General features: G+C 28.6%; 4 protein-coding genes across 7 annotated transcripts; 3 read left to right on the plus strand and 1 right to left on the minus strand.

Annotated features, from left to right (window-relative positions):
- Nucleotides 1-7,769: 7,769 nt before the first annotated feature.
- LOC124919688 (probable polygalacturonase) lies at nt 7,770-9,473 on the plus strand. The gene is made up of 3 exons (XM_047460003.1): nt 7,770-8,392; nt 8,472-8,803; nt 8,878-9,473. The coding sequence occupies exons 1-3, from the start codon at nt 7,806-7,808 to the stop codon at nt 9,375-9,377; spliced, it is 1,419 nt and encodes a 472-aa protein (XP_047315959.1). The 5' UTR covers nt 7,770-7,805; the 3' UTR covers nt 9,378-9,473.
- A 931-nt stretch (nt 9,474-10,404) lies between these two features.
- On the plus strand, nt 10,405-11,023 carry LOC124920811. Its single transcript, XM_047461373.1, has one exon. The coding sequence runs from the start codon at nt 10,488-10,490 to the stop codon at nt 10,824-10,826; it is 339 nt and encodes a 112-aa protein (XP_047317329.1). The 5' UTR covers nt 10,405-10,487; the 3' UTR covers nt 10,827-11,023.
- A 753-nt stretch (nt 11,024-11,776) lies between these two features.
- Nucleotides 11,777-12,904, minus strand: LOC124921768 (zinc finger A20 and AN1 domain-containing stress-associated protein 8-like). Of its 2 annotated transcripts, none has more exons than XM_047462471.1 (2): nt 12,833-12,904; nt 11,777-12,577 (listed from the first exon to the last, which is right to left on the minus strand). In XM_047462471.1, the coding sequence occupies exon 2, from the start codon at nt 12,574-12,576 to the stop codon at nt 12,055-12,057; it is 522 nt and encodes a 173-aa protein (XP_047318427.1). In that variant the 5' UTR covers nt 12,577; nt 12,833-12,904; the 3' UTR covers nt 11,777-12,054. The 2 variants fall into 2 exon arrangements, with proteins under 2 accessions (XP_047318427.1, XP_047318426.1); XM_047462470.1 differs by having other exon boundaries at nt 12,808-12,873.
- Nucleotides 12,905-14,446: 1,542 nt separating this feature from the next.
- LOC124920702 (chaperone protein dnaJ 6-like) lies at nt 14,447-32,793 on the plus strand. 3 transcript variants are annotated; one of them, XM_047461256.1, is made up of 8 exons: nt 14,447-14,543; nt 14,627-14,761; nt 15,059-15,157; nt 15,252-15,353; nt 15,463-15,525; nt 15,606-15,712; nt 15,797-15,970; nt 16,047-16,382. In XM_047461256.1, the coding sequence occupies exons 2-8, from the start codon at nt 14,642-14,644 to the stop codon at nt 16,234-16,236; spliced, it is 855 nt and encodes a 284-aa protein (XP_047317212.1). In that variant the 5' UTR covers nt 14,447-14,543; nt 14,627-14,641; the 3' UTR covers nt 16,237-16,382. The 3 variants fall into 3 exon arrangements, with proteins under 3 accessions (XP_047317212.1, XP_047317213.1, XP_047317211.1); XM_047461257.1 differs by lacking the exons at nt 14,447-14,543; nt 16,047-16,382 and adding an exon at nt 32,598-32,793 and having other exon boundaries at nt 14,556-14,761; XM_047461255.1 differs by lacking the exon at nt 14,447-14,543 and having other exon boundaries at nt 14,556-14,761.
- Nucleotides 32,794-72,089: the final 39,296 nt, after the last annotated feature.

Below are 72,089 nucleotides of genomic sequence, written 5' to 3' on the forward strand. Positions count from 1 at the left end.
GATCTGAGAGTTTCATGTACACAATGATCATGTCATTGAGTACAGTGGTTAAGTCATCTCTTGTGAATTCGTTAGAGGTGAAGTCAAATACCTCGTTGTCATCTTCCATGAAGCATTTGACAATTTCTTCCTCACACTTGAGGAGCTCTCATCAGAATCACTTTCGGTCCATTTGCTCTTGCTTTCCTCAGCTAGCGGAGCTTTCTGTTCCCTCTTGTTCTTCCTCTCGAATGGCTTCCTATCATCCCTTCTAGGTTTTCTACCTTCAGTCTTAAAGTGACCTGGTTTATCACAATTAAAATATTTTAAATTAGAATTAGACTCATTTTTATAATTATTTATGTTAGAATTAGAGATAGAATGATTCTTCCTCATGAATTTGCCAAATTTCTTGACAAACAGTGACATCACAGCGTCGTTAATATGTTCAGTAGACTTCGCAGCTGTTGAAGAAGGTGGCTCTTCAGCAGTCACCAGTGCTTGTGTTGTGATAGAGGTGGACGACCCCTCCTCATTCCTTGAGTTTATCTCAAACTCGTAGGCCTTTAGATCGGCAAAAAGATCATACAACTAAATCTTGTTGAGGTCCTTAGATTCCCACATAGCCATCGTTTTGACATTCCATTCTCTAGGAAAAGCTCTCATAGCTTTGATAACAACTTCTATGTTATTATATACCTTTTCCAGGGTTGAGAGTTCGGTGACTATCCTGCTGAATCTTTCATCGAATTCAGTCATAGTCTTACTCGGGCGTCGAACTTTTGTGTAGAAACCATCAACTTGTTTTCTTTTGTTTGGTCGTTGTCATCACAAAGTTGAGTCAACTTCTTGATCTTTCTGAACATGTTCTTGTCCAAAGTTTTGTAGAGAATGTCTTTGGCCACGTTGTCGAGGTTGACATTCCTTTTGTCTTTAGCAGTCCACTCGTATATGAGTTTCTCTTTCATCTTAGGAGCACCCTCTATTGTATTTGTGTTTGTGTTGACCTTTAGTATCTTCATGGGACCATTTGTGATGACCTACCACATATCATCATCTTGTGCCGCCAAATGTGATTGCATCCTGATCTTCCAGTCATCATAGTCTTCCTTTGAGAATATTGGAATCTTGTTTATGTAAGACATGATTCAGATATCTATAGTAGCTTGAGAATAGAAAACATTGCTCTGATACCACTTGTTAGGATTGAAGACAACAGTAGATGGGGGAGTTGAATAATGTTGTTCTATTTTTCACTTAAATGCAATTTTAATCCTATTAGAGATTGAAAATCTGTTTTTATTTTTTGACAAATCATAGCAAGCTCTTGAACGGTTTCATGTGCGGAAAATGCTTACAGGATTTGAATCAACATATATAAGACTGAACGAAACAATAAACAGACAACACATTATTTTATGAATGTTCGGAAATAAAGTTCTTATGTCACCCCTTCTTTTGTTTCTAGAAAGATTTCACTAGAAGACTTTGATTTATATAGTCTCTACACAAACCCACTCAGATAACAAGTCTTAACAATCGTTTGTCTGAACTCCTAGCTCTCACACTATCTTGTTGAATATACGACTCTCTGTTCAACTTATACAATGATAAATGATTACAAAATATTATCTTATGTGTAACGTAGTCACTTGCAAAATCACTCGCCGAAAAGAAAGCTTTTGAATCGAGAGTACTGAGCGCGGAGAGAACCAGCGAGACTTTTCAGACCAAAAAGATTCATCGTTGTTCTCTGATATCTTTTTATCCTTGAATCATGACAACAGTCAAATTCATTTTGTTGACACGTGGCAGTGGTACGTTTGTCGTACGTCTGGCGTACGGGGTAGTGCATAGGCGAATGAAATATTCATTTATCGTTTTGCCTGTTAGAGCAGAGAGTTGGTTGTACATTTTGACATATTCAGCTGATGTGGAACTCAGCTGATGATCAACTTTGCTGATGATTAGCTCTACTGATGATCAACTTTACTTATGATAGCTCTACTGATAGCGAACTCAATTGGTGGTGCAATACATCTGTTGGCGCAACACTATTGATGCCAACTCAGTTGTTGGCACAACACAACTGTTGGCGCAACACTTCTGATGGCAACTCACCTCTTGGCGCAACACATATGCTAGCGCAGCACTGTTGATGGCCACTCAGCTGTTGGCGCAACTCTTTCGTTGGGCTACTCAACTATTAGCGCAACTCTACTATTGGGCTACTCAACTGTTAGCGCAACTCTACTGTTGGGCTACTCAGTTGTTGGCAACTCTACTGTCAGCGCTTCTTCAGCTCTGTTGATGACAACTTTGCTTTCAGCGCTTCTTCAGCTTTGTTGATGGAAACTTTGTTGTCAACGCTTCTTTAGCTCTACTGATGGCAACTCTGCTGTCAGCACTTCTTCAGCTCTACTAATGGAAACGCTAATGCCAACGCTTCTTCAGTTATGCTGATGACAAATCTGTTGTCAGCGCTTCTTCAGTTCTATTGATGACAACTTAGCTATCAGCGCTTCTTTACCTGCGCATTAAAATATTGTTGAACTTAGTTTTATTCATTTATCAAATCATCATCAAAATTATGTGAGTTCGTGTTAATTATCCGAAGTTTATTTTAATCAATTAAAATGTTTTTCATAATTCAACTTAATTTAATGATTTTCCTTTTAATCTTAATTTAATAATTTCCTCATTTTCCTTCTTTAACTTAATCTAACACCCTCCTTGGTTTTGAATTATTTAAGTAGACTAATTGCTATGAACCAAGTTCAATAGCCGATCTCAATATTCAGTGTACATTTATGCGTGTTTGTACAGTCTGATAATAAGTGTGTATATTAAATTCTCCACCCAACACATTGGAGTTTTCTCCTTCTTTCTGTTTTTACATATGACTTCTGACTTGTCTTCTTTTGACCATTTTAGATTGGGATATGAAGGTCGTTAGAGAATGCCTTCATCTAGTTTGAGATAATATAATGGATAAAAAGGATCTCGTTGATGGTGAGGCAGCCCAAGTTTTACCTGTCAAAGTAGACAGATTTCTCTAATGATAGTTTAGCTAAAAATAGATTGGCTTGTGACTGTGAAAGGTATGTCATTTTCTCATTAAGGGGTTCATTAACAAGCTCATGTGTCATAATGGATTCGTTTTCCTTGTGGGATTTTGGTAGATTCCTTCGATTTGTATTGGTGATGTAACCTAAGCATCCATTTCACTATTTTATTGTGAAACTTATTAGTTTTGTATTCTTTAAACTTATCTATTTTTTGCCCTCTTTGAAATTTGTGCTCAGATTTTTCAGGCTTCAGATGCCAATCAGACCTTAAAGAGATTGAGAAAAAAAATCGTTAACATTGTAGATGTTGATGCCTTCCTCTTTATCATTGATGTGATATTATTTCATTGTTTAGTGACCACCTATAACATATGTTGGGTCCATGGTTGTGCAATTTTTTCAAACATATGAATTTTAGATGTTATTCTTTTTGGTTGGATAAACCAAATTTATGATCCATTTGTTGTGCTAATTCCACTACTTTCTATGGAGTAAAGGAGGATTTGATGTTGGAGGAAGTGACTAGAAGCATTATGTGAGGAGGAAACCTCAAGTTGTTAAGCGACTATCAAGAAATGAATCCCTAATTGTCTTAGGGATCTTGTTTGGCAGTTAATCTCAAGAAGTAGAGACCTCTTGCTGATGAATCATGGTGTATATTATCACCGAGAGCATTACCTCTTCACTCGGTAAAAGAATTGAATTATCACCGAGAGTGATTAGTGCTCTCGGTAATAATATTATCTCCCATGGCTTCAAATGCTCTCGGTGATACTAATTTTTTCTGCACCGATAGTCGAATTACCGATACCTTCCGAAAGCATCTGTCATCCTCGGTGAAAATTATCACCGACGACAATTATGCTTTCACCGAGAGTTTTTGCCCTCATTAAAAGTATTTTCTTACTAATAAAAATTATAAAATAATTAACATATTTTAATTTATGTGAAATTATAATAACATTGGACATCTCAAAATGAAAATCTTATAAAATGAACTTGGGTAGATTTTATTTATTTATAATTTTAATATTTTTACACCAAACAAACAAAATTAGTGTTCTATAAGACATTATATTTTTTCTAGAGATGAAATGCGATGGATTTTTTTTTTGAAATTATTTTTATTTTAATAAAAATATCCATAGTATTGATATAGGGTTTTGTTTTTTTTGAATTTACTAGGATTGAGCCCTTGACCGACTATCTACGTATTCTCGTAAAATAAAAAATCAGGTCCGAATGAAGTTTTGAACTCGTGTGCTGTTTAATATTTTTGGATTTTGAGTTTTTTTTTTATCAAAATTTAGGTTTTAAGTTAATTAGGACCGGATAACATATTAATTGAGTTACGCACAAGATAACATATTAATTGTGGATGGTGTTGTGAAGATTGCTGATTTTGGGATTACGGAGACCGGCGGTGATCGCAGGGGCAGAGCACTCATATTAATACCCGGGCGTCCCCCTCTCCTTAACAGTAATATCACATAACTTTATATATACTAATTTCTATATATTCAGCTAGAGGAGGTCCACCATCTATAACTATATAGTAATATTATCTTATATTTATATAAATAAACAACCTGTCTAATTTATTAATTCTAAAATAAATGAGAAGAAAGGTCACTAGACAATACTAATATAAGACGGACCCAGTTTTAACCAGTTTGGATGGGCTTAAAATTATATATATATATATATATATATATATATATTATATATATATAATATTATATTATAAAGTTCAAATAATTTAAATTTCTAATTAAATCTATTTTAATACAAAATGTCAAATAATTAACTACTATCTCGCGAACTTTTAATTGCTTTATTACTAAAATAAATAAATAATACATTTAATTTAAAAAAAATTCATGAGTTTAAAAAAAAAAACTTACTTGAATATATTAATATAATGTGATAGAATTATTCTTAAAAAAAAATAAATTATTCACAAAAACTCGTTTAAACAACATTTCGATTAAATTAACAATTTTAAATAAATTCTTAAACTATATATATCGTCCAAAGTTTAGTTTTCTACCCACCTAATGATAATGTCCAAATTAATATTTTTAATAAAAAAGATTAAATATATAAAAATTATTATTGCATGCATTGATTGAACGATGACAACTATGATATATTTCAATCAAAATATTGTTATGTTCTGAAAATTGTGAAATTCAATATTCGATATTTCTTAATCAAATTATTAGATACACGAATAAAAATTTTGATAATAAAAAAAAGAGATGATGATAATAATAAAATAAAATAAACTCTAACACTTTGAAATTTATAAATAAGTAGGCTAAATATTTGATAACGGTAATAAATAATTATTAATCTTTTTCAAACATATAAAGTTTTAACAAAAATAAAATTATTTACCTCTTCATCTACCCCTAAAACATCATTTATATGAAAATAAAAATTATTCAAATTACTTATCCATAAATATCATCTTAACCAATTTAAAAATCTCAATTACTTTATATTTTATTTGAATAAACTTTTAACTTTCCTCTTAGATATACTTTAACTTCATTAATAAAATATATTTTGATTATAAAACTTTCATGAGTAAAGTAAAAATTAATAAATTATATTGTGTCAAATAGAGAGAGGTGTACATGGGATAGCAATACAAAGTTTGGTAGTCTTATTCTGCGATTTCTTTTCTCTATCACCGTTTGTAATTATCTAAGACCATGGCCATGTCATCAAGCTTCTTTAACTAGCAAAATTTTTTTTCAGTGTTGGGCTTAAGCCCACTTCAGCTCACAAGTGAATCCGTCCCTGTATACAATATATATGATTAAAGAATATCTTAATTTACTAATTCCTAAATAAAGAATTACACTCAACAATATATAATTTATCACTTTCTAATTGAACAACCTCTAACTTATTATTCTTAATTCAATTCAATTACCTATCATTAAACTATATATAATTTATTCAGATTAATATTTTAACTTTTTTTAAGCTAAAAATTAATTATCATTCATTATATGAGCCAATCGAACCAAATATAGTAATTTCCGATGAGAATATAAAATTTCCTTCTAAATCTCAAAGAATTGAGGGGGTGCTTGGTTCAAATAAAGGAATGGGAATAGAATTGGGATTGATAGATGTGTGGAATGGGAATGGGTATGATTGATAGAAGTGTAGTGTTTGGTTAAGAGTTTTAATCATTCCCATTCCCATTGATAACGATTGGATTTATAAGAGAAAAGTTATAAATATAATTTTGTTATTAAAATTATGATTAATTTTAATTTTATTTTATTAAATTAAAAAAATAAAATATTATTATTTTTGTAACGTTTAAAATATATAAAATATTTAAGTGACATAATTTAATAAAATATAAACATCTAATATTTTTTCATATTAATTATATTTTTTCAAAATAAAAATAAAAATACTTATAACAAAAAAATGTTGAATGTTTCAATTTTTTACTAATTATAAATAAATAATTATCTATTAAATATAAATAATATAAGAAAAAGTCTTTCAAATATTATATATTTCAAATTAAATATAATATTTTATTTAATAATATATTATAACATGGTATAATTTTTTTAATAATAATTTTTATTAAAATATTTCATATTTAATTTTTTAATATTTTTTATATAAATTGTTATTTTATTTTTAGTTTTATATTTTTATATTTTAATTAATTTATTTTAATTTTATTATTAATATTTAAAATTTAAAATTAATTATATTATTATTAGTTATTGTAATTATCACTAAAATTTTATTTTAAATAATTTCTTAATATTATTTAAATAATTAAAATTATTTATTCATAAATAAATAAAAATTTATTATTATGTTAATTATAAAATAACGTATAATATAATTATAAAATATATATATGATATTAAAATTATAATTATAATTATGAGAGAGAAAATAAGAGAGTGGAGATAATGGAAGAGAAAGTGTATCGCTCCGGAATGGGATTCATTCCTCCCAATATAGAGAGGATTGGATGATTCCTGAGTATCCGGGAATCAAATCAATATCCTGGAATCAAAACCACCAACCAAACATCTCATTTCATTCCTTTCCCATTCCTGAGTACAAAAACCACGTACCAAGCATGCCCTGAGTTTGATGAAACTATCTTTGAACGAGATCCTGAATTGCGTATTTCTATATGACAACATTGTGTAAATCATACGATGAAATTAGACTAACTTATATTAAATTGAGGTCATATCAACATATATATGTTGTCGAAGTATCCGAGATCTGAATTTGGAAAACAACAACGTTGATTTCAATACTATTGATTTAAAAAGTTCTCATGGTTTGAGAGAGTTTACTTCAAGTATAGACTCATATTCGAAGAATCTTATATTTCAAAAACTCATAGATCCCAACTTCAATAGTAAATGTCATGCGTTTTTATGTATCTTTGATTTAAGATATTTATTTTTTTATTTCTAGTATTTTTATTTTTCTCCTGTCATGTTTTGTTTCGTTGTGCTTAAACGATTCATATTTTTTAATATATCATAGACTATTTAAAATAATTGGTATATTTATTTTCTTAGTGTTACATATGTGAATTACCTTTTGTCAATAAAATTGAATTTATATGAATAAAATAATAAATAACAGATAGGTCAGATCTATCATCTATGTTTCAAGGGGGGCAAAAATGAAAGAATAAATAAATAAAGTCAATAATGATAAAGCAAACAAAGGGGATTGGGGAAGATGATCCAGTTAATAAGCGCCATTTCCATTCTCATCTTCGCGATCCTTGCACAATCAACAACAGCATCCAGATTACCGGCTATCCTAAGTTTGAAAACCTCCACCTTATCCGTTACGGATTTCGGCGCAGTCGGCGATGGTGTTCAATACGATACAGTTCAAATTCAGGCTGCGATCGACGCATGTTTCGCTTCCTCTGATATAGGAGGACGATGCCGTGTCGTCTTCCCTCCAGGGAACTACCTAACGGCGACGATCTTTCTCAAATCTGGCATTGTTCTCGATGTACAAGAAGGCGCCAGAATTCTAGGTGGGACGAGGATCCAGGATTATCCAGCGGATCAGAGCCGATGGTATGTGGTGCTGGCGGAGGACGCAACGGATGTAGAGATTACCGGAGGTGGAGAGATCAATGGTCAGGGTTTGAAGTTCGTGAATCGATTCGATGAGAGGAAGAATGTGATGGTGAGCTGGAATCAAACTGGAGCATGCTTGGGTGATGAATGTCGGCCGAGACTCGTAGGTTTTCTTAGATGCCGGAATGTTAGGGTTTCATCAGTCAGCTTGATTGAACCGGCTTATTGGTGGTTAGTACATAATTTTACTTCACTTCATTTTTAGTGCTGATCTAGCTAGGTTAATGATACTGATTTATTCTTACTGCAGCTTGCATATTGTAAAGTGTGAGAACACATCAATTGAAGATGTTTCAATTTACGGAGATTTCAATTCTCCTAATAACGATGGAATCGACATAGAAGATTCAAACAACACGATGATAACTCGGTGCAAAATTGATACAGGTGATGATGCAATATGTCCAAAAACCTCCAATGCGCCTCTCTACAACCTTACTGCAACTGATTGCTGGATCAGAACAAAATCATCCGCCATCAAACTTGGGAGTGCTAGCTGGTTTGAGTACAAGGGTTTGTTGTTTGATAACATAACCATTGTTGAATCTCATAGGGGACTTGCCTTTCAAATTCGAGATGGAGGTAACCAACCCTAGATTAAATATATTTATAACCAGAGAATTTTCATTTGGGAATTGTGATGTTTTTTCCTGCAGGAAATGTGAGTGATGTTACCTTCTCGAATATAAACATAAGCACAAGATACTATGATCCTTCATGGTGGGGAAGAGCAGAGCCTATTTACATAACAACCTGTCCTAGGCACTCAAATTCGAAAGCGGGATCAATTTCTAATATTCAGTTCATCAACATATCGTCAATATCTGAAAACGGGGTTTTCTTGTCAGGATCCAAAGGGGGGCTTTTGAGCAATTTGAAGTTCTTGAATGTAAACCTTACATACAAAAGATGGACTAATTATTCGGATGGTTTGATAGATTACAGGCCTGGATGTCAAGGGCTTGTTATTCACAGTATAGCAGGGTTCTTGATGGAAAATATTCGAGGGCTGTCAATTGAAAACGTGAATATGAGATGGTTGAAGAAGGAAGATGAAGGAAATGAGAAGTGGAACAATCCTTTAGAGTTTCGGCCCTCAACTGTGACTGATATTTCCTTCATGAATTTCCACTCTGAAGTATATGAACAGAGATGATAATGATTCTTCTAAAATCTCTGTATGTTTTGTTTCCACGTGATGATTAGTTGATGGATGAAAAATTGCATAAGTAAATAGTTGTTTTTTATGAAGAATACTAAAGTATGTTTGTTAAAAATGGATGCAAATTTGCATAAGTAAATAATTGTTTGTTATTTTTTTTTATGAAGAAGACCAGTATGTTTGTTAAAAATGGTATACGAAATGATTATATTGTAGGATAACTAGGTTAATAGTAGTTTTTTAGAATAAAAATGCCAGATTTCACTTTTACATAGAATTTGTAGGTAGGGATGGTAATTGTGCTGAGCAGAATGTGTTTACCATGTCTACTCCGCAATTTTTTATAAAATTATATAAATGATAATATTATATATATTAAAAATTTATATTATTTTAAAGAAAGTTCTTATAAAATATGAAAAATAAATATAATGGTGATGTTATATATTTAATAATATTTTGTTAAAATTCGAAGCAGAATCGAGATAAGATTGATTAGGGCAGGTTACACAAATATCTTATCGTCCATCTCTAATTAATTACAGGTCAAACCGGAGAAAAATTGTTCTAAATAGATCATTTCATATCGAAAACTATGGAACAAGTCTTTCATTAGCTAACTTACCATTTTTTTAGAGACCACGGAATTGTATCGTCAATGATGGTCCAACTATACAAAAATTTAATTTTATCGACCATTTTAAAAAGTTTTCGGCCTACTGCTAATTCTGAGGACATATTCATCGCGTCAATATACTATTTTGAACTAAGACTAGGGAAATAGACCATCCCACATGATAAACTATTTCAAGTTTTGAGAACGAAAAATAAGATTAATGCAACATTCTTGTTACAATTATTTCTCAAGTGTAAACGATAGAAAATAATAATTATTTTGTAATTTTTGTATGATTAATTTTATAAAAAAAAGTGTGACTAAATAATTAATATATAGAGAATAATTAGGGGGCTTATTTTTTCCTTTTGAGTCCTAAATTAATTCACCCAATCGATCATAAGCTTGTTGTTGATCAGATCCAATTAGTATCAAGGGCGGACCTCCATTACCCTCTCTCTCTTTCAGAACGAGACTCACAACCAAAGATGTCGTCTTCCAAGCCTTTACGTGCCGCCGTCGGGATGATAAGGAGCCGCATGACCTCCTCCATCCGCACTCGCAGCGGAGGAGACGGACCTAGCCGCTGGTCCACTCCAGGCCACCAGGAGCGTCCAAATGGCTACCTCTTCAATAGGACACCGCCGCCACCAGGTCAGTCGAGAACTTGGGAGGACTGGGAGTTACCCTGCTACATCACCAGCTTCCTCACCATCGTTATCCTCGGCGTTGGTCTTAGCGCCAAGCCTGATCTCACTATTGAAACCTGGGCGCATCAGAAAGCCCTAGAACGTCTCGCTGCTGCAGTATCCGATGATTCCGACTGATCTGGATCGTACTGTCCAGTTTCAATTGATCCTTGTTGCTTTGGCTTTGTCAGTGAAGATAAAATAAGATTTTCAACTCATGCTATGATTATAAAACCTTGTTTATTTCATAATTTCATATGCCGTGGATTCATGGTTACGTTATTCTATTACAATTTCTGTTTCTATAATGGAATGATGGAATGATCTCTTTTGAATATCTATAGTAGTAGTGGGTATGCTAATTCATTTGAATGTGACCAATTTTGTCCTGGATAGATTTAGGGTTTACTGTTTCTTGATGCACTTGTCAGTTATGGCCCTTGAGCATGAGAATTTAGAATATAATTTTGTTATATATGTTTCAAGGATGATAATTGCATAGTTTGCAGAGATTCTCTCAATGAACTTAGGTCAAATTTAGCATATGGGCATTGTTAGATACTCTGGATTTGGGGTTTCGTCGCAGGGAGGTATAGTATGTCTTGAGGAATTCATCATGGATTGGATGTGTTGAGACTTGAGAAGTGTAAGTTAGATAATAGTAATAGTGGATTCGCAAGCAGAAGACAGATGAAATCTGTTTTATTCTAAGGCCATCTCTTGCTCACTGTAATTTTGTTATGCCCCTTATTTCATATTTAGCCATAGGATGACTGATTAAGTGTGAAAGGTGGATTAGGTTGGCAGTAAGGTTATCCTGCAATTCTTCTTCTGCAAATGTCTACTTTACTGCTAAGTTCCATTGCTTCAGTTTTACAGCTTTCGTAGTTTCTTGTTTGATGTAGATTATTGAACATTAGGTTATTTGAAAGTTATTTGGGTAAAATGACATTAGTGGGTTATTTTGAATTAATCTCAAATAACCCTTAACCAACAAAGGGTAGAGTTCATTAGTATAATTATGAATCAGGTCTATTTTAACACAGAGTAGTGAAGAAGTTAGATTGAAACAGGCAATAATATGATGATAACTGGGGAAGCTGCACATATTATTAGATAGATAGGTATGTAGATATATAACAAGACTGACCAGACCAGATACAAACACATGAAATCAAACAAACTTTAGCACACAATGGAGGAATGTAACCATAGGATTTATGGTCCAATAGAGACTGACTGACTGACTGAATACTGCAAAGATAATCAACCTTGTTCTATTGTCATTTATGACAAATAATACCTAGTAAAGGAAGACTTAGCAACAATATTACAGGTGTCTTCATTTTATCTATTACTATTATTATTAAATCTTATGAAGCTTTTCTGCCTTAACAACCGGGTTAGCCTTAGCAATGGCATTTCGACCTACTGTTCTGTAATCATAAGGACAGTCGTGCATGTCGGAGTATCGATGAACCGAACAGAACAGGTCACCACACTTGCAGTTGAAACCGGTTAAACCCACACGCTTGTGACAAGTGCTGCATCGATTAGGTCCCTCCACTACTACTTTCACTTTCACATCTGCTTTCTTATCAACAACATCAGCCTTCTTTTTTTCCTCTGGTTTGACTTTCTTCATATCCAAAACATCCTTGCTCAATAAGACTTGCTTGTTTCTGCTGCTGCTTCTGCTCGATGAACCATCACCATTCACGATGGAAGAAGCTGCAAGCTTGGCCTGCTGTTCCTTCAAGATCATCTTATCTTGGTGACACTTTGAACACATGTTCATGGTAGTTGCGCTACCGAAAAACCCACAATTCTTTATGCAAAGATTTTGGCCTTTTGGTGTTTGACAGCCTGTTTCTTTCGAAGATTCCATCCTGCAGGAGAAAAGTCCCACCAAGAACATGAGAAAAAGAAGAAAGAACCCCCATTAACTAACTGATCATCAACAAAGAAAATGAATAAACTTTTACAACACGATGTAGTCGTCTTTGAGAACAGATACAGTCATGAACATGATGATAAAGAAGAAGAAGAAAACAACCAAGAAAAGTCAAAGACAGACAACGTATGTAAGAAAAAAACTAAAGAACTGAAGAGAGGTTACAAGCTTATCTAAACGTTGATCGTACGAGAATCGGAGGAATAGAAATTGTGTCTAAAAGCGTTCTCAATAAGAAAGAGAGAGAGAGAGAGATCCAGAGGTAGGAGAGAAATGAAGAAGGTTGAGTTGTCATGGCCCTTTTCTATTTATGGTTAGAGTTTGCTTTTTACCTCTTCCAACAAAATGATAATACACCTACCTAGAGCTTGGATTATTTGAATTCGAATTTCATATTTATGTTTTATTTTTTTAATTTTAAATTTTATCAAAAATTAAGATAAGTACATTATTTTTGTTAAAGAAAAAGCAAACAAGCTCTAACCAGTCCAACCCAAACTTCACGGATTCCTCTATGGACTTTTACTTTGTCTTCTAAACTTCTTTAATATTATCAAATCATAGGTGTGTTTGTTTGACTTCAATATTTTATATTAAAATAAGACTTAATTGTCAATTTGAGTAATTTATTGTGGGCAAATTGATTTTGGAAATAGTATTTCTTACTTCACATTATACATTATGGGGCTCATTATTATTAAATTTATAAAAAACATGATTTTACTATTTTAAATGATTTCAAATATTATTAACTTATTATTTTCGTAAATTTTATAAATAGATAAAATATCAATGTCAATAGTTAACTATCGAATTTACGATTTTTTGAAATTAGGTAGTTAAAATTTTAAATGTAGTTAAAATTTTAAATTTTCTAAAATTCGGTAATTAAATTAATGATGTTGATTTTTTACTTATTTATTTATAAATGTTACATGAATAATAAGTTAACGGTATTTGGTATTTGAATAGTTAAAAAACATTTTTGTATAATTTTTATATGAATTTTAAATTATTAAGTTTGAAAAAGAGATTCAAAATTTAATTGGCCTTTGACAATTCAGTTATTAAAATTAATATAAAAAAATGTATTTTTTATATGTTTTCCAAAGATTTGTCAAAAGTATCGGTTTTATCATTTCCATTCACTTCAACTTCTATTCCTGAAGTTCTATCTACTTCAACTTCTATTCCTGAAGTTCTATCTAAGTAAGATATATAAGGTCCTATTTAGTTAGATGTACAAAAAATTATAACATTTTTCTTAGATAACAGTAATATTTTTATAAGGTGTTTACTTATAATTCAATTACATTTTTTCCTAGACTAAAATATACACATCTGACATCTCTAAAAATTTGAAGATAATTCATACCTTATCTTATCAAATAAAGTTATAAACTTATAATCTCATCTCATTTTTTTTAAATGTAATAATACCTTTAAAACTCTAAATTTGAGACTTAAAAACTCTAATTATACAAATATAAGTGTAAAAAAGTCATTGTTTACTATGTTTATTAAGATATGAAACCCAAATTTAGAGTTCGGGACTAGGTTGATTCAAATTATAACATTAATTATTAGTGTGTTTAATATGTTTAATAGCCATTGTTTATCTTTATTATTTTTAGATTATTCGATTTATTTTATAATTTATTAAGTAATTGAGACATTTTTGGCAATTATAAGCCAAATCAATCAACCTATTAAAAAAATATTTATTATTCAGATTTAGATAAATAAATATATTTTGTCTTAATTAGGTCAAAATGAAAAAAAACAAAAAACAAAACAGAATATAAGGCGGGAATTTAGAAAATTAGGTCGGAATAACGCGGGGAATTGTATTGTATTGGCGGTGATATAAGAAGTGGATTTTGAGTGAAGAATCAAATCAGGTTTTCTCTCTATCCAAATTCATCACTATCTTATCTTCAATCATCCTGTTTATTATACATTGCAATTTCATTTATTTCTTTAGAATCTGATTATACATATGGGGAAGCGAAAGAGAACTAGGGTTCCAAGAGATGCCGATGAAGAAGAAGAAGAAATAGAACATGAAGAACCTCAGGACGATGTTGGCACTTCTTCAACGCACCAGAGTTTGTACCAGGTATTCGATCTCATTTCTGTTTTTACTCGAAATTATCGATAGCATCGCGCATTTCTCTTGCCCTAATTCAGTTAATCTAGTATTTTCCTTCAATTATTTCGCCGTTTCCTCATTTTTTTAGTTGATATTGTGTTGTACCCTGATACCGAAATCTACAAATATAGTTGATTTGTTTTGTATAAATGATATATATTGCTATTGGAAATGAAAAAGTTTAGGTTTCTGGCAGGGCATGAACACCATAATGATCCAAGATGGAAATTAGAAATCTTGAAGTTTTAACAAAATTTGTGACAGGTTCTTGGTGTGGAAAAAACAGCAACCCAACAGGAAATTAAGAAAGCATATTATAAATTGGCTTTAAGACTGCATCCTGACAAGAATCCTGGTGATGAGGTGAGATTTCAAGACTCTACCTTCGATAAATTTATATTATTCCCTTCAGTAATTTGATCCAAATCAATGTTTTTGTCTTTGATACTCACTATAGGAAGCAAAAGAGAAGTTTCAGCACCTACAGAAAGTTATCTCAATACTTGGTGATGAGGAGAAAAGAGCACTTTATGATGAGACTGGTTGCATCGATGATGATGTGAGTATGAAAAGAACACTTGTTTTTGCAACTAGTTGTTCCTGTTTAGAGCCACACAAATTCATAAATTTGTTGGTTGTTTCTTGTTTGGATTCAAATACTTATGCAGGATCTAGCAGGAGGTAGTGTTGTTAACAATCTGAAAGAATTCCTCAAGACTTTGTACAAAAAGGTCATTCTTGCACAAATTATTAGTGTAACAAGATATATTTTTTACTGTGTTCAATTATTAATCCAAGTTATAAAATGTAGGTCACTGAGGAAGACATTGAACAGTTTGAAGCAACCTACAGAGGATCTGACTCAGAAAAGATTGATTTGTTTGACCAGTTCAAAAAGTACAAGGGTAACATGAACAAGTATGTACATTTAGTAGTATTACATACCGCTGAAAGTAAGTAGTCTTGTCAGAAAATTCTTAAAACATGTTTTCACCTCTGCAGGCTCTTCTGTTCAATGCTATGCTCCGATCCTAAGCTGGATTCCCACCGTTACAAAGATATTGTCGACGAGGCAATTGCAAACGGTGATTTGAAGTCAACAAAAGCATATGAAAAATGGTGTAAGAAAGTATCGAAAATTAAACCTCCCACAAGTCCTCTGAGGCCCAGGCGCAAGTAAGTCATATATATATAGTTTGAAATTTTGTTAATGAATCTGATTTGATAATATGGTTTTTATCTTATTTTGCAGTGTAAAGGAGGAGACTGAAGATTTATATGCAATGATAACTCAGAAAAGGAATGAGAGGAAAGGTAAGTTTGATTCGTTGTTTGCGAAATATGGTGGTGGTGGGAGCAAAGTGGATTCAGAACCTACTGATGAGGAGTTTGAAGCCATACAGAAGAAGCTCCAAAGCAAAATGAAAACCAAGAAGAAATAAATTTGGATTTGGAAATGTAACTGAAATTGGTTTATCAAGTAGTATTAGTTTGATGATACTTTTGTTTGAGCATTGGGGCTTGTTGAATCAACTGAAATTTTGTTTGGATCATGGTTTTCCTCATTGAAATATTATTATTATGCTCATAAGTTTTGCATTATATATAGCACAGTTGAGTCATAATTTAAATTAATTGTAATCAATTAAATAATTATATTTAGTACAAAAATTAATTATTACTATTAGTTATTATTAAAAAAATAATTAAATTAACTATATAAAATAGAAAATGTGTAGAATATTAAAATTATATTATTTTTAAAACTGTAATTCATAATTGAGAAAAATAAAAATAAAATATAATTTCAATCAATTACAAATTTTAAACTTTGAATTCATGTCAAAATTTTATAATCTAAGATCCTTATTTGATATGAATGAATCAATTATTTACTTAGCAGTAAAGCCTGTAATTTGTTCAGTTTTCTCTCTTCAAACAGCAAAAATAAATCTTGAGCCTACAGACAAGTTTGTAAAATTACCATTGACATTCTTGGTCCTCTCCTTATAGATTGGAACTGTGTAACCAAACAATCGAGCCACCAATGCTGCCATGCACAATACTGCTGAGAGTTTGAAGAAACCTCATTTTGCATATGCAAATGTGCACTAACCTACTACCTACCTAATTCTAAAGAATCTTGTTAATCTCCTCCATATTACACAAGGAAATTTAAGTTTAAACATTATCAATCGAAGTGACTGATTCAGGGTTACATTCATACATATTTGATTCAGATTAGTCATCCAAGTAGAAAAATCAAACTAGTCCAATTGACTCTTTTAACTAGAAGAAAACTTCTCTGTTTTCAATGTTGACAGCAGAAATCTGGATATAAACAATCTAATATTATATTTGGAAAACACATGAGGTTAAACATTGAATAGGATACAAATATTGATTTGGGAATTATTATCACTGATAACATTATCAATTCGATTGTCAATGACATCAAAGTGTTAGAGAAATCAAGATAAATGGCACAACAGCAAAATCTCTACAGTTGTGTTTATTTCTGAAAACTAGTAATAGCATGAGGGAACACCAAAATCATATAGGAACATCAGAAATCTAATTCGTTGCCTTACAAGAAGACATCAAACAGAAAATAAGAGATGTTGTAAAATTAAAAGGATAAAAGATATTAGTTATGAATTAATCAAAGAACTCAACAACATTGAGTCTTATTGATAGTTTGATGGTATAACTTTAGTCATCATAGCCTAGCCTGCCTGAAAAACTTGTAAAATGCAATAATAAACTTGTAAAATGATGTAACAAAAATCGAAATCCTTCTATCGTATCTAACTCAAAGATGAGGATATCTTAGACGGAGAGAAAGAGAGAAGAAATCGAACATAGATTTCTGTAAAAAGGGAAAGAAGGTCTCTCTATCTAAATGTATTTTGAGGGTGTTATACACTGCATAATTAACATGAATGTTTAAGTCACGAGTCAAGTTGAGAAACCAGTTTATTAAATTTTGTTAGCTAAATCTAATCGGAAATTAATGGCTAAAAAACAAATATATAATTGAAAATTATAAAATTATAAATCATAATATTAAATTTCTGTAGTATCAATAAACATAAGAATTGAATAAGTAAATTTCAATTCAGAAACATGAACAATTGAGATATCAAAACATGCCCATCCCATATAAATGTTGAACCTTACATTGTCATAAACAAGGAACTCAACCATCTTTTTATAATAATAGACAATCACAAAAAAAAACATCTTCTTTATGCAGTGAAACTCTTCAAACATATCCACAACGCAACCCGTTATTTGGAAAATATCACAAAGATTGGGCTCAACATCATTTGGCAAATGTCATATCACTTTCTAGAAATTAGGTTAATAAAGATATACATAGTGAAAAGAATATATAAGAACTTAACTTACTTTATTAAGGGATGAACCTATTTATATACACTTACCAAATGAATTAGTTACAAAAAAGAATAATAGAAAATTAATTAATTCTAAGCAAACTATTTACACATTACTAACAACATAAGCCGTCAATATAACAAGATGTAGGAAATAATCACATACATATTAGTCTACACAAGGTATATATTCCAAGTTTTAACATCCTCCTTTCAAGGTGTAACTTGATACACATTCAACAAGCCCAGCTTGGAAAAGAGAAATTGAAAACTCATGTAGTCGAGAACTTTCGTAAAAATATATGCCAGTTGACTAGTTGTATAAACATATTTTGAAACGACGAATTCCTCCTTAAATTTGTTTCTAACCAAATGACAATCAATCTCCAAGGGTTTCACAAACTATAATTCACCCATGGTCAATCTCCAAGTGTTTATAACCAAGTAAAAATATAAATCAGCAAGAATATAAGTCACCTAATTTAATTCACAAACAGTAAGACCCAATAACAACACAATAACCCAATCAACACCACAATAACACTATAGTGTAAGTGAATTTTATACCCCATAAAACAATCTATTTAATGTATTTCACCAATCTAAGAGCAATTTCTCAATAAGGTATCAGAAGATTATGTACAAACTCACTAAGATTTTGAACAACATAAATAAAATCTGGACAAGTAAAACAAATATATAATAAACGTCCCATCAATCTTTTGTACTTTTCTGGATTAGCAAAAAAACAACTCCAATAGTAGTACAAAGTTTAAGACTCATCATATCATATGTGTCTTTAACAGGTTTAACTCTCAATAAACCAACATCTTTAATTATATCTAGAGCATATTTCCTTTGATTAACATAAATTCCTTTATTGGTTCTTTTAATTTATAATCCCAAAAATATTTTGTTTCTTTCAAATCTTTAATTGTAAACAACTTATGTAAATAATCTTTCAATGACTAGATGGATTTCATAAATATCCAACAATTAATAAATCGTCCATATATATCAAATACCATAAATGAATCAATTGTTTTTTTTAATAAATAGACAGTTATCAATTTGAGATTGGATAAAACCAAAATCCAAAAGTTTTCTACTTTCTTGGTTCCAATATCTAGATGCTTATTTAAGGCCATATAAACTTTTCAACAGTTTACACTAGTTAAGGAGAATCTTTATTATTGTTGAGTTTTGAACTCATATTTTATTAGATTTTATATATTGTAATTATCTTTAAGCCTTTATTGGGCTTAAGAGTAGTAGTTTAGTCTTTTGGTCTTTGATGTACTCCTATAAATAGAGACATTGTAACATAGGGTTACTTGAGCCATTATTCCATAGAAAATCAATAGAATGGACGACTCCCCGAGGATGTAAGCATTGTTGGCTGAACCTCGTTATATCTTGTGTTCTTTATTATTCTTTACCCCTTTATCTCTATATCTTATTTTATCGTGTGTTTAGAATGAATCTTTTCTCAACAAGTGGTATCAGAACATTTATTAGAATGTTTAATCTAATCTATTCGTGAAGATATGACGAAAACCCTAACCACCATTGAAAAAGTTGTTGGATATTTGTGCTTTTGTTGAAGATTGTTGGTTGTTTGAGAAAACGACATTGGTTGCATTAGAATTAGTCGCCGTGAAGATTTGAGTCGAAATCTTCAATTTCTAAGGAGATGTCAACGGTCGTTAAAATATTTTTTAGTTTTGGGTGACGATGTCTTGAGAAGAAAAGAGAAGAAGGCAATGAGTCTTTTGTTCTTCTCGAAGGTGTCAATGGTTGCAGGTGACGAAAAGTCGTCGTGTAGGCTGCGACCCCATAATGAAGAAGATGATGTATATTCTTTTGACTTATTTTAATTTGGGACATATGGTCTATTAAAATATAAAAAAGAAAAAATATATATCTCAATATATATTCCATATATATAAATATTATATTATGATATAATATAATATAATATATGAAGAGAATGAGCCAATAATCTTAGAAGCTGTCAACAATTAAGACTTTTTCAACTAAGACTTTTTATTTAAGTCTCGTTTGTTTTCACAAAATAGGTTTAAGACCTATTTGATTCCAATTTTCACAAGTAAAACCTTGTTTGATTTTAATTAAATTCTCAAAGTTTTGTATACTTTGATCTTGGATTTGTATTGAGACTTATTTGACTAAATTTCTCAAAGATGGAGATTTGTGATTTATATGCTAAGAGATTTAATATTCGTCAATATAGAGATTGAAAATTGGAGTTGAAAAAGAAGGTGAAGTTCTTATTCAATGTTGAAGGTTATGGAAGACAATTGATGCAACATGTAAGAAATTTTTTGATTTTAAAGCAGGTGGCTTTAGTGTTTGTTTGCAATAGTGTGTTTTTGATATGTGTGTTTAATGGACATATTTGGATTTGCATAAAACCTTGTGAGTAGGTTTTGATTGACAATCTAGGTAAATGCTGGTGCGAAGTTGTCAAGTGGATGTTGATGCCTCAAGAATTTTATCAAGAATGGTCATTTCTAACTGATTACACTAATATTTTATCGAGAGGTTGGTAACTCATTCCTCTACATTTTCAATAGTCGGATCAAGGTTTGGAGATCTCGAAGTTTGTTTTTTGGGGATTAAAGTGTTTGCCTGAGTTTAGTTTTATTTGACTTGTTTATGACCAAAAAGTTTGTATATTTTTTGTTATGACCTTATCTTATTGGAAGGGCTAATCAAGATAAAGACGGTGGTGAGATTATGTGCTTTTACACTTGACAAAAATATGATCGATTATGGAATGTTGTTATCAAAATGATGTTTACCGATGACAACATTGTCGACATGTTGATAGGACAATCTTTCAGACCAAATTGTAGATTGTATTGAGTTGGCGGGTGATTAAGGATTGAAACAATTTTAGTTAACACATATTATGAATGAAAGACCATGAAGAGGAAGACTAATGAAAAACACTTATAAGTTGAGGTAGAGAGATCTTGAGAGCAACTCTCAAACGAACCAAGAATAAATCATTGCATTATCTTCTAATGTGAGAAGATAAATAAAACCTTGAGTGAGATTCATAGACATGAAAAATGGGCTAGATGAGAGACTCGATTAATTCGAAAGTGATGATTTTGTTACTTCTTTTGTTCTATCTTAATTTTTTATACATTATGGATCATGGATTAGATAAATGAGATGATTGAGACCTTGAATGAGATTCCTCATGAAAAATGAGCTAGATGAGAGGTCCGATCAATTCAAATGGAAGGATATTCGCAATTTATTTTAGAGAAACTATAAATGAACATTTGAAGCATTGGTGAAGACAATTGAAGAAAGATAATGAATCTTGAAATAATATTCTTGAATTGCTAGTTGTTTTTGGATTCAAGAAACTAGTAGATTGAAAATTAATTTGTTCAAGGAGAAGTATGAGGTTCAAGTTGGTTAATATGGGTGACAAATGCTTTGTCAGATTTCTAGCTTAAGAAAAGAGATGCCGTGATAACCTAATTTATTTGTTATGAAGTAGACGATAAAAGTTCGTTTTGGGTCTCCTCGTTTTCGATCAATATCTTATTTTGAGTAAGTAAACGATGAAAATTCATTTTGGGTATCCTCAGTTTTTGATAGATATCTGATTTTGAAAAAGTAGACGATGAAGGTCCGTATTAGGTCTGATCGGTATTTTGATTTTAGTCGATTGTTGGACTTGAAAAATAAGACACTCGATTTGTGGCAAACAAAAATAAAGATTATTTTGACATGATAAAGAATTGTTAATTCTAGTTTCCGCATATGTCAACAGGTATGAACAAAGATTGAGAAGAGTTGTTGAATGTATTTCTTCGTTGAAATAACGTGGTTACCCAAATTTATTTAGTGTTATAAACTCTATGACTTTATCTTCGAGGGCTTTTGAGCGGAAGTAGAGGTATAATACTTTATCTCGTGAATGACTCTAACAGTGAAGATTGATGTGTGACTCATAACCTTTTAACGGTGCGATATACATGATGGTGGAGATTGTTATTCTTCAAAGAACTCTTGAGTGAAAGTGGAGGTACGAGAAGTTATCTCATTAATGGCTCGAGTGAAGGTGAAGATTGAAGAGTTGAACCCACTTATTTCTTGATGGCTTGACTTTGTCAAGGTGTAGATTAATGTGTACGACTCGTGTATTTCCTAAGGGACGTGAAATTCGTCAAGGTGGAGATTGTTGAATTTATAATTTATTCATCACATCTCAATAAATGTGGTATTCGCCCAAGGTAGAAATTGTTGGGGTTTGGGCTAATATTTTATTATAGTTTATATATTGTAATTGGTTTTAAGCTTTTATTGGGCTTAAGAGTAGTAGTTTAGTCTTTTGGTCTTTGATGTACTCCTATAAATAGAGACATTGTAACCTAGGGTTACTTGAGCCATTATTCCATAGAAAATCAATAAAATGGACGACTCCCCCAAGGATGTAGGCATTGTTGGCCGAACCTCGTTATATCTTGTGTTCTTTATTATTATTTACCATTTTATCTTTATATCTTTTTTTATCGTGTGTTTAAATTAAATTTTTTCTCAACAATTAGATCCAAGAGGAGGGACCGTATAAACATTTTTTTTTCCAAATATCCATGTAGAAAGTATTATTAATGTCAACTTGGTGTAAATACCAATTTTTGGCAGCAATTAATATTAAGAGTATACGAACTGTAGCAAGTTTAACAACGAGAAAAACTTTCATTATAATCAACACCCTCTTTTTGCAAAAACCTTTTAGCCAATGACCTTATCTTAAGCTTGTTAATTGTTCCATCAACATTTAACTTAAGCTTATAGACCCACTTAAATCTAAAAGCTTTTTTATCTTCTAGTAATTCAATCAATACCCAAGTTTGATTTCTTTTTAGAGCATCTAACTCTGCTTCCATTGCATCAACCCATTTCTTTCTTTTACTGGCTTGATCATATGAGTTTGGTTCATATAAAATAGAAATATTTGTCAAGAAACACATATACAAGTAATTTAAGAATGAAGAAGTGTGATATGGATAGGTTTGTGGTATATGGTATGAGGTAAAAATAGTAGGTTCTGAATGATTTACTGATTTTTCTAATGTATAACTAGGTTTAACTATTGAATTGTAGTATTCATATAAACTTGATAATCATGCATCCAAGTAGATTTATGTTTGACTCTAGAACATTTCATAAGTATCTCATTCAAGTCAATAGAAATATTTGACTTAAATGAAGAATGATCAAGAAATACTAGACTCTCTTGTGATACTTAGTTGAAACATTATTGATTTGAAACACAATATTTGTAGATGGTGAATGTTGTGTTGGGATTTTCTAAGCGTACATCTCATATATATATATATATATATGATAAAAGGTGCGGAATTTGACTTTTAAAATTATTTTATCATTAACTTATAATCCATACCCATATTGATTGTAACAAATTCACTGTTTATAACTAATTTAAACATCCATAGGGGTTTATAGAAAAATGATATGTCGTTGACCTTTTAAGCTTATGATGACGGACGTGACTCGTACTCTTTACGGTTTTCCCAACTTCTCAAGAAGTGTCTGAAATGCCTTAAGATCCCATTAGTATGGTTCTCATAACTTCTCAAGAAGTGTCTGAACTGTCGATCCCACGTGTACTTCACAATCAAGACAGAAATGACCCTTCATCTTCTTATTTACCAAATGTTTTTTCAATGTCTCTAATGTTGATCGCGAAGATAAGATTAAAATAACTAGAAACCTTTTCTAGAAATGAATGATCAACCAATAGAACATCCAATAGAACATGCTAGTGTTCAATATTGTTGATCGAAATGGATGAAAAAAATAAAATAAGTGAAAACTTTCTTTTCCTTGAACAAACTTTAAAAAGAAAAAACAATTTTCTAGAGAGAGAATCAAATTTGTTTTACGAAAAAACTCATTATCTTTTACAAGAGACTCTTATATGATGATTTCATTATATTTAATTCTTTTATTAATTATAATAATTGAAATGTTATATATATAAAAGGAAACGTCAATCACCCTTTTTTTTTAAATATCTTTCCGTTTATTATAAATTAATAATAATAATTAATAATTAAATATCATATTTAAAATAGAAACGTTTAATCAATCACTATTAATTCCTCTAATTAATTGGTTGATTAATAATATATTTTTTAATAAATATTATATTATCTCCAAAATAAAACTTATTCTAAATATTCATTAATATTTATCATCCATGAATAAATTCATAATTTATTCTCATTTTATATTTTAATTTAACTTTTATATTTTAATTTAACTTTTATATTGCATGTGACCATTAGACCCATAGAGTTTTTAACCGATTATAATTAACCATTAATTATAATCCAGTCAAGATGATGTTTCTAGCAAAACGCGCGCGACTCCTAATGCTCTAGAAAGTTAACTGGTATTAACTTTGACGAAGCTTCGAACCTGTCTGCAACTATTTATTTTGTGAATGTTCATCTCGTCACATCTTATACCGGCTCATTTATATGAGTATGGTTATTGATTGTCAACTCCCACTAGACAGAAACATCGTATCCAGCCCAAGCCTAATTTTCTTGTCATACCAAAACTTACTACTATCTTAAGTCTATCCTCGAGAGACCATCAACCTGAGATAGAATTCCATGGCCATATACTAGAAAGTAGTGTTTCGACAAGAGGGCTTTGAGTATATACATTCTTGTTCCTAGTACAAGAGTTGTGACTTTTTTATTGGCTACTCACAATATCACTATATATCTTTCACATACCTAACCACTAGCTCTTGATCGCCCTTTTATAGATCGCTCGTAACTAGTATTAAAGTACATGATCCACACATATGATTTTACTTGAGCACCTCAAATCTAAGGATAATTCACTATAGTATCTATGAGATGCACCACTACCATAGAATAAATATATTACCATGAGGGGTTTAATGCGGTGCGAGTCGAAGAGGCGTTTATGCGAAAGTTGCAGCATCCGAAAATATCTCGCAAGTGTCAGATTTCGACGATTGCCTAGTGTTTTTCGGGCGGAAACGTGGTGCTGTGAAGAAGTCATGGCTTTGCCATGAGGTATGATGGTTTAAGGCCATCTGACGACGTTTAGGGGCTCAAAATCGCATTTGTATTAGTTTCGGGTGTTTTTTGCAATTTATTAAAAGTTGTTTATTTCTTTTGCAAGCTAGGGTTTGAGTATTTAAAGAATCTTAAAACACTTTGTTATGGGAAGATTATTAATCAGAAAACGAGGTTTCCTCAATATCTATCAACTTTCGGTATTCGTAAGAATCAACGAATCTTGATAAAGGTTCATCCTAGCCACGCACGCTGCATCAGTTGGTATCAGTTTCCAGTCGACCCTGAGGTATGCCGCCCCGAAGACAGCCGCGCAACCCTACCCCTGGTGCTGATGATGGTGACCTTGCTGAGTTGCGACGTGAAAACGCTGAGTTTCGCCGTGATAACGACGATTTGAGGCGGCATGTTGAATGGTTGACGCAACGGATGGATGCATCTATGCACATGCACCACCCTGAAGATGATGTTACGATGACAGATGAAAACCCTCTCGGTGGTCTTCGAAATCGATCCCCTGAACGCCCCAATCATCGCTGGGAGCAGGCTTTCAGGGTGGACATCCCTAAGTTCGATGGTAGTCTACCACCGGAAGAGTTTATTGATTGGCTTTCTCAGGTTGAAGAGATTCTGGATTTCAAGGAAGTTCCTGCAGATCGTCGTGTACCCCTTGTTACGATCCGTTTACATGGTCGTGCACAAGCATGGTGGCTTGCATTGTTTCAATTGTGGTGAAGTTGGCCATCGCCAAGCAGAGTGTCGCAACCCAAAGTCCACCAATCGTGGTCTTTTTACTGAGGTGGATGATCCTGACTCTGCTCTTCCTTCAGATTCAGCCCCAGTGTATGATGTTTATGATGATGAGGCAGCGGAGGAGTATGTTTCTGGTGATGTTGGCCCCCTTTTGGTGATTCGTCGATCATGTTTAACCCATCGTGCTCCTGACAACGAGTGGTTACGCAATAATCTGTTCCATTCCACTTGTACCATCGGTGGCAAAGTTTGCACCTTCATCATTGATGCTGGGAGTTGTGAGAATGTGATTTCTGAGGTTGTAGTTTCGAAGCTGGGTCTGTCCACTGAACCTCACCCCAAGCCTTATCGCCTGTCCTGGCTGAGTCAAGATTGTGTTGATGCCAAATCAGCCCAAGAAGGGTGCTGCCCCCACTCATCATGCGTCCCCCCTGCCACCTTGTTGTCTCGGGGTCCTTTTCAGACCGCCATGGTTGAATCTGGCATGGTGTTTGCTCTATTTTGTTCGCTGATTACCTGTGGTGCTAGTTCTGAGGTTCCTATTCCAGTGCAGCCGCTGTTACAGGAGTTTGCAGATGTTTTTCCTGAGAATCTGCCTTGTGTCTTGCCTCCTTTGCGTGATATCCAGCATCACATTGACTTGGTTCCAAGTGCTGCCCTACCCAACCGTTCTCATTACCGCATGAGTCCCAAAGAACATGACGAGTTGCGTAGACAGGTGGAGGACTTGCTGGCTAAGGGACACATTCGAGAGAGCCTTAGTCCCTGTGCTGTCCCGGCCCTTCTTACCCCAAAAAAGGATGGGTCTTGGCGTATGTGCATTGATAGTCGTGCTATCAACAAGATTACAGTGCGTTATCGGTTTCCTATTCCCCAGTTGGATGACTTGTTGGATCAGTTGGGTGGTGCTTCTGTGTTTAGCAAACTGGATTTTGTCCTTGGGCTGCCACGTACCCAGCGTGGTTCTGATTCGATTTTTGTGGTGGTTGAATGATTCTCGAAGATGGTTCATTTCATTCCCTGCAAGAAAACCTCTGATGCTGTGGCTGTTGCACAACTTTATTTCAGGGATGTGTATCGCCTTCATGGACTTCCTGCCTCCATAGTTTCTGATCGGGACACTCGCTTTGTGAGTCACTTTTGGAGGAGTCTTTGGCGTTTGGTTAATACTCAGCTGAATTTTAGCAGTGCCTATCACCCGCAAACTGATGGCCAAACTGAAGTTGTTAATAGGTCTTTGGGGAACCTTCTGCGCAGTTTAGTTGGGGATCATCCTAAGGCTTGGGATCTGAAGCTGCCTCAGGCCGAGTTTGCTCACAATCATGTTGTTAATCGCTCCACTGGTTTTAGTCCTTTCCATGTGATTTACGGGCTGTCTCCGCGTGCTCCTCTTGATTTGTTAGCGCTGCCCAGCAAGGTGCGTCCTCATTCCACTGCTGCGGATTTTGTTAGTCAGTTGGCTCAGGTTCATCAGACCACTCATGACCGCTTGGTTGCTGCTACTGCCAAGTACAAGGAGAAGGCTGATTCGAGAAGGCGTGCTGTTGATTTTGAAGTTGGTGACTTTGTGTGGGCTATTCTGACTAAGGATCATTTTCCAGCTCATGAATATAGCAAGCTTGCTGCTAAGAAGATTGGTCCTGTTGAGATTGTGGAGAAGATCAACCCCAATGCTTATCGTTTACGCCTTCCCAGCCATGTGCGTACCTCTGATGTGTTCAATGTGAAGCATCTTGTTCCTTTTGTGGGTGAGTCTTCTTCTGATGAGGATGATGCGGTTCCAGATTCGAGGAAGAATCTTTTCTACCCTGGGGGGAATGATGCGGTGCGAGTCGAAGAGGCGTTTATGCGAAAGTTGCAGCATCCGAAAATATCTCGCAAGTGTCAGATTTCGACGATTGCCTAGTGTTTTTCGGGCGGAAACGTGGTGCTGTGAAGAAGTCATGGCTTTGCCATGAGGTATGATGGTTTAAGGCCATCTGACGACGTTTAGGGGCTCAAAATCGCATTTTTATTAGTTTCGGGTGTTTTTTACAATTTATTAAAAGTTGTTTATTTCTTTTGCAAGCTAGGGTTTGAGTATTTAAAGAATCTTAAAACACTTTGTTATGGGAAGATTATTAATCAGAAAACGAGGTTTCCTCAATATCTATCAACTTTCGGTATTCGTAAGAATCAACGAATCTTGATAAAGGTTCATCCTAGCCACGCACGCTGCATCATCGCCCTTTTATAGATCGCTCGTAACTAGTATTAAAGTACATGATCCACACATATGATTTTACTTGAGCACCTCAAATCTAAGGATAATTCACTATAGTAGCTATGAGATGCACCACTACCATAGAATAAATATATTACCATGAGGGGTTTAATGCGGGACACTCCAGTGCATTGTTAACTCCTTAACAACCACTTATATGTTCATTCAGATTATCAATTATAGTCTCGAGTCATAGGAACACTCGCTTGATCAAATCAAGTAATGCAACACACACTAGTCTTACCGGTTTAATAATATCCTATCTCAAAAAACCTATGACTAGGGATCCTTTTTTATATGAACGTTATGTAATATAATAAACGGCCTATCTCATGATCACTATCATAAACGCTTTTATACTAGTATCATATCATGGACTTCAACATATTCATATTAAGAAAACACCCTTTTTTTCACAATTAAATAATAGTATGAAACAATGAAGATGCCTTTATTAATTGAAAATAATATTCAATTATTATAATTAGATGTCAATGTGATGGTCATTGAGCACTCTTATCTAGCATGTTGACTTTCAACAAAAAGGATTAGAATTATGTGATAAAATACTTTTATCAAGATTTTCATCAACAACATTAATATTAAATTCAATAGAAGCAAGATCATAGAGATTGGAATCTTCGTCAATGTATAAGAATGAAGGAAGAGAATTGTCCTTTATTTCACACACTAACATGAGGAAAGGAAACACATGTTCATGGAAAATAATATCTCTACTAATAATTATTTTTTCAGAATCAAGATCATATGTTTTATATTCATTTTTGCCCATCATTATATCCCAAAAAAAATATATTTTAAGGCTCTCGAATCAAAGGATTCGCAACATAGCATAAACAACAAAAAATTCGAATACTTGAATAATCTAGTTCATGTCCATATAACATGTAAAATTGTGTTTTCCACCTAAGAATCATAGTGGGCAATCTGTTTATAAGAAATGTGACCATAAGAATTGAGAATTGCCATAATTTAGATGGTAGTTTAGATTTAAAAATCAAGCTCGGACAACATAAAGCAAATACTTGTGTTTACGCTCCACTACACCATTCTGACATGGAGTATATACACAAGTACGTATAATGCCATAAGATTGAAACAAAATTTGATATTCAACACTTATGAATTCACTCTTATTGTCTGTTCGAATTATGTTCGAATTATTTTAACAGATTTATCAAACTGATTTTTAACAAGAATCAAGAAATCTTTTCAATTTTTAAGTACTTGACACTTATCCAAGTGTATTGACTATAATCATCTACTATATTAAGCATAAACGGGGTGTTTGTGAAACAAGATTCACAATAAGGATCCCAAATATCCACATGTATAAACTGGAAAAGGAAATCATATTTGTTTTGACTTAATGGAAATTTGATCTTATCTAAATATTTTTAACTGACTGCTCAATTAAGAATTTTGAAATGAATGAATAATACTTCACATCAACGGATGACCAAGACATTTATGTCAAACACTATCTAAGCATTAGAATTCATAAATAAAGTCTATCATGGATGCATGAATTATCCTTTTGGTTATTGAAACTAAAATAGTCTAAAACATAGATTTTCCTTCAAGATCCTACAAAAGACATTTATTTGTGAAAAGGTTAATAACAAGTGAAAATCCTTAGCCAATTTGGAAACCGTTATTATGTTATATTTGAAATATGATATGTATAGGAAATCTGTTAAGTTCAATTGTGGATGAACTCTCTCATTGAACCCCATTTGTTTCACAAATTTAAAAGATTCATCAGATAAGTGAAAATGAAAAAAATGGCTGATTGTTCTAAGATTATGCATCATGTTTAGATTAGAACATACATATCTACTAGCTCCTGTATCTATAATACATTAAACATATCTCATATAATCGTTCAATGAAAAAGCATATAAGAATGAATTCATACCTGCATATCCACCACAAAGAACAAAGTTAACCTGATTTGCTTTGAGTGCATTCACAATCTCTTGTTTAATCAACACAGTAAGTTCAGTTGGTGCATCATCAACATTCTTTCCAGCATCAATAGAGTAATCAACCATGTTAATTTTGTTTATTCCTTTCACAGTCATATCCCTATAGCCTTTTTACCCGTCTGGAAATCTCAAAAGTTTGAAACATCCATCGACATTTTGCCTTTATCCTTTTTTTTCTTTCAGACTTTCCTGAATTAGTGAATTTGTTGAATGTCTCTTTGTTCATCATTGTCAAGTTTCTCAAACTATTATCAAATCCAATCATATTAACCATCATAGAATCGTTCTGTTGTTCAACAAGAAGTAACATGAAATAGGATTTGTTGACATCTCGCAACTGATCCATTTTCAGAATTTGTCTCCACAAATTCATATACACCTCATTCAATCCCATCAGGAATTGAATCAATTTATCTGTGGACAAAATTTATCTAAAGTTCCCTAGGTACTTGAAAGACAGTACAACTCATCCCTGAGATTTTTGGTTTGGAGAAATAAACATCAAGCGACATAATATCTTGAACAATACTATTGATCTTCTTCTATAAATTGAACAGGAGAATACCATTGCTCTGTCCATATCACATATGAAACTCAATCCAAACTCCCTAGCCGATGTGGTGTAGATGAAGAACTTATAAATTTATTTCGAAATTCAGTTAAGAATCCATGATCGAACCATACAATCGACACGATTCCAATGCTCGATTTCAACAGTTCCTTCCTTTGGCTTCGCACAAGTAAATTTATCTTGTGCATAGCTTCATCTTAGCACCAACCACAATTTTCACCGCTAGACTCCAGCTGAGAAAATTTCATTTTGCTAACTGGATGGACACAAGGCTTGTACCAGGATGATCGGAATTGTGAAGAAGTAGAAATTCATTTTTAAACTTTGATCTTACATCACTCATTTTCTCAACAATGACTTTTTCTTCTAGCTCTGATACCATCTAGAAATTAGGTTAATAGTGAGAGATATGTAGGAGAAAAATAATATAAAAACTTAACTTACTTTGTGAAGGGATGATACCATCTAGAAATTAGGTTAATAGTGAGAGATATGTAGGGAGAAAAATAATATAAAAACTTAACTTACTGTGTGAAGGGATGAACCAAATGAATTAGTTACCAAAGGTTTAAACAAACTATTTACACATTACTAACAACATTAAGCTGGGAATAACAACTTATAGGAAATAATCACATACATATTAGTCTACCATAAGGTATATACTCTAAGTGTTAACCGTGTTCAAAGAAATAATGCTACTACTGAGAGGTGTTCAAACCCCATTTTGAATATGCAAATGTGAACAATATTAATCAAAATGACTAATCAAGAGTTTCATTCATATAGACTATATAGTGTTTGATTATATTTAATCAAACTGGACAAACAGAAGAAATCTTCTAAAGTTCTCATAAGTATTCATCAATTCAATGATCACGACAGAAATTTGAATATAAAGAACAATCACACAATTATAGACTATTGAGAAGTCATTTGAAAGACGCATTAGACTAAACATTGAATCCGTATATAACTCTTGATGGGAATTATTCTCACTCATGATGCATCATAATTCGATTGTTAATGATCATCACCATTAACGTGATAGAGAAATAAAAGATAGAATGCAAACAACAAATACAATGGAAATCTCTGAAATCAAGTAATACCATGAGGGAACACCAAAATTATATAGGAACATTAGAATCTAAATACAATGGCGCTACAGAAAAAAAACACCGAAAATCAGAATCTTGATTCCTAAATCAATGTCTTTGAACAGTTATAAAATGTAGGTCACTGAGGAAGACATTGAACAGTTTGAAGCAACCTACCGAGGATCTGAGTCAAAAAAGAATGATTTGTTTGACCAGTTCAAAAAGTACAAGGGTAACATGAACAAGTATGTACATTTAGTATTACATACCGCTGAAAGCAAGTAGTCTTGCCAGAAAATTCTTAAAACATGTTTTCACCTCTGTAGGCTCTTCTGTTCAATGCTATGTTCTGATCCTAAGCTGGATTCCCACCATTACAAAGATATTGTCGACGAGGCAATTGAAAAGGGTGATTTGAAGTCAACAAAAGCATATGAAAAATGGTGTAAGAAAGTATCGAAAATGAAACCTTCCACAAGTCCTCTGAGGCCAAGGCGCAAGTAAGTCATATATATATAGTTTGAGATTTCGTTGATGAATCTGATTTGAAAATATGGCTTATCTTATTTTTGGCAGTGGAAAGGAGGAGACTGAAGATTTATATGCAATGATAACACAGAAAAGGAATGAGAGGAAAGGTAAGTTTGATTCGTTGTTTGCGAAATATAGTGGTGGTGGGAGCAAAGTGGAATCAGAACCTACTGATGAGGAGTTTGAAGCCATATAGAAGAAACTCGAAAGCAAAATGAAAACCAAGAAGTAAATTTGGATTTGGAAATGCAACTGAAATTGGTTTATGAAGTAGTATTAGTTTGATGATACTTTTGACTATTTGAGCATTGGGGCTTGTTGTATCAAGTCTTTAAGAAGAAATCAACTGAAATTTTGTTTGGATCATGGTTTTCCTCTCATTGAAATATTATTATTATGCTCATAAGTTTTGCATGTTATATATAGCATTTTAAATTATTATGCAGATCATTAGATTTCTCAAAGTCTTGAATAGCAAACACTTGAGTCATAATGACCATTTTAGAAAAACAACCCCAAGAACTATTGAGATCTCAATCAACATGTCTCCTACATAAATAGATGTTAATAATAAACTATCACAAAGAAGCAGTCTCCTAATCTAGTGAAACTCTTCAAGCATGTCCACCTGCATGCTATATAAATTCCAAAAATGAATGCTACTGCTGAAAAACTGTCTGAAGAAGTCAAAAACTCTCCATAGTTAGCCTTTTATCCAAAGAATGCTGCTACTAGTGAGGATTAGGAAAGACAAATTTTCAGGTATTGGGTAACCCAGAACTCCATCGTAAAAACCGGGTAGCTAGGTGGCTCAAAATATCCAGCCCCAAATGGACTGATACCCGGAGCAATATATTTATAAAAAACTTATTTTATAAATTTTAACAACTTTGAATACATCTCAAAATTTTATAATCTAAGATCCTTATTTGAAATGAATGAATCAATTATTTACTTAGCTGTAAAGCCTGTAATTTGTTCAGTTTTCTATCTTAAAAAAATCTTGAGCCTACACACAAGTATGTAAAATCACCATGGACCTTCTTGGTCCTCGACTAGAACTGTGTAATTATCAGATCTAACCTCATTTTATCCGAAACCAAACAATCAAGCCACCGCTGCTGCCATGCATAATAAATAATACTGCTGAGAGTTTGAAGAAACCTCATTTTGCATATGCACATAAATGTGAACTAACTTACCTACCTAATTCTAAAGAATCCCCTGAATATTACACCAGGAAATTCAAGTTTAAACAATATTAAACGAAATGACTGATTCAATCAAGATTTCATTCATACTAGTGTTTGATTTTATACCATCCAAGTACAAGCAAAATCAAACTAGCCCAAACTCTTTAACTAGAAATAAAAAAAAATAATATTTTAAAAATTAATTAAAATTTCAACTTTTTTATCAAACAAAGTTTTCTAAAAAAACAAAATTAAACAAACTATGTAATTGTGAACTAATTTGTATTATTTAGATAAAAATAATAACAAGATAGACACTAAAATTTTAGTCTACTAATTTACTTAAAATTATTCCAAACCAATAAATAAATTAATTTTTAACTGGATGCTCAGTTAGAAATTTTAAAATGAATGAAAAATACTTCACATCAACAAAAGGATGACCAAGACGTTTATGCCAAATTTCCAAACTATTACAAGAATAAACTCTATCATAGATGCATGAGTTATCCTTTTGGTTATTGAAACTAAAATAGTCTAAACATAGAAATTTCCTTCATTTTTCCCACCGTCAATGTGTCTTTCTTTTAAAAATCCTACAACAGACATTTATTTATGAATAACAAATGAGAATCCTTAGTCAATTTGAAAACCGATAATAGATAATATTTGAAATCTAGTATGTATAGAACATCTATTAAGTTCAATTGTGGATGGACTCTCACTAAACCCAATTGTTTCACAATTTTAAAAGATCTATCATTCTTAGATTACAACATACATGTCCACTAACTCTTGTATCAATAATCCATGAACCATATCTCATATAATCATTTATTGAAAAAACATATAATAATGAATTCACACTTGCATATACATAACAATGAGCAAAGTTAACCTAATTTCCTTTGTGTGCATTCACAATCTCTTGTTAAATCAGCATAATAAGTTCAGTTGGTGCATCATTAACCATCTTTCCAACATCAATAAGAAATCAAGCATGCTAACTTTTTTTTTCTTTTCTTTCACAATTATATCCCTAAAACCTTTGTACCAATCTAGAAATCCCAAGAGTTTGAATCATCCAAACATTTTGCCTTTAGTGAATTTGTTGAATGTCTCCTTAATCATTATTGTCAAGTTTCTCAAACTATTATCAAATTATATTAATCACCGTTGAATCGTTCTATCAACATGGAATAGACTTGGTTAATGTTTAGCAACAGATCCAATTTTAAAATTTATCTTATAACCTATATATACATCTCATTCAATCCCAACAAAAATTGAATTAATTTATTAGTGAACAATTTATCAAAAGTTCCCTTTGATGTGTAACATTTACAAATATACATATGGTAACAAGTGACAATCAATCTCGAAGTGTTTCACAAACTGTAATTCACCCATTGTCAATCTTTAAGTGTTTTTAACCAAGTAAAAATATATATCAGCAAGAATATAAGTCACCCATTGTAATTCAAAATCTAAAGCATCCATACTTCGATATTCTGCCTCAGCTGATGACCTTGACAAAATAGGTTGTTTCTTAATTTGCACGAGATTAATGAATCTTCTAAAAAAACTGCAAAATCAGTAAACGACTTCCTTGTATAAACACAAGGAGTCCAATCAACATAACAGTAACACTAAGTGAATTATGTATTCCATAAAACAAACCCCTTGATGTATTTCACCAATTTAAGAGCAATTTCCCAATGAGGTATCAAAAGATTATGCACAAAATGACTAAGATTTTGAACATAAATAATATCTGGTCAAGTAAAATCAAGATAAAATAAACATTCAATCAATCTTATGTACTTATCTGGATTAACAAGAACAACTCCATAAGTAGTACAAAGTTTAAGACATTTAATCATAGGTGCTTTAGCAGGCTTAACTCCCAATAAACCAACATTTTTAACTATATCTAGAGCATATTTCATTTGATTAGCATAAATTCTTTTATTTATTTTTGCAATTTCTAATCCCAAAAACATCTAGCAATCAATACATCATCCACATATATCAATTATACCATAAAGGAATCAATTTTTTTTCTTAATAAATAGACAGTTATAATGGGAACCATATAAAATTCTTTTTCCAAATACCATGTAGAAAAACATTATTAATGTCAACTTGGTGTAAATACCAATATTTGGCAGCAAATTTAACAACAAAGGGAAATACTTTCATTATAATCAACACCCTCTTTTTGAAAAAATAAATAACTTTAGTCACTAACTTTAACTTATGATTGTTAATTGTTCCATCAACATTTAACTTCAGTTTATAGACCCATTTAGATCGAACAGTTTTTTACCTTTTGGTAATTCAATCAATACCCAGGTTTGGATTTTTTTAGAGCATCTTACTCGCTCCATCATACGTGTATGGTAAATATAACACCAACCAGTAAAAGTGAAATCATTACACCTCAATTTGTTAAAATAAATTTTGTAAGACAATTCATCAAATAAATAATGCTACTGCTGAGAGTTGTTCAAACCCCATTTTGAATATACAAATGTGAACTAAGAGTTCCAAAGGTAATTCAAGTTTGAGACAAACAGAAAAATCTTCTCAAGTTCTCATAAGTATTCATCAATTCAATGCTCACAGTAGAAATCAGAATATAAACAATCACACAATTATAGACTCTATTGAGAATCCATTTGAAAGACACATTAGACTAAACATTGAATTCGTATATAACTCTTGATGATGCATCATCTATTCCATTGTTACTGATTATCACCATTAAGGTTCTAGAAAAATAAAAAATACAATGGAAATCTCTGAAATCTAGCAATACCATGAGGGAACACCAAAATCATATAAGAACATCAAAAATCTGAATACAATAGCGCTACAGAAAAAAACGCCGAAAGCCAGAATCTTGATTCCTAAATCAATGTCGGCAACGTATAGCACTGATTACACTATCGAAAAAGATGCATCAGTGACTCTAATTACATTGCCTTTCAAGATATCACATCAACCAGATCAGATCAATTGTGGATTACTACAATATAAGAAATTTATCAAAACAAAAATCAATATAAGAACTTTTGAATGCATTGGTGTCAGGGTAAAATGCCGAAAACCAGAATCTCAGTTCCTAGATCGTTATGGGAAACGTACAGCGCTGTAAACACTCTGAAAGATTAGTGCTTCAGATACTCTAATTTGTTGCCTTACAATTACAAGAATAGACGTCAAACGGATTGAAAACAATAATATGATGTAGAAGGCAGATTGAGAAAACCAAAATAAGAGATGTTGCGAAATTGAAAGGCTCAGAGATATTAATTCAAACTATTACAAGAATAAATTCTATCATGGATGCATGAGTTATCCTTTTGATTATTGAAACTAAAATAGTCTAAAACATAGAAATTTCCCTCATTTTTCCAACTGTCAATGTGTCTTTCTTTTAAAAATCCTACAACAGACATTTATTTATGAATAACAAATGAGAATCCTTAATCAATTTGAAAACCGATATTAGATAATATTTGAAATCTAGTACGTATAGAACATCTAAGTTCAATTGTGGATGGACTCTCACTAAACCCAATTGTTTCACAATTTTAAAAGATCTATCATTCTTATATTACAACATAAATGTCCACTAGCTCTTGTATCTATAATCCATGAACCATATCTCATATAATCGTTTATTGAAAAAACATATAATAATGAATTCACACTTGCATATCCACGACAATGAGCAAAGTTAACCTAATTTCCTTTGTGTGCATTCACAGTCTCTTGTTAAATCAGCATAATAAGTTCAATTAGTGCATCATCAACAATCTTTCCAACATAAATAAGAAATCAAGCATGCTAAATTTTTTTTCTTTTCTTTCACAATTATATCCCTAAAACCTTTGTACCAATCTAGAAATCCCAAGAGTTTGAATCATCCAAATATTTTGCCTTTATCTGAATTAGTGAAATTGTTGAATGTCTCCTTAATCATTATTGTCAAGTTTCTCAAACTATTATCAAATCATATTAACCACTGTTGAATCGTTCTGTCAACAACAAGTAACATGGAATAGACTTGGTTAATGTTTAGCAACAGATCCAATTTTAGAATTTATCTTATAACTTATATATACATCTCATTCAATCCCAACAAAAATTGAATTAATTTATTAGTGGCAATGGCAACAAATCCAATGGAAATCTTTGAAATCTACATATTTTGGAACGACAAATCCCTCCATAAATTTGTTTCTAACTAAGTGATAATCAATCTCGAAGTGTTTCACAAACTGTAATTCACCCATTGTCAATCTTTAAGTGTTTCTAACTAAGTAAAAATATAAATCAGCAAGAATATAAGTCACCCATTTTAATTCAAAAACTGAAGCATCCATACTTCGATATTCTGCCTCAACTTATGACCTTGACAAAATAGGTTGTTTCTTAATTTGCACGAGATTAATGAATCTTCTAAAAAAACAGCAAAATCAGTAAACGACTTCCTTGTATCAACACAAGAAGCCCAATCAACATAACAGTAACACTACAGTTTAAGTGAATTATGTATTCCATAAAACAAACCCCTTAATGTATTTCACCAATTTAAGAGCAATTTTCCAATGAGGTATCAAAAAATTATGCACAAAATCTAAGATTTTGAACATAAATAATATCTGGTCAAGTAAAATCAAGATAAAATAAACGTCCAATCAATCTTATGTACTTATCTGGATTAGCAAAACAACACCATCAGTAGTACAAAGTTTAGGACCTTTAATCATAGGTGCTTTAGCAGGCTTAAAGCCCAATAAACCAACATCATTGACTATATCTAAAACATATTTCCTTTGATTAGCATAAATTCTTTTATTTATTTTTGTAATTTCTAATCCCAAAAATATCCTGCAATCAATACATCATCCACATATATCAATTAAACCATAAAGGAATCAATTTTTTTTCTTAATAAATAGACAGTTATAATGGGAATCATATAAAATTCTTTTTCCAAATACCCATGTAGAAAAACATTATTAATGTCAACTTGGTGTAAATACCAATTTTGGCAGCAAATTTAACAACAAAGGGAAATACTTTCATTATAATCAACACCCTCTTTTTGAAAAAAAAAATAACTTTAGTAACTAACCTTAACTTATGATGGTTAATTGTTCCATCAGCATTAAACTTCAGTTTATAGACCCATTTAGATCCAACAGTTTTTTACCTTTTGGTAATTCAATCAATATCCAGGTTTGGATTTTTTAGAGCATCTTACTCTGCTTAATAGTGTTCCATAGAAATTCCTAAAGTTAGACAGAAATGAGCAAAGGAGAGAGCACATCATCGTGTATGGTAAATATAACACCAACAAGTAAAAGTGAAATCATTACACCTCAATTTGTTAAAATAATTCATCAAAGGTATAACACCTCAACCAGTAAGACAATTCATCAAAGAAATAATGCTACTATTGAGAGTTGTTGAAACCCCAATTTGAATATGCAAATGTGAACTGAGAGTTCCAAATCTAATTCAAGTTTGAACAGTATTAACCGAAATGACTAATTCAGATACTTATTTGATTCAGATTAGTTAAATGCTTAGAAAGTGTTTGATTAAACAGGACAAGCAGAAAAATCTTCTCAAGTTCTCATAAGTATTCATCAATTCAATGCTCACAGTAGAAATCAGAATATAAACAATCACACAATTATAGACTCTATTGAGAAGCCATTTGAAAGACACATTAAACTAAACATTGAATTCGTATATAACTCTTGATGATGCATCATCTATTCCATTGTTACTGATTATCACCATTAAGGTTCTAGAAAAATAAAAAATACAATGGAAATCTCTGAAATCTAGCAATACCATGAGAGAACACCAAAATCATATAGGAACATCAGAAATCTGAATACAATAGCGCTATAAAGAAACGCCGAAAGCCAGAATCTTAATTCCTAGATAAATGTCGGCAAAGTATAGCACTGATTACACTATAGATAAAGATGCATCAGTGACTCTAATTACATTGCCTTTCAAGATATCACATCAACCAGATCAATCGTGGATTACTACAATATAAGAAATTTGAAAGCCAGAATCACAATTCCTAGATCGTTACGGGCAATGTACAGCGCTGTAAACACTATGAAAGATTAGTGCTTCAGACACTCTAATTTGTTGCCTTACAATTACAAGAAGAAGAAGACATCAAACGGAAAATAAGAGATGTTGCAAATCAAATTGAAAGGTTCAGTCAGAGATATTAGTTATGAATTAATCAAAGAACTCAACAACATTGAGTCTTCTTCATAGTTTGATGGTATAACTTTAGACATCATAGCCTGAAAACTTACAAAATGCAGAAGAAACGAATCTAACAAAATACGAATTCCTTCTATCGTATGTGAAGAGATCTAACGCAAAGATGAAGAAGATATCTTAGACGGATAGAAAGAGAGAAGAAATCGAACCTGATTGATCTGCCGTTGGCTTACGTGAATTTAAGCATCAACTGTCCGCCACGGAGAAGATACGGGAAGAGAAACCCTAGGCATTGTATATTGTTTCACATATTATAAATAACAAAAACGTCCAATGAAAAGCCCATTTATTTTATATATTGTTTTGGGCCTCTCCTTTAATTTAAATATTTAGAGTAAATTTAATATGTGTTTTTAGAATTTTATGAGGTTTTTCTTTTATATATATAAATTCTCACTTTTCCTATTTTTCTAATCAAAATCGTACTCAATAATCAATTAAAATATATTTATTTTTTTATTAAATTTAAATTTTAAGTAAAAAATACATTTTAATGATTAAACTAATTAAAACCCCAAATTTGTATAGACCAAAGTTTTTCTAAACAAAAGTAAAAAAAATCAATATTAAAAAATTCTATAAATTATTAAAATGTGAGCTAATTTATATTATTTAAACAAAAATAAAAATATAATAATTGTAGACACTCAAATTTTACTCTTTTAATTTATTTAAAGATATTCAAGTTAATAGATAATTTTACTAAAATTCATATAATAATTCATTGCAAATAATTATTAGATCCTAATAGTAGATCCTACAACTAAGTGAACATAGGAGAGCATATTAGACCCCTACATTAACGCAAGTAGGTGGCCCAGCCTATGCAAGATGTGTCATGAATGCATACACACGTTTATACGCACGTTTTGAACAACTTATCCTCCTTCGCGTAGACGAGAAGCCCCTCTCATTTTCTTTGATTTTGGGGTGTGGAAATCCTTGTCAAATCGACCCTGAAAAAACCGCAATTAGGGGGAATTTAGGATCACAACTATGACAAACAAATTTATAAAAGAAAGTCACACATTTAAATTTTTTCTCGACACTCATTGGTTTCCTAAAAGAAGCTCAGAGAAATAAAGGAGAGTCACGTACTTATAAGTGACCTACATAGGTATAAGTGACCTACGTAGGCAATACACGGAAGGCACATTCTTTCCCTTTCATCTTTAGTTGCTCCATTCTCACTCCCCAATGTTGCCTAGCAACTAATAACATTAATCCCCTTTCGGAAAATCTCGATTTATGATTTTTTAGACCAAATCGTCTAAAACAAAGCGTCAAGCAACCCTAAGAGACGAGGATCAAGAGGCCTTAGGGAGGATCATTAGCTCTAGAAACAGTACAAGTACTAATGTGTGCAGGAGATTGGTGTAGGTGCCTTCATGGAGTGGGAAAAAAAAGATAAAGGTGAGTTTTTACATTTAAATATTATTAATATACTTTTTAAATTTAAATGTATTTTTTTGTGTACAGAAAGAGCTAGAGATTAAAGAAATTGCGCTTCAAAATCTTTGAGCGATGAAGCAAAAAGACTTTTCGTTGTTTTAGGTAAGACCCCAATTTTCTATATTAAAATATTGCCCTCCAATTCATTTTTATTAATTTGTTACTATATTTTTTTAGTGATTGAAATCTAGAATTTTAAAGTTTAATTTTTATTATTCTCATGTCAATCTAGATCTTTATAATATACTTTGGTGAGGCTTTATTGTAAGATTATGATTAATGTCTTCGTTTTTCATTTTATAATTTCTTAATGACATTTATGATGATGTCTTTTAAATTCTCAACAACAACTTTTATTTTGTAACTTTTAGTATTTGTGATGAAAATTTTCTAAATATTTAATTTCGTTTGTAATTTGTAAATGATGTTTCTGATTGAATGAACATTTGTTCTCTTTAAATTATTTGATGGTATTTATATTTGTTATTTTAAAATAATGTTGTGATTATATATATGTAATTTGTCAAATATATATTATATTATGTTTGAGATATTATTTAGTGTTAGTAAAATATAATTTTAATTAATAAAATTTAATTTTCGAGTTCGAACTCGAGTAGCTCAAATTGTCATCGAGCAGAGTTCGGGTATAAATTTTTGTTCTCGATTGAGTTCGAGTTCAAGTATTTATAATGTAATTCGAGTCGAGTTCGAATAGTATTGTACTCGGCTCGACTCGACTCGTTTACACCCCTAGTTCTGTGTCATTTGGAAATTCATGCTAAGGTAACTTATAATTTGTGTAAGCTTCTGTTAGATATCTATTGATATTGTAGCTTTTTAATTTTGAAATAATCCAATTTTTTGAATGGAATTTGCAATATAACGATGTACCTACTTTGGTATTACACCTAGTTCTAAATATATATTGGGAGATGTCTATACTGATTTCTCCTAAACCCTAAACATATATTGGGAGATGTCTATACTGATTTCTCTAAGTAAAAGGTATAAATCCAAAATGCCCAAATTCAAGATTTTGGCTGTTTCGATTTATCTCTTTTTATTCATGGCCTCTAGTTGGTTAGGGTTCATCCCAACCAGTCTTATCATGTTCTAAATGTTTCTAAGAGAATGATAACAAGAAAGGAGGACCGATTTAAGCTCAAACCAAACTTTTGAAAAGTTTTGAGTTTATATTTAGACATTGTGAATTTTTTTACTTTATTTTGTTTTGTTTTTAAATGTCAATTTCACTTCATTTATAAATGTCAATTTTCTCTTTATTTAGAGCAAGTGAATCTTGTTGTGAGATATCTATATATTTTTAATCTTATCTTTAACATCCTCATTTTAATGGTGTTGTTATAAAATTAATCTAAAAAAAAATGTTGTTCGAGAGCCTTAATTTTGTAAGTATTCTACTCCCATGACTACTCTTATTTTTAATGCATTTGAAAAATGTTTTTTCCATTTCTCATAGTCAATGAATATATGATTTAGTTTAATTTATTTTAAAATTTGTCATTATAAATTAATTTTAATTTAATAAAATTAAAATAATTTATAAATTCATAATTTATTAGGATAGTAAATTTTAAATTGTATAAAATTAATAACCGTTTATCTAAATCACTCATTAATTTTATTTCTAATAGTAAAATGATAGGAATATTAAAAGTCATCTCAACTAAGACCTTAAAATTATTTGGTATCCTTCAACTTAGTTCACAAAAAAAAATTAAAGAGTAATTCTGAAATGTAAATGTGTAGACACTCATTTTTCAATCTTTAATTATATAGTCTATATTTTTATAAATTCCAAGCTTATTGTTACACTGATGACCACAATAGTGAGGAAATCAGTGATGTAGCATGGCAACTTCTAGTCCTCCCAATTTCTCGACTAACCGGGTGGTGGTGGCATCCTATTGAAGAGGTAGCCATTTGGACGCTCCTGGTGTCTTGGGGTGGTCTAGTGGTTAGGTCCATCTCCGCTGCGAGTGCGGACAAAAAAATGCATGCCTAGGGCTGATCTGAGAATTTGGAGCCGTATGTAAATTTAAATTTTTTGGTACTTACAATAGTAAAAAAAATTTAAAAATATTTAATAATATAAATTGAGATATAAATAATTAATATATTATAATAAGAAAATAAAAAATTAATAAAGAGATAAAAATGTTATATATATTGTATAATATATATTTAATATTAAAAGAGAATAAAAAGGAAAAAATAAGATTAATAATATAATACTATTAAATTTAAAAAAAATAGGGCCCTATAAAGGTGAGGCCTATACAACTGCATAAAAGTTCTCTTACCCTAAGACCGATCTACTCATGTACTCCTTATCATCCCGAAGCATGTAACCCAGGTCATTTTTTAATTTTATTAACTATATATATATATACATATTTTAGAATTGGATTATGTCATGTTGATTCATATATTTTCCGAGATAGGGATAAATTATTGGCGGGACCAAGGCTGTCAAAATCGAGAATTTACGTAAAATTCTTGGCCAGTTATAAACTCGTAAAATCTAGAGTTTACTTGAAATCGTAAAAGTTTAATTTTTAAAAATAATAGATATATATTATTATTATTTATATATAATTAAGTATTTTATACTTAATTAATTTTAAAAATTTATATATTTAAATATAAAATTAATTAAAAAATAATAATAAGTAAATAATAATATTAAAAAACTATACTTAAAAATTTAATTATATTAATTAATTTATTTGAATAAAAAATAACTTTATTTTTTAATTTTTAAATATAAATTTATTTTTCTAAACTTAAAATCGTATAGAATCATAAAATCAAAATTATTTATAAAATAGTAAAATCTTATTATCATAAATTTAAAATAGTAAGAGTTTACCTATTTAAGAGTTTATTTAAAACCAGACTCGTTAACCTAATGTGAAATCGTAAGATTTTAAGAGTTAACTCGAGATTTTAACCGCCTTGGGCGAGACTCCAGCTTGATGCTTCCAAAGTCTGAGGATGATGTTCAGTAAATTCTAATATTCTTCACATCTGCGTTTGAATTTTAAAAATTTTAATATTTTTTTATTGTATGTATAATAACGAATCTAGATAAATGCTTAGGAACTAGTGACTACAAATCCTTAAATCTATGATGGGAATTAGGCTAAAGCTTCTATGCATATAAGATGTGGACAAATCCCTTTAAAAATAGTACTTAAAATAAATGACCAAAGATTCGGTTGGGCACGTGAGAGTGAGACATAACATCGATGTTCTTTTTTTAATGTTATTTCTGATGTGTAACTAATTACCGAACCTAAAAAAAATGTATAAGACGTTTTTGTGCATTCAAAACATTTTTCTTTCCTAATTTTTGAAATATTAAATTAGTTGGCGACTCTTAAAAGTTAAAGCTAGTCTAATCGACAAAAATTAAAAATGAACTTTAATCGAGCCTAACATTTTGATTACAAAATTTCACTCAAGATTTGAGAGAAAAATAAATTAGAGGAGTTCAACTACCAAACTAATCTTTCAAAAAAAGATCATTAACTTTAAGGGATACAATATGGACGGACTGAAAAATAATTATTTTATAATAGTTATATTTAAAGTATAAAAGAAAAAAGAAAAACATAATTAATTTTGAATTTTATTATAGTTATAAATAAAAGATAGAAGAGTTAAATAAAAAATAATGAAAGTATAATATTTAGAGAAATAAATATTGAAAAAAAATTATTGATAGAATAACAAGAAGAGAATAAAAAATATTAAATATCTTAACATTAATATAATTATGGCTTGTTTTATATATGCATAATTTATTTAGAGATTGTGATTTAAGGAGAAGATTGTGTAGACAAATGTAGTAACTCTCATGTTGTTATGTTCATCAATTTGAGTATTTAAAATAAGAAAAAAAATTGTAATATCCATGCGTAATTACACATTTATGAAGACATTCTTGTAGTTGTATTTTTATTTTTTCTTAAAATATTAAATAAATATAGATTGAATCTATTGATTCATTCTATACATACGAATTATTTATAAAACAAATCATAATTATCTTCCTCAAGTAATTTTTTTCTCTTTATTTTAAGTCTTAATTTATTTTAAAAAAAACTAAGGAGTACTTAGTTCAAATAATGTAAGGATAATAAGAATGAGATGGATAGATGTGTGGAATGAGAATGAATATAATGTATAAAAGTGTAGTGTTTAGTTAAGAGTATTAATCATTTCAATTTCATTGATAATGTTTGAATATTTTTATTTATTTATAATGTTTAGATTTATTTGATAAAAATATTAATATTATTTTGTAATTGAAGTTAAATTAATATTTTTATAATATTTAATTAAAAATACAAAATATTATTATTATTATATTATAATTGTTTAAATATATAAAATATTGAAGTGTATCATAATTTAATAAAATATAAACATTTAATATTTTATCATATTAATTATATATATATATTAAAATACTTATAAAAAAAGAGTTGAATGGTTCAATTTTTTTATTATATATTATTAATTAATTAAATTAAATATAATATTTTACCTAATAACATATATTATAACATTACATAATATTTTTAATAATATTTTTTATTAAAAATATTTCATATTTAATTTTTTTTAATATTATTTAAATATTTATTTTATGAGAAATTATTAGGTGAGGGAATTTGGTGAGGGAATGACTTGGCATAATCTTATTCGCTGAAAAAATCAAATAATTTCTCTCTTTTTTTCTCTTTCCTCCCACTTTTACATTTTCCAACCACTCACCAAAGTCCCTCACCAAATTCCCTCACTCTATCACTCCTCTTATTTTATATAAGATTGTTATTTTATTTTTAAGTTTGTATATTTTAATTTATTTATTATAATTTTATTTTAATATATAATATTTAAAATTAATTATATAAAATGATTTTACTATTAAAATTTTATTTTATTAATTTTATTTTATTTTAAATAATTTCTTGATATTATTTAAATAATTAAAATAATTTATTTTAATAAATAAATTAAAAGAAATATTATTATTTTAATTATAAAAGAAAAGTCTAAAATAATTATAAAATAAAAAATATATATAATATTATAATTATAATTATAATTATATTTATAATTATAAATATGAGAGATTATGTGGGTGGGAAAGTGGACATAGGAAAGAAAATGCATCACAAATAAAATTCATTTCTCTTTAATTTAATTTATAGAGGAATAGATGATTCATGAATATGGAGAATCAAATCAATATTTTAAAAATGAAATTCATCAACCAAAAAAACAATAAAGATTTTTTTTTTTGTTAAAAAAAAACAAACGTCTTTCTATTACAATTTATAAGTTGATTAACATTGATGATATGTAATTAATTTCCATCCAAATCGAATCGTTTACAGTTTGCATGGTGGGTAATATAATGGATCCCCGCACAAGTAAAAATTTTAGAAATAGGATTTGGTTTCAAAGGTCTACAAATTACCTCCTCCCGAAATATGAAATATGACCGTATAGTCAATTGTAGCTCTAAAATATGGTAGGTTGGCAGATTTTGTAAGAGATAAATTTGAGGCTTTAAGAGTTGGGAGCCCTATACAAATTTTTTAAATTTTGTGGCCCTATAAAATTAAAATAAACTTAACAATGGTATATTTTATAAAAAAATATTAAATAAATAAATTAAATATATAATAATATTAACTAGTGTAAAAAAATATTTCAAAATATATATAAAAAAATATTAATATAATAAATTGTAAACCCATAATAATTTATCAATTAACTAGTATTCGGATTCAACAAAAATACTCCTCCTTTCATTTTTTGAGACAAATTTTTTAATTAAGTCATTATATTCTAATTGTCTAAACAATATTTTTTTTTTAGGTAAATTTTTTAATTAAATCATTATATTCTAATTGTCTAAACACTATTTTTCAGTTGATATCATAGCTAATTCATTCTTGATATATTGTGTATGATATTTCTATAATAAAAAAAATATGATAGGTATTTTAAAATGAGAAGAAATTATAAACATAAATATAAGAATAAAAAAAATTAATTGAAGAGCATTAAAATTAGGGTTGGATTTATGATAAAAAAATAAATAAATTATTAAAGATGGAAAGCTACTAAAATATAAACAATATAGTTAAAATTGGTGATATAAAAGAGTTACAATAAGAATAAATAGAAAATAAACTAATGATAAAAAATAATAAAATATTTATGAGAGAAATAATATATTATTATATTAGATATAATAGTGAGAGATAAACAATTATTATATTATATATAACAAAGAGAATAATAAGTAATATATATTATATAATATGGAGAGAAAAAAAATATTATTATATATAATATGAAAGAGAAAAAGTTAGCCATAAAATAGATATATATTTTATAATATATAATTAATAATATAAATAATAATATTATATATTAAAAAATTGGAAAATTTGGCCCTTAAAAAGGGGACATGCAACTACATCAGTTGCATTGCCCTTCGGTCGGACCTGAATGACGTATGAACCGAGTTTCACTTTTGAAAAATCAAAAATTGCGATTGATGTTTATCTGCTCGTCACAAGCAATCAGACAATATGAGGTCGTGGACGCGCGTTTGGATATGGCGTTGTGCATTCAGTTCGCGTTTCGTCAACGTCCAACGTCTTGTTTGGGCTAACGAAGTTGCATCGGTAGTTAGTTGATTTGGTGCTACGTGGAAGCGCCTAACTTCCGTTGTAGCAGGCGACATAGTTGGTCTTCGTCCGTTGGATGGAGGTCAACGCTGCATCGGATGGTTGTGTGGTCTGTTGTGTTGTAGGCGTTACTTCTAGTTTAATTTCGACTACACTAGATTATACCCATGTTTTAGCCTTAGAGTTTGTTTGAAATTGATTTTACTTCACTCTTTTGGATTATTTTATTTTAAAAAATATACTTAATTATTTTAATAGACATAAATATTTATTTTATCTGTTTTATTTTATTTTTGTATATTTTTGGTTTTATAAATAATTAATTTGAAATTTAAATGGATAAAATATTATTCAAATTATTTATTTAATTTATTTGAACTTTTTTAAAATTAATTTGGGATAAAAATGAATATAATATTTATCTCAAATTATTTTATTTATTTTGGCATTAAATTTATTTTAATTAATTAAGATTTATTATTTTTTTTGGCTAACTTAATTATTTTAAATTTATTTATTTAAAAATAATTATTTTAAATTTATAAATGGAGTAGTAACATTTTCTATAAATGGAGTATTAAAATTGGACTACTTACATATTTCCTTGTTTGGGACTTATTTATATATATTTTTTAATTATACTTAATTGAATCATCCAATTCAACTAAAGTGTATCACTTAATTAAGTTAATAATTTTGCACAATTAAGTGATTATTGGATCTGTTTTATCTATATTTCCTTATTTGAGATCCTATTTACATTTTTTACTTATATTTAATTTTAATTGAATCATCCCATTGAACTTATGATTATCAACTAATTAACTTAATAATTTTGCACAATTGAGTGGTCATTGAATCTTTTAGCTTTGGTTAACAAATACTTATGCCCTCCAATTGCAACGTGTTTTATTTTTAATTTAGCTATATAATTTTAGTGTTGAGATCTACACATCTTTTCTTATGAGAAATTGTGCACTTTCTTAACCACACAACCTTTAGTTAATCTATTTTGATATTTAGGATCTTTTTGGAAACAATTATTTTTGTAAAAGAAAAATAATTTACAATCAAAATCAAAATCTAATCTAATTTAATTGAATAATCGATCAAATTAAGTTTATCAGTTTATTTATTATTTAGTATGCTATGAGATTTTTTCTAAACTTATTTATGTTATCTTGAATTATAGTAATATATATATATATATATATATATATATATATATATATATATATATATATATATATATATATTATTTTTAAAATTTAAAGGTGAGGGCAATAACTACTATTACAATTTAGATGAGTAAATCATCATCACCACCACAATTTGAATTGAAATATTTTGTCAGAATTTCAACTTCCCAACTCCACCACCATACTTTCAACCCGCAAATCTTTCTTCATAGAGACAGAGAGAGAAAAATGAAGAAGAAAGAAATTGATTAATTGATCTCAATTACTCTCTCTTGTATAATCAAATTAGCTAATTCATTTCTTTAAAATTTATAAATAACATTATTGTTAGTAATTATAAAAAAATCGCAAATAAGTCAATGTAAATCAAGTTTTGAATTGCAATGTCATAAATAAAATTATTTCAAACTTATTTAAACATAGAAAAAACGATCTACTAATGGATTGCATTTGTTCGACACATCGGACAAAATCTATTCATCATAAGCCATGGCTTTATGCATTTAAGGTGGAAAACATGATTACACCTTAAATTGTTCAACTCTTTCTCGGCTGTAAATTTTTCCTACAAATAAATAGAGATAATAAAATTTTCTAAATTTTATTATTAATTAAATAATTAAATATTTAATCAAAACAAATATTAATTTACCAGGCAAATAGAACACACTTCCTCTTTAAATGATTCACCACAATATTTTATTGGGTTCAAGCACAACATAACTTGTTCTTCACTCAATCCAACGCTAATTACCTCAGGAGGAGGCTCGACGAATGGAGGCTCTACGATTGGTAGATAGAATATTTCCTATTTCAAAATCAACCATGTAGTATTTTTGTATATACAAAAATCTTATTAGTTTGAATTAACTTTTGTATAATAGAATATCACACATCTATATCGATTATGGGATAGAAATACATAATTAATATTACCCTTGTGACTGCATCGGCAATATCTTGAAATAAGCTTTCATAGTCATTATTGTAGTCTTCCTGATAAACCAAACATATAATTTTTTACTCAATTAACAATGGTAACATAAATTAAGATACTATATAAATATTATATAGAAGATATAGTTGAAGATTTCTCATCTCTTGAACTCACACATTCAAGTTTGATATACTAATCAAATATATAATATTGTAAATTAAGTTAATTAGCTCTTAAATTAACTAAATAATTTATGGAAATACTAATCTAACTAGTTGTGAATTAGAATTAAATAATTACCAAATGACTCTCAATGCGACCAGACGGACTACGAATATAGTTAATGATATCATCGTATGTCAAACTTGATTGCACTCTTCTCCCCAAAGCGTCGGTTCTGCCTGCACGAATCGTTGTTAACAGATTCAATATTTCGCGATGGTCCCTTGTCGCCACTGGATGTTGAGTAGTCATAGTTCTTTCTTGGCTTAAGCTGGCATTATCAATAACATCCGGTGATTCAAAAGAAACATTAGGAATAGGTTCCACCATAATTGGCACACTCGAGGATGATCCTGATGCCTCTACTTGTTGTGCTACACTTGGTTCTACATTTCTAGTTACAGTTATGTCCACATCCGAACCAACATGTACATCAGAATCAGAAGGAGGTAAAACACTTAACTCTGATACAGAATACGATGTGTTGTCAAAATTATTTATAGTCTCCGACATTATATATTTTTCTGAAACAAAAACAAATATAAAAATGTTCAGGACTATATATATAGATCTATAGAGATAAATTAATTATTAAAGATTTTGACAAATAAAGAAAGAGTATTAAATATTTACTTCAGATTTACTTGATAGGTCAAGGACAAAAGAAATATAAATAGGTCTCAATAATGATAATAATGAGTAATAATCAACCAATATATATAATTCACCCTCTTATAAATCATTATATATTAAAGTACTCAGTAACATTAATTAGAAAATCAATGTTAAGATATTGATAATTGGAATTGAAATTTAACTAATTATAAAGTCATTCAAAAATATTCTGAATGAAAACACTTAAATAACCTTATTTAGAACAAATAATCAAACATATATATATTATATATATATTCGCAATGAAAGATCTTCATCATATAATCATACCACCAACCAAGTCTGCAGAATTAGATCGCTTCCAAAAACTTCTAGTATGAAGAAAGAGGAAAACCGGAAGTCCAGAGAATAGAAGACAAGCTAGAATATATTTTATATAATTTAACTTTTCTAATTTATTTATAATTATTTTTATATATTTTCTCTCTCTTAATATAATATATATTCTCTTTTATCCATAATTTAAATATAATATATTTTCATTATATATATAATTTCTCTCCTAATTAATTTATATATAAATATTTATATATTTTTTCTCATTATATATATTAGAGAAATGATTATGAAGGAAATTTAGGAAAGATAATTTGAGGGGGAAAGACATATGCGTTGAAAAAGTAATAAATTTTCTCTTCTCACACTTTATTCTTTTTTCAACCATTGAAGTCATTCTCTCCCTATGATAGGCACCTCTATATATTATATATTTTCTTATCATATAAATATTTTTTATTTCACACTTTCATCTATAAATAAAATTTCATACTATAAGATATTTTTTTTTTTTATATATAAGTATATTTTTATATAATATAATATAATATAATATTTTTATATAATATATATAAAAATAATATTTTTATATTCTAAAACAAACACGTTTCTCCACTCATCTGGTTATGGTTTGATGAGTTTTAAAAATACGTTGGCAGTGTAATTTGATCGGTTGAAAATTTATAAAATTTATCTCTCTTTCTCCATTTTTACACTTTTTTCGGCCATGTCGTTTTGTAGCCCAATTTCTCTCTATCACCTCCTCGGTTGACTAATTAATTAATAATTAATGTAACAATTCTTTCGAGCACATCATTGATTAGATTTTATTTGAACTACATATTATTTTGTTTCACTTTCATCTATTTTCGTTTCTTTTTACTTTTTATTTGAATATTTTTCAAATCCATCTTAATTATAATTTTTAAATGCATTATAATATTTGTTCATGTTAATATTTAAGTACAAATATATACTCACTAGTAAGACTGAGAATTCGGATTATCCGAACTATTTGAATTTCGAACTATCTAGACTATTTGAATTTCATATTTTACTATCCGAGTACTAGTCCGAACTATCCGAATCCGAATTATCCGATTTTTTGATAATCCAAATTATCCAAAATATTAGTCAAAATAAAAAATTAAATTGAAGAGTTATATATTTATAAGCTCGTAAAATCGAAAATTTGACAATAATAGGTAGTGTAACATCTTTCACGATAATTCGATGACATCAATTAATATATTTGTTTTATAAGTCGCCCATACCATTGAAACCTACAATGCAATATATGGAAATGAGTTTTTGGTAAATAAAAAGTTACTATCTAAATTCGAACTAAAAAGTTCAGATACTCCGATTCTGAAAAAAAAAAATCGGATATGACTAGAATTTCGGATAGCGGATTTTATGCTCACTCATATTTTATTATTATTTAAGGTTAAAAATTAATTATTTTTATAATTTTAAATTTATTATAATTCTATGAGTATAAATTATTTTACTTTATAAATTATTTAAATTCTACTATTTTATGTAATTACTGTAAACAATAAATACTATTTTATTATTTATAATAATCTGTATCTAACTTAAATTACATTTATTTTTACGAATTATTAGTTTATTATATATATATATATATTTATAAATAATAGTATTTACTTTTTAAAGTAATTACATCAAATAGTAGAATTTAAATAATTTATAAAATAAAATAATTTATACACGTAAAATTATTTAAAAAAATTAAAATTATAAATATTTTAATTTTTAACCTTCAATAATAATAAAATTTTAAGATATTAAGACTTAGATTGACTTTTCCTTTTCTCTTGAGTATATAATTGTACTTAAATATTAACATTAACAAATATTATAATATGTATTACAAAATTATAATTAAGATGAATTTAAAAATTATTTAAGTGAAAAATAAAGAGAAACAAAATAAGATTTAGTTGAAAGAATTCGAATCAATGGTGTGATTATTTGAAAGGAATTGCTACATTAATTATTAATTTATTAATTAATATAACTATTATCATTTTTTTAATTATTATTATTTTAGGTTGATATATACACCCGTTCATACTATAGAATTTGTAGTATAAAGAAAATATATATATATATATATATATATATATATATATATATATATATATATATATGAGTGATAGAGTGAGGGAATTTAGTGAGGGAATGACGCATTACCTTCATTGGTTGGAAAATGCATAAGTAGGAGAAAAGAGAGAAAATAGAGAAATTATTTGATTTTTTCAGATTATGCCATGTCATTCCCTCACCAAATTTCCTCACCTAATCATTTCTCTATATATATATATATATAAATATGAGAATGAGTTACAGGGTAGCTAATATAAATTTGGAGAGAAAATTGGGAGAGAAAAATAATATTTATTATTTTTTCACGTTTTCCAAATTTTATGTTCCTATTATTTCTCATGTATGTTTATAAGAGAATATTTTTTTTAAAAAAAATATTTATAATCTGTTCCATCTAGTTTTCTTTTCTGTTCTCTTCTCTTGACTTCCAGTTCTCCTCCTTCTTCAAACGAGAAAGTTTCCTGATCTAATTCTGCATTGGTTTGGTTCGTGGTAATCTCTCTCCGTATATATATAAATTAGTTAAATTTCGATTTCAATTATATATATTTTACTTTTAATTATGGTGTAATCTATTACTTACTTACTGATGTTTCTTTTAAATCGCTAATGATAATTAATGCTAATTTAAGCCAAGAAAGAACTATGACTACTCAACATCCAATGGCAACACTTCGTGAAAGAATGGATCGAGCAAACAGAACCAACGTTTTGGGGAGAAGAGTGGTATCAAGGTTCACATTCTATGATATCCTTAGATTGAGTCATCCGGTAATTATTTAACTCTAATTCATAATTAGTTGGATTAATATTTTCATATATTATTTAGTTAATTTAAGATCCAATTATCTTAATTTGTAATATTATATATTTAATTAGCTTTCTTCCTTTAACAATGAGAAAATCAGTATTTACAATTTAAGAGCTAATTATCTTAATATGTAATATTTATATAGTGTCTTAATTTAAGTTACCATTGTTAAAATGAGTAAACTTTTATATATTTGGTTTATCAGGACTATGAAAACTTGCATGACTATCACATAATAGATATATATATGTGTGATATTCATGTTAACAAAAGGTAATTCAAACTACTAATTTATTTTTAATAAAAAACTACATGGTTGATTTTGAAATAGGAATTATTTCGATTAAATACTAATCGAGCCTTCTCCGGAGGTAATCAATGTTGTATTGAGTGAAGAGCAGATTATGTTGTGTTTGAACTCAAGAAAATATTGTAGTAAATCTTTTGAAGAGAAAGTGTGTTCTGTAATAATATTTATTTTATTAACTTTTAATTATTTAATTAATAATAAAATTTAGAGAATTTTATTATTTCTATATGATTTGTAGGAAGAATTTACTGTTGGGAAAGATGTGAACAATTCAAGGTGTAATCATGATTTCCATCTCAAATGCATAAAGACATGGCTTATGAAGAATAGATTTTGTCTGTTGTGTCGAACAAATGCAATCCATGAGTAGATCGTTTTCTTTTCTGTTAAAATATGTTTGAAATAAATTTATTTATGAAATTGCAATTCAAAACTTAATTTATATTTGACTTATTTAATTTTTTTCTCTTTTTTAGTGTGTTTATAGAGTACTTTATTTAAATTTTGAAGTGGTATTTATTTCATTAATTTTTTTTGTTTTTTTTATTTGCAATTTTATTATCATGTAAATCCGCTATTTAAATATACATTGGGTATGAATTAGTTAGCTAGCTATAAGTCTTCTGTCCTCTACAGTGGTCATATTATGAAAACTTCAACGATAAAAAAAGACTCGATCAAGTAATAAATTATTAAAGTTTTGAGATTTAATCAAACCATAAATACAAAAATCACTCGTCATGCCAATATTAAACCATCATGAATGTTGAATTTCATGCTACATTCGTCATCATCATCGTGGAAAAAGCTTCCACTAGTAAAAAAAAATGGGGTTTTACCGAAAGAACTTTCCGACAGATTTATATATCTATCGGTATAGGTGCCGAAAGGAAGAAATCTGTCGTAAATGAGAAAAAAAGCCGACAGTCTCTGTATATCTTTCGGTACTAGAACAAAATACTAAAAGATATAGTGTATATCTTTCGGCTTTAATTACTTCCAAAAAATAATCTTTTTTTGAAGAGTGAATACCGAAAGATATATACTATATCTTTCGGGTTTGATCCCTCGAAAAAAAATCAGAAAAACGGCTAAGTGTTGAGTTTTCTTTAATGGATATACCGAAAGATATATGCTATATCTTTTGGTTTTGATCCCTCTCAAAAAAATTTCAGAAAAGGGGCTAAGTGAGAGTTTTTTTAATAGATATACCGAAAGATATAGGCTATATCTTTCGGTTTTTGATCCCTCTCAAAAAATTTCAAAGGACGGGTAAGTGTTGATTTTTCTTCAATGAATATACCGAAAGATATAGGCTATATATTTCGGATTTGATCACTTTCAAAAAAAATTTAAAAACGGCTAAGTGTTGAGTCTTCACAAATTTCTACACCATCTTCCAATCGTTGTTTTGGTTTTCTAAGTACATGAATCTTGTTTAATAATTGTACAAGCATATCAATTGTGATTCAATATTTCAAATATAGGGGTTAGGATTGAAGTTACAAGTATATGGTTGTTGTTTGATTATATAAAATGTGTACAAGGTTTGTGTTTAATTGTATGTACTTAGAATAAGTGAATGTGTTTTATATTTGTATGGGTAGGGGTTTGTGTTTGTTTTATATGTATAGAATTGTGTTTAGGTTTAAGGATTAAATATAATAATGGTTAAATCAATTGAAAATAATAAATTGTAAAAGTTTAAACACCGAAAGATATAAGAGAAATCTTTCGGTTTTGACCAATTTTCAACACTTTGCTTTTCTTTTTATTTAAGGCCAAAGCCGAAAGATATACATATATCTTTCGGGTTTGCTTAAGAATAACGAAAGATATATTGTAAATCTTTCGGGTTTGGTCATTTTCCCACCCTCTTCCAACCGTTGTTTTAGTTTCTAAGTACATGAATCTTGTTTAATAATTGTCCAAGCATATCAATTGTGATTCAATATTTCAAATATAGGGGTTATGATTGAAGTTACAAGTATATATGGTTGTTGTTTGATTATATAAAATGTGTACAAGGTTTGTGTTTAATTGTATATACTTAGAATAAGTGAATGTGTTTTATATTTGATGGGTAGGGGTTTGTATTTGTTTTATATGTATAGAATTGTGTTTAGAGAGCACAAATATCTCTATAGACACGTACAAACAGATCGGGATAGCACACGCCAAGCAAATATGGGACATGTGGCGCTCCGATTTGAGTCGGGATTACGTGCGGATTCATAATGGAGATGAGGCGGCTGTACTTGCACGCCCTCCACCATGCTATAATCAAGCAGATTGGGAGTTCCTCTGCAAAAATCACTATTTCATGGAGAATTTCAAGATACGTACAATTTCATAATAAAAATATATATGTACCGACGACAGTTCTAACTATAATTTTATTTTAAATGTAGAAAAAAAGCTCAATCAATATTGAAAACTGAAGACAAGTGAAGTTTCCCCACCATATGGGTAGTAAACCATTTTCACAAGTGGAACAAGAACTGGTATGTACATTATTCAATACAATTAAACTTACTATAAATAATGCAACTATATAATTAATACTGATGAACAATTTATTGAATAGGAGGCTGAACTCGGACGTCCACCGACTATTATAGAGAGGTTTAGAAAGACTCAAACCCCGAGAGTCACCATAGACAACCCGACCCCAACACCAGACCAACTGTCACAAAAGAAAATCGTAAGTTAAAGTTTAATTGAAAATTTAATAGAAGTATAGTTTATACAATGAAACTTTAAAATGTGCAGGCGGAGATGGAGCAAATAATTAGTGAAACACACGATATCTTCGACTTTGAGTTGACCGAGAAAGCCTTCGGGCCCCAACTACACGGGCAAGTAATGGGTATGGGGTCAGGCGTCCGGCCATCGCGCTTTCACGGTGATCGGCGGAGGAGCGACAATTCTCAACGTGGAGGGTCATCGTTAAGAGAAGAGAACCAACATCTCCGAACGCGGGTCAATGAACTGGAAGAGATAGTTAAATTTAATAACGAAAACACGCAAAGACAGATTGCAGAAATATTAGCAAGGATATCGAATCAACCACCACAGCCACCGCCGAGTTAGTACGTTTATTATGTAGTTTTTGGATAATGTTATCGTGTTTGGAACAAGTATGTTGAATTATATTTTTGGATTATGTTTTTGGATTATGTTTTTGGATTAGTACACGTGTGTTTGTAACATGTGTTTGTAATACGTATTGATTTCGAATTTTGGAAATGTAATGAATTTTTTTTATTTGGTTTGACTGATAATTAATTAAATAGGTTAAGGTTATGTAAAAAACAAACAAAATATTCAAAATCTGTAAAGAGAAAATACCGAAATATATATGCATATCTTTCGGTAAAAGCAATAAAGCAAAACTGAAAGATATATGCATATCTTTCGGTAAAAACAATAAAGCAAAACCGAAAGATATGCATATCTTTCGGCAAAAGCAATGAAGTAAAACCGAAAGATATATGCATATCTTTCGGTAAAAACAATAATGCAAAATCGAAAGATATGCATATATCTTTCGGCAAAAGCAATGAAGCAAAACCGAAAGATATGCATATATCTTTCGGTAAAAGCAATAATGTAGAGACGAAAGGAAGTAAAGAATATCCAAAAGATATGCATAAATCTTTTAGAAAAGGAAGTAAAGCAAAACCGAAAGATCTATGTATATCTTTCGGTAAAGAAAGTAAAAGAATTTTTGAAAGATTTTACTAAAACTTTCGGGAAAGGATATACCGAAAGATATGAGAACTGTCGGGTTAGGTCTTCACACTTTTACCGACAAGATCAATACCGACGGATGCCGACAGTCTGACAAGTTGTCGGGAAAAGACCTTTACCGACAGATATAGGGCTTTTACCAAGAGTTTATACTTTCGGTAAAAGACATATTTTTACTAGTGTTCCCATGCCTTTCTACATTCTAGAGGTCGACCCATACAAAAAAAAATGACAATATAAAATACAAATCAATACTATAAATAACTAATCTTACTTTATATATAAATATTATAAAAAATTATTTTAAATACATCAAACATGTAGCAAAAATTGTATATTTATAACATATGATCTTACACCCAGTTTAGATTTTATGGTTCGGTCAATAAGAATTAAGATGATTTCAACATAATATTGGTACAATACAATATTATCTCAATCGGGTTGTAGGTTGAACACTACACAAGTACGATACGACAAGTTCACGACATTAAAAAAATTGTAAAATTGAATTATGTATGAACGGTATAATACCGACTGGGATTTCGGTATACCAAAATAAGGAGTGTATACCAAAACAATAATTTACCGAAACAACGGTACAGTAAGAAAATGATTTTTTTAATATCGAAACTTTCGGTACAATATTGATATGCATAAAAAAAATATATAAATAATAAAAGTTATTAAGAGAGTAAAATAATATTAATAATAATAATGTAATATATAAAAACGAATCAAATAGATTAAACAATTAAAAATATTCTAAAAATCAAAATTCTTTTAGATCCACTGGCTATTTAAAATCTAAAAAAAACTTAAAGAACTATATAATTCTAAAAAAAACTTAAAGAACTAAATAATTATATTAACACAAGTGCTTAATCAAATATGAGTTTCTTTAAAAAAGAATGAATGAGAATATCAAAAGCAGTGGATTAATTCCTCTTTGTATCATCATCTTTATCTAAATCACAAGCCAAATATATATGACACTTCATGTCTTGAGATTTTCAGTATGATATTGCACTCTTATTATCGAAATCATATCAAATTTTCTAAATTTATTTCTCCACGTTTTTTTTTCTTTTTCCAATAAGCATCTTCAAAACTGAAATCCCAAATGCCTAAATATACGCAGAACAACTATAAAACCGATTGGTTATCAATTCTGGAAATATATACTCTTGACTGCCTCTAAGGAATGAAATCATATGTAACTTGAAATTTAGCCGGGCTAAGAACTTTTTACAACATCTACCTGTTAAAATTATAATAATATAAAAAAATAATAAATCTGGTACATTTTCGTCATTTCCCTTTAAAGACACAAATACATTTATTAATTTCCTGTGGTTATTGCCATATATTCCCACCAGGGATGTCCAACACTCACGGGGGAGGATATTGAAAAATATTTGAATTTTGGTTCGACATCAATGAAATATTCTAGAATCCTATTAATTTGAGTTGGAATTTTTTTTTTTTAACAGAGAAGAATAATTAATGAATGAAACCTATTTATCAATGTTCTCCTAATTAACTAATAATGCTATTAATATCTTTTAGTTACATCTAATATAATTAGGGAAGTTTTTTTTCTTATAAGACATGATTGGAGTGAATTTGGGAGAGAGAATTTAGGTGAGAGAATTTTGGTGGAAGAATTTGAGAGAAAATAATATGGTAAAAAAATAACAAAATTTTTCTCTCATTACTTTTTATCTTTTACACGTCATTACTTACCTTGCACATTCCCGCTTTCTCAAATTCCTTTCCCCAGTCACCATTCTTTTCTTATAAGTTTTATAATAGAGTAATGATAGGGGGAGCGAAAAATTTGTAGCGAAAGTGCAGCGAACTGATGTGGAAGGCTTACATGATGACTCAACATTTCAAATTTTTTATTTCTCTCTCCGTTCATTTATAATTTCTCTCTCTTCTCTTTATTAATCATTTATTTTTTATCTTTTCTTCTATCTTTATTAATAATTTATTTTTATAGTTAATTGGTAAATATATGTTTATATATTTTATTATTTAACTTATTTATAATTTATTAATAAAAAATATATATTATATTTGATAAATTAAGATAATAAAAAATTAAATATAAAAATTCTTAATTTTTTAAAATTAATTATTTCTCCTCTCCTTTTATATAATTTATATATTTATTTAATTTTAAAATGAGTTATAATAGGGAAAATAAATAAATTAAATATATAATTTTTAAAATTATATATATTTTTTACTTAAACTCTTTATTAGTTGTTTTTCCTTTTTTTTCTCTTTAATTATTTTTTTTTATATTTTATTTTTGTGTGAATTGTATTATAAACTTAATTAATTAACTCAAAATGTTATATATTCTCCTCTTATATTATCTATTGAGTTAACTCTTATCAAAAACATTTTTATTTACTATTAATAGTTAGTTTGAGTTATATTTATTTTGAATATTAATATAATTTAATTCGAGTTAATTTATCTTGACAATTTTTTTTTCTATTATAACTTATTTTAAAAACTAATAAATAAATTATTAATATATATATATATATATATATATATATATATATATATATATATATATATATATTAACCGAGAAGGGAAATAATTAATTAAAAAATTAAGAATTTTATATTTAATTTTTTATTCTCTTAAATATATATTTATCAAATATAATATATATTTGAATATATATATTTTGTTATTTTTAAAAAAATTTATATTCTCTTAAATATATATTCATCAAATATAATATATATTTTAATATATATATTTTGTTATTTTTTATTTAATTTTTTATTATCTCTATTATTATTTTAAATTTTATAAATAAGTTAAATAATAAAATATATAAACATATATTTATAAATTAACTGTAAAAATAAATTATTAATAAAGATCGAAGAAAAGATAAAAAATAAATGATTAATAAAGAGAATAGAGAAATTATTAATGAACAAAGAGAGAAATAAAAAATTTGAAATGTTGAGTCATCATGCATAGTCAGCCTTCCACATCAGTTCGCTGCACTTTCGCTACAAATTTTTCGCTCCCCCTATCATTACTCTTTATAATATGTATATATATATATATTCTCAACCATTTTAAATATATATATATATTTATGTCATTCAATTAAAAATATATAATTAATAATATAAAAGAAAATATTACTTATTTATTAAGAATAATATTGTATATTTGAGTTTTAGTCAAAAAAATTAATCCTTAAAAAAATCACTCTATGTTATTTGAAAAATATGAAATGCTATTCATATTATTTGAAAATTAAACTAACCTAGAGAAAGTGATGCTGATTAATTATTATATTTTATTGTATATTATTTTTATTTTAATAATGTATTGACTATTTACTTAAAAAAAATATTGTTTGTATTTGTGATTGTTTAGCCAAAAAGTTAGTTCTTAACTAAATCACTTGATATAATTTGAAAACTAGAAAACTATGAATTGTTATTCAAATTATTTGAAAATTAAACTAACCTAGAGAAAGTTAGGCTTATTATTATTATTATTATGTTTTTAAAAATAAGAAGTAAATAATTAACATTTTATTTTAGATAACTTAATATCTATATTATTTTAATTTTAATAATGTATTAATTATTTAAATAAATAAATAAATAAATAAAATAGTAGAATTTAAATAATTTATAAAGTAATACTCGTAATATTATAAAAAATTAATTAATTTTTAACTTGTAATAATTTTCCTTCCTCGTGAGTATATATTTGTAACAAAATAAAAATATTTGACTTTTTCCAAAAAAAGATAAACTGACTTTTTTTAATATTTTTTATTTATTTTATAAAGTGACATTAAAAAAAGGTATTATATAGGGATGTAATTACTATTTATATCCTTCACAAAGTCTTCTTCTGTTCTCTTCTCTTGACTTTCAGTTTTCCTCTTTCTTCAGGTAATCTCCTTCCAAAATATATACATAGTTGATGAAGATTTTTAATTTCGACATAGGTTTGATTATTTGTTTTTTTATAAGGTTATTTAAGTTTTTTCCTTCAGAATATTTTTGAATGACTAGAATTATTTAAATTTCAATTATCTTAAGATTAATTTTCTAATCGTTAAGGAAGTACTTTCATATATAATGATTTATAAGACGGTGAATTATGTTACTAATTATTATTTATGAGACCTATTTATTTTCTTTTGTATTTTTATTTATTTACATCATCATTGTGTAGATTTGTAGTTAGTAAATATTTACTATTCTTTCTTTATTTGTCCAAATCTCTAATAATTAATTTAACTATTGTTTCTATTTTTTTCCAGTTAAATATATAATGTCTGGAACTATAAGTTTTGACAACACGTCATATTCTACATCGGAGTTGAACATTTTACCTTCTTCTGATTCTGATATACATGATTCAGATGTGAACATAACTGTAACTAGAAATGTAGAACCAAGTGTAGTGCAACAAGTAGAGGCACCAGAGGCGTCACTATCGTCATCGAGTGTGCCAATTATGGTGGAACCTATTGCTGATGTTTCTTTTGAATCATTCGATGCTAACGATAATGCTAACTTAAGCCAAGAAAGAACTATGACTACACAACATCCTGTGGTGACAAGGGACCATAATGAACTATTAAATCGGTTAAGAATGATTTGTGTAAGCAGGCCCAACAGTAGACCTTCTCAAATTATCGACACTTTGGAGAGAAGAGTGCAACGATTGTTGACATACGATAATTTCATTACCTATACTGATAATATGACTACTCGCATTAGGAGTTATCTGGTAACTATTTTATTCTTTAGTTATATTAATATTTTCATATATTATTTAGTTAATTTAATAGCTAATTATCTTAATTTGTAATATTATATATTTAATTATCTTTTTCCCTAGCTAGGTGAATGTATGAGTTCAAGAGATGAGCAATCTTCAACTACACCTTCTATTTATAGTATCTTAATTTATGTTACCATTGTTAAATGAGTAAAATTTTATATGTTTTGGTTTATTAGGAAGACTACAATGAAAATCAAGCTATCCTCGATGCAATTTTGATGGTAATATTAATTGTGTATATATGTTTATATATAGATGTGTATTATTCATGTTATACAAAAGTTAATTCAAACTAATAAGTTTTTTTTTTATAAAATAACTATATGATTGATTTTGAAATAGGGCTTATTCTTAATACCAGTCGAGCCTCCTTCAGAGGTAATCAATGTTGGATTGAGTGAAGAGCAGATTATGTTGTGCTTGAACCCAATAAAATATTGTGGTGAATCTTTAGAGGAGGAAGTGTGTTCTATCTGTCTGGTAAAATAATACTAATTTTGATTAAAATTTTAATTATTTAATTAATAATAAGTTTTATAGATTTGTATTATCTCTATTTGTTTGTAGGAAAAATTTATAGTTGGGAAAGAGGTGAACAATTTAAGATGTAATCATGTTTTCCACTTTGAATGCGTGGCTTCAGAGGAAAAAATTGTGTCCGATCTGTCGAACAAATGTAATTCATTAGTAAATCGTCGAACAAAAGTAATTCATTAGTAAATCGTTTTCTTCTAGGTTAAATTAAGTTTGAAATAATTTTATTTATATATTCGTATTGAACTCAACTCATTATCAATATCGTATTGGATTGTGCTTATTCGTATTGAACTCAACTCATTATCCATCTCCAATAGTAATTGAACGTCCATCTCCGTCTTCATAATTAATTCAAAAAGGGCATTGATTACTCTCATTAGCTCATTGATCAACCACGGAATGCATAATGGGTCGGAACAAGAGACTAGGCACATCATCATAAAATTAGGCTCAAACTACAAATTACCTTGATTCAACTTAGTAAAGAGCCCAGACTACCCATATCATCGTTTGAATTGAACTAGCAAACAGGGCCGGTCCTGAATTTTGGGCTGCCTCATCCCCGAAAGAAAAAAATTGTTTATATTTTTTATTGCTCTATGTATAGTTTAAAATTTTGATAAAAAATAATGGTTTTGGTAAGGTTTAAACCCATAACCAAATAAAAATTATAAAATTTTATATTAAACCACTAAGATATAATTTTTTTTATTTAAAAATGCAATAGATTAGAATAAACATCTCTGAAATAAATGCTTGCCACACATTCATGATTTGACGTTCAAGGGAACCATGTTGAAAAGAAGAGAATTTGGATTTACAAAGAGAGAGATAGATAAGGGGATTTATTAAAAATAATATTGTATATATGAGTGTTAGTTTTTGCCAAAAAAAAATTAATCCTTAACAAAACTACTGGATGATATTTGAAGATTAAACTAACCTTGAGAAAGTTAGGTTGATTATTATGTTTTTAAAATAAGAAGTAAACAATTAATATATTATTATAGATAATGTAATATTTATTGTATAATATTTTAATTTTAATAATGTATTGATTATTTACTAAAAAAAAGTTATATTTGAGAATGGTTAGGCAAAAAGTTAGTTTTTAACTATATCATTGGATATTATTTGAAAACTAGGAATTGTTATTCAAATTATTTGAAAATTAAACTAACTTAGAGAAAGTTAGCTGAATATTATGTTTTTAAAAATAAGAAATAAACAATTAATATATTATTATAGATAACTTAATATCTTATTTTATATTATTTAATTATTTTAATTGTAATAATGTATTGATTATCTAAATAAATTAACATCAATATAATGTATTTATTTTAATGAATTATTAGTTTATTATTATATAAATATATTTTTAAATAATAAAATAGTATTTATTTTTTAAAGTAATTACATAAAATAGTAGAATTTAAATAATTTATAAAGTAAAATAATTTATACTCATAAAATTAAAAAAAAAATTAAAAAAAAAATTAAAAAAAAATCAATTAACTTTTAACCTTTAATAATAATAAAATTTTAAGATATTAAGACTTAGATTACCTTTCCTTCCTTCTTAGTATATAATTGTACTTAAATATTAATATTAATAAATATTATAATATGTATTAAAAATTATAAATTAAAATAAATTTTAAAATATTCAAGTGAAAAATAAAGAGAAACCAAATAAGATGAAAGAAATCTAATTACAGGTCTGATTCGAAAGAATTGCTACATTAATTATTAATTTATTAAATAATATAACTATTATTATTTTAGGTTGATATATACCCCATTCATACAACAGAGAGAAAAAATAATAAGCAGAGTTGAAGAGGGTTTGTAGTATAAAATAAATAAATTATTTATATATATTATATAAAAATATATTTATATATAAAGGAAATAAATATGAGAAAAACATTATATATATAAATATTATTTTTTATATTATAAAATTTTATTTATAAATCAAAATAAGTGAAATAAAATTATTTATAAGAGAAAAAATATATATAATATATATAATTTGAGAGAAATATAAATATTTATATATAAATTAATTAAGAGAGAGATTATATATATAATGAGAAAATATATTTATATTAAATTATAAATGAAAAATATATATATATAGAATGGGTTATATTATTGGAGAGAAATTAGGAGAGAAAATTAAGGAAGGAATGATTGATATCAAATTATTATTGGATTAAAAATGATAAAGGGTAAGAAATAGAAAAAAGAAAAAATTAGTTATTTTTTTTAGCCAATGCTTTTTTCCTATTATTTATCATATATTTATATTAGAAGAGAGAAAATATAATTTTTTTATAAATTAACTATAAAAAATAAATTATATATAATCTGTTCCAACTAGTTTTCTTTTCTTGTTCTCTTCTCTTCAGACGATAAATTTTAGCATTGTTTCGGTTCGTAGTAATCTCTCCCTATATATATAAATTAGTTAAATTTCAATTCCAATTATATATATTTTACTTTTAACTATTTTGTAATTTATTATTGATGTTTATTTTGTATCACTAATGATAATTAAATCTAGTTTAAGCCAAGAAAGAACTATGACTACTCAACATCCAGGGACGACAAGGAACTATCATGAAATATTTATGAATCTGTTAAGAATGGAACGTAATCAAAGTCATCTGGTAATTATTTAAGAACTAATTATCTTAATTTGTAATATTATATATTTAATTAGCTTATTTCCTTTAACAATGAGAAAATTAATATTTACAATTTAAGAACTAATTATCTTAATATGTAATATTAATTTGTGATTAGAGCAATCTTCAACTACACCTCTTATATATTTTGTATATAGTGTCTTAATTTATACCACTATTGTTAAATGAGTAGAATTTTATATATTTGATTTATCAGGACTATGAAAGCTTATATCAAGATATCTTACTATCAAGTTTATATCAAGATATCGCACTACCAACCAACGGTAATATTTATTATGCATGTCTATAACATAATAGCTATAGATGCGTGATATTCATGTTATACAAAAGTTAATTCAAAATACTCATTTTTTTAATAAAAAACTGCATGGTTGATTTTGAAATAGGAATTATTTCATATACGAGTTGAGCCTCCTCCTGAAGTAATCAATGTTGGATTGAATGAAGAGCAGATTATGTTATGCTTGAATTCAAGAAAATATAATGGTGAATCTTTTGAAGAGAAAGTGTGTTCTATATGTCTGGTAAAAATAATACTTGTTTATAATTTATTAAAATTTTAATTATTTAATTAATAATAAAATTTAAAGAATTTTATTATCTTTATTTGATTTGTAGGAAGAATTTATAGATGGAAAAGAGGTGAACAACTTAAGGTGTAATCATGATTTCCACTTCGAATGTATAAAGACATGGCTTATGAGGAATAAATTTTGTCCGATGTGCCGAACAAATATAATCCATGAATAAATTGTTTTCTTCCATGATCAAATAAGTTTGAAATAAATTCATTTATGAAATTGTAATTCAAAACTTAATTTATATTTGACTTATTTAATTTTCTTTCTTTTTTAGTGTGTTGTATAAAGTACTTTATTTAAAATTTGTAATGGTATTTACTTCATTAGTAAATCCGCCATAGACATTGGGTATGAACTAGTTAGCTAGGTCTCTTCTATGCTTGTCAATGTTTGGATTCGTGGATTTCTAAAAATAAAATGGGTGTGGTATTTAGGTGGGTATCATTGTATATTATTTTAATATTAACAATGTATTGATTATTTTAATAAATATATATATATATATATATATTTATTTATTGTATCAAACTTAATTACATTTTTTTACGAATTATTAGTTTATTATATATATATATATATATATATATATATATATATATATATATATATATATATATATATATATATATATATATATATATATATATATATATATATATATATATATATATATAAAGAGTGATAGGGAAGGGAATGACATGTTACTATATGTTGAAAAAATGATAAAAAGGTAAAAAAAGAGAGAAATTTTATTATTTTTTTGGCTAATCAAAATCAAAGTGTGTCATATCATTCCATCTCTCCCTCAAATTCCCTCTCCTAATAATCTCTCTATATATATTATAAATAATAAAATAACATTATTTAAAAAAGTAATTACATAAAATAGTAAAATTTAAACAATTTATAAAGTAAAATATTATAAATTTGTAAAATTATAATAAATTTAAAATGATACAAATTTAATTAAAATTAAACTTTTTATAATAATAACATCTTAAGATATTAAGACTTGATTGACTTTTTCCTTTTCATTCTTGAGTATATATTTGTAGTTAAATATTAAAATTAACAAAGATTATAATATGTGTAACTCTACCCCGAAATTGCTAATTTCAGATAATAGACTAGAAATTTGTTTAGAAGTATACATATTAATAAAAAAATTAGAAAAAATCAAAACTTGAAAATATTCCAAAAGAAATTAAAAAAAAAAATTATGGTCACTCCATCCAAATGTAAGAAATAATTCCAATATCATTTGAGTGTTTTTCAATTTATAAACTCCTAATATAAGATAATGTACTTTAATTAATTTAAAGTTTTTTAATTATAAATTATTTTTAATTTTATAAAACAGAATAATTTATAAACTCATAATATTTTAGCATAGTTAATTTTAAATTATATAAAATTAATTAGTCTTACCGTTTATTTAAATCACTCATTAATTTTATTAGAAATAGTAAAATGATACAGATATTAAAATTCATGTCAACTAAGACCTTATAATTATGAGTACCTTTCAACTTAGTTCACAAGTAAATTCAAGTATTTCTAAAGGTTGAATTGAATATTTTAACCTTTCCTTATAAACTTTTTTTTTCTAATTTTTTTATTGTACATTTTTTTCACCTTCTTTTTCCTTTTCAATTAGTTTTTTTTTATCTTAATATAAATATTTTTACATGCCTCTTATTTTTCAAATAAATCAATTTATCAATTAAAAAATTATTTATTTATTCTTATAAGTCCTAGGGCCTGACGGAAGAACCATTGCCTTATATATATATATTATATTTAATATGATATAAAAAGTTTGTCACAATTACTATCTGCGTAATATGTTGGTCGTCACCCCCAATCCTCGTATGGTCAATGGTCATCTCATGGTCTCAAAGGTATCAAACAATTACAATCCTTCTCAATCTGATCATCTACTTTAAATCTTGTTTGATTCTTCAATTTGTTGATCTTACATAAATATTTTCTCTTATAAATTTATGTAATTTTGATGAAATAGGTGGAGCTTTAGTACCTTACTAGCATTAATAGATTTTTTTTATATTATCAATGAATTTTTGGAATTTGTAGGCGAGAATTCAAAATCAAATCATAGCAATTAATTATAACAAATATTCTAATATATTGAAACGATGAAATCCTAGTTCTATACTTCTATTGCTCCATGGTATGAATGATTGTGTTATTGTGTTAGGTTGTGTTGATTAAATTAACTTTGTTTGAAAAGAGCTAGATGAATTCAATTTTTATTTGATGAAATTGTAAATTGTGACAATTTCAGAATCTGTGATCAACGGTAAGAAATTGGTTGTAGGCTTGTAGCTACTGGAATTAATCTTGTGTAAAATGTCTCATACACATTTATTTTGAGCTCAAAAGAGAAAAATTAAAACAAAGTGAGGAGACATTTATTTAAAGTCAAGCCGGTGATATTAACAAATATTTTAGTAGAAATAACATAACAGAAATAGATGAATTATGAGATGGTTTGGTGATTAAAGAACAAAGTCACTATGAAAATGAAAAATTGGTTGAGTCTGTCAATTTGGGTGAATCGAATTAGAACTTGGAGAATGACTCTCAACTTGAAAAATTAAATTCGATTGAGAATTTAGAGGATCCTAGACATTGGAATAATATTAGTCAAAAATTGAGTCATAGCTTGAATAATATCAAGAAATATTTGGATTTTTATTAAATTTAGAGTAGTTAAAACGTGAGCCTTTAACTAGCTTGATGAAGTCTTTTATGGAGTTTCAACATATTTTGAGTCACGATGGACGTTCAGACATTAATGGTGATGAATTTTATTCCGAGTTGCTGGTCGTGAGATGTTATTTAACAAATGAAAAAAAAGTAATTGATATGCTACAATGTCCGACAAAACTGAATTGTTTATTCCCAAATACTTACATTATCTATAAGATTTTGTTAACCATACAAATAACAATTGCATCGGTAGAAAGAAGTTTCTCGAAGTTGAAGTTAATAAAAAATTATCTTCGATCAACAATGTCACATGATAGACTAATGGGCTAGCAATGTTGTCGGTTGAGAAAAAATTGTCCGTCAATTTAATTATACAAATTTGATCAATATTTTTATTCTAAAATAACTTGATGAGTGATGTTTATTTAATTTTTTTTTATTAATGTGACATGTTATTTATGGTTTATATATATATATATATATATATATTTTGAACTTACAACCAAAAAAGTCTATTTTTTTTTTCTTATCAAACACATGCCCATGACAAATATTTTTTTTAATTAATCCTAATATGTTATTTAAAGAACCCAATTAATCCGGTCTTAGGGCTTCTCCAATTGGACTGCAAAAGCATATGCAGCTCCAAAATTTTCTCAATCGAACTGCAAACTTTCCTGCAAAATGAGAAAGGTAAATTCTCTTTCTAAAAATAAATGTGTAGTTCCTGTTCACTCTGCATAATTTTTTTATAAAAAATTAATTAAGTCTTTGAAATATGTAACTATATTAATTTAAATATTAAACTTGTTTAAATAAATTATTTGAAACAATTTATTTGTTTTTTAATTTTTAATTTTATGATAAAAAGTTATAATATTTTTTAAATATTTAATTAAATTATTAAATTGTATTATACTTAAAATTTTATCTAATTTATTTTATATTTATATTTTATTTTATATTTTTACGTTATATTTTTATAACTTAAATTTTATAGATTATAAATTTAACTAGTATCTTTCATTACCTATATGAATAATATGACTACTCGCATTAGGAGTTATCTGGTAACTATTTTATTCTTTAGTTATATTAATATTTTCATATATTATTTAGTTAATTTAATAGCTAATTATCTTAATTTGTAATATTATATATTTAATTATCTTTTTCCCTAGCTAGGTGAATGTATGAGTTCAAGAGATGAGCAATCTTCAACTACACCTTCTATTTATAGTATCTTAATTTATGTTACCATTGTTAAATGAGTAAAATTTTATATGTTTTGGTTTATTAGGAAGACTACAATGAAAATCAAGATATCCACGATGCAATTTTGATGGTAATATTAATTGTGTATATATGTTTATATATAGATGTGTATTATTCATGTTATACAAAAGTTAATTCAAACTACTAATTTTTTTTTTTTAATAAAATAACTATATGATTGATTTTGAAATAGGGCTTATTCTTAATACCAGTCGAGCCTCCTTCGGAGGTAATCAATGTTGGATTGAGTGAAGAGCAGATTATGTTATGCTTGAACCCAATAAAATATTGTGGTGAACCTTTAGAGGAGGAAGTGTGTTCTATATGTCTGGTAAAATAATACTAGTTTTGATTAAAATTTTAATTATTTAATTAATAATAAATTTTATAGATTTGTATTATCTCTATTTGTTTGTAGGAAATATTTATAGTTGGGAAAGAGGTGAACAATCTAAGATGTAATCATGTTTTTCACTTCGAATGCATAAAGTCCTGGCTTAAGAGGAATAGATTGTGTCCGATCTGTCAAACAAATGTAATCCATTAGTAAATGGTTTTCTTCTAGGTTCATTACAATTCAAAACTTATTTACATTTGACTAATTTAATTTTCTTTCTCTTTTATTTTTTATTGTGATTTATAAAGTACTCTATTTAAACTTTGAAATGGTATTTTACTTAATTAGTTTTTTTCTGTTTTTTTTTTATTTGCAAATTTTTTATAATCATTAGCAACAATGTTATTTATAAATTTTATAGAAATTAATTAGCTGATTTGATTATCTAAAGAGAGAGTTATG

This window comes from Impatiens glandulifera, chromosome 1, assembly GCF_907164915.1.
Source record: "Impatiens glandulifera chromosome 1, dImpGla2.1, whole genome shotgun sequence".
Classification (NCBI taxonomy): Eukaryota; Viridiplantae; Streptophyta; class Magnoliopsida; order Ericales; family Balsaminaceae; genus Impatiens; species Impatiens glandulifera.

Excerpts from the sequence above, each read along its gene's own strand:
- LOC124921768 (XM_047462471.1), bottom strand. The coding sequence starts at position 12,576 with ATGGAATCTTCGAAAGAAACAGGCTGTCAAACACCAAAAGGCCAAAAT.
- LOC124920702 (XM_047461256.1), top strand. The coding sequence starts at position 14,642 with ATGGGGAAGCGAAAGAGAACTAGGGTTCCAAGAGATGCCGATGAAGAA. Across the intron at positions 14,762-15,058 it reads CGCACCAGAGTTTGTACCAG|GTTCTTGGTGTGGAAAAAAC; the intron begins GTATTCGATCTC and ends AATTTGTGACAG. Across the intron at positions 15,713-15,796 it reads TACAAGGGTAACATGAACAA|GCTCTTCTGTTCAATGCTAT; the intron begins GTATGTACATTT and ends TCACCTCTGCAG.
- LOC124920811 (XM_047461373.1), top strand. The coding sequence starts at position 10,488 with ATGTCGTCTTCCAAGCCTTTACGTGCCGCCGTCGGGATGATAAGGAGC.
- LOC124919688 (XM_047460003.1), top strand. The coding sequence starts at position 7,806 with ATGATCCAGTTAATAAGCGCCATTTCCATTCTCATCTTCGCGATCCTT. Across the intron at positions 8,393-8,471 it reads ATTGAACCGGCTTATTGGTG|CTTGCATATTGTAAAGTGTG; the intron begins GTTAGTACATAA and ends TTCTTACTGCAG. Across the intron at positions 8,804-8,877 it reads CTTTCAAATTCGAGATGGAG|GAAATGTGAGTGATGTTACC; the intron begins GTAACCAACCCT and ends TTTTTCCTGCAG.